Consider the following 68703-nt stretch of genomic DNA (forward strand, 5'->3'; position numbering starts at 1 on the left):
AAAAGGCATTGGAAATGTGTTAAGGATGTCTTTCGGTACCTGCAAGGGACCAAAGATCTTGGGCTATTTTATAGAAGGAATCAAGACCTATCTTTGATAGGCTATGCCGATGCTGGGTATTGTTAGACCCGCATAGATCCAAGTCTCAGACTGGATATGTTTTTCTATGTGGTGGAACTGTTGTTTCTTGGAAATCGTCAAAGCAAAGTCTTGTATCGAGTTTGACGAACCACTCGGAAATCATAGCACTATATGAAGCATCACGTGAGTGTGTATGGCTTCGACGGATGGTTCGCCACATTCAGCAAACCTGTGAGGTGAACACCGTCCAGACCCCACCATTATCTATGAAGATAATGCAGTTTGTGTTGCACAAGTACAAACGGGTTATGTGAAGAGTAATCTCACCAAGCATATAAATCCTAAGTTTTTCTATGCACATGAGTTGCAAAAGATGAACGAGGTAAAGGTCTTGCATACTAAGTCGTGTGAAACTCTTGCTGATTTGTTCACCAAGTCACTACCGACATCCACCTTTGAAAGGTGTGTGCGTGGAATCGGTATGTTGAGACTTAGGGAAATGCAAAGTTCAAGGGGAGATACTTCACATACTCATCGATTCGTCTTGATCATGGCGATCAAGTACTCATCTTGGAGATTGAGTAGGTTGTACTCTTTTTCTCTCAACGAGTTTTATTGTGTTTCTCGCATGAGGTTTTTAACGAGGCAATCTGTGCAACATAGCAACGTATCCTATGCGCTCTTTCTCCATCTGTTTTTCCCACTGGGTTTTTTCGGAATTTTTGAGGCATGTGGTATACAGGTATCGGTCCAAGGGGAAGTGTTGGGGAACCGATCGTTGGGGTGGGAGGGCCACCGAAGCGTGCGCCCTCCTCCACCCCTTGAGGAATCGTTTCTCCACTAACGTTAAGTTTTGGTCCTTATCTCTTTGACCCAGTTGGGCCATCTAGACTATATAAAAGAGAGGAGGCTACCCCTTGTACGTACTGTTGAGATCAAAAATTAATAAAGAACTCATGTTCCTCTCTATTTCCTGGTGTTCATCTACTTTACTATACTTCGTGATTGTGTATATGATCGACTTCTTTGACTACGATTTTGGTGTGTAACTCTCGGACCGGCCAGCCGGCAGAGGTTGCACAACAAAAACGTTCACCCTTGCAAAATTTGAGCCCAATGACGAAGGCCCGTAAAACCATTCTGCCGGCCCGGACGTGGGCGAGTGTTCTCAAAAGCGTACAGAATTCGAAATTTGAAACCTCAAAAGGCAACCGTTGCAGCGCGTCCCCTCAAACGGCTCTTTCGCATACAAAATACCCCACGATTCCCCCAATCGCACAAACCCTAGCCCCACAATCCCCAAATCCATCTTCCATCTCACGCAACCCACGACAAAGAGAGAAACAGAGGAGGATCAGATCTGCGCGATGGCGACGCTCCAGCACCAGAAGCAGGGGGCGGCGGGGGCGGCGGCGCCGATGACGACGACGGGCGGCGGCGGGCTTCGTGCCATGGACCTGTACGAGAAGCTAGAGAAGGTCGGGGAAGGCACGTACGGGAAGGTGTACAAGGCCCGGGAGAAGGCCACCGGCCGGATCGTGGCGCTCAAGAAGACCCGCCTCCCGGAGGACGACGAGGGCGTGCCCCCCACGGCGCTCAGGGAGGTCTCCCTGCTGCGGATGCTGTCGCAGGACCCGCACGTCGTGCGCCTGCTCGACCTCAAGCAGGGCCAGAACAAGGAGGGCCAGACCATCCTCTACCTCGTCTTCGAGTACATGGACACCGACCTCAAGAAGTTCATCCGCGGCCACCGCCAGAACCACGAGAAGATCCCCGCCCACACCGTCAAGGTATCTACCTGTTCTATCTATCTTCCGGTCCTTGTCGCCGGTTCAGTCTATTTCCTTTTTCTGGATGTCCGCACGCGAGGTGTTTGTTTGAATGTGTCAACCGTGTCTGATTCGATGGTGGTTGTGCCGTGCGTGCAGATCCTGATGTACCAGCTCTGCAAGGGCGTGGCTTTCTGCCATGGACGTGGCGTCCTGCACCGTGACCTCAAGCCGCACAACCTGCTCATGGACCGCAAGACCATGGCGCTGAAGATCGCTGACCTTGGGCTCAGCCGTGCCTTCACGGTTCCTCTCAAGAAGTACACCCACGAGGTCCGATTCCTAGTTCCTTTTAGCATTCTTAGCACCTGATTGACGCTTGGTTCTTCATTATTCTTGTTCGTCGATCTCTTCCTCATTCTCTGAATTCTTCTGCAGATCCTGACTCTGTGGTACAGGGCTCCTGAGGTTCTTCTCGGCGCCACACACTACTCCACGCCGGTTGACATGTGGTCCGTGGGCTGCATATTTGGTATGACTAATTTACTTATCATGCTATTATTGTAAATGAAATCATCTTCAAAATTCAACTCTGTTACAAACATATACTGAACTGCACTCCTTGTAAATGACAGCTGAATTGATCACTACCCAAGCACTTTTCCCTGGAGATTCTGAGGTGCAGCAGCTTCTGCACATTTTCAAGTACTGCCCCGTGTACCCATGTTAACCATTTTTTGCTGTCTTCATAGGCAATTGTTACTTTGTTACGGATATGAGATGCTGATGGTGATCATCTATCTTGTTTTTTGTATGCCAGGTTGCTAGGCACCCCAAATGAGGTTGTCTGGCCAGGAGTAGGCCAGCTGCCCAACTGGCATGAGTACCCCCAGTGGAATGTCTCCAAGTTGTCTTCTGTGATTCCTGGTTTGGACGCCGATGGCCTTGATCTGCTTGAGGTTAGTCGTCAAATATATATACAGTGTCCACAAGTCTCTTACCTTGACGGCTTGTATATCTAAGTAATGTAACTATTTTTTGCAAGAATCGGGTTTTAACTTGCCCCTGTCATCCTCTCGCAGAAAATGTTGCAGTACGAGCCGGCAAAGCGAATCTCTGCTAAGAAGGCCATGGAGCACCCGTACTTCAATGATGTGAACAAGGAGCTCTACTGAAGCTGTTCATCTTTGTCTCCGTGACTAACAAGAAGCGGATATCCTCTTACTTGCGCTTGCCCTGAAGCATCTCTTTTGCTTCGAGCGTGTGCTTTTTTATCTGTATGTCCCTAGTGTGTGTCATTCACTGTGTTTGTGATGGACAATGGAGTTCTGCATAATTAAACTCGTATCGATGAGTGTAGACATGTTGTTCTTGTTTTTGGTTGTGAAACCATCTGTTTCTCAGACAAATGTGAGTTGTCAAATCATTTTTCTATTACTTGTGGTCTTGTATTGTACCCGGAAGGAGGGGAACTGATTGACATTATCAAATCTTCATAGCCTCATGCGGATGCTGTGTTGGATGAATACATTAGCAGAGTCCAGGAAGAAGTAAAGTATTACGGGCAATTCTCTAACTGTATTACAGGCAATTCTTTATTGTGCAAAGTATTACAGACGATACATATACTGTGTCAGATGAACAAGAAGAGAATATTTTCTGGAGGAAGGAAATTTGTAACCGATGGATATGTGTAGTGCACATACAAATTCTTCAAACTCTGAAGCTCGAAAAGTAACTGTTGGAATTGAAAAGAGAAGACGATTTTCTGAAAGGAAATGTGTGTCGGCCCAGTAGCCACTTCGGGAACGACAGGCCCATAATCTTAAATGACAGTACTGGCTTTGGTAGGTAGGTGCTTATTTTCTGAACTGTGCAGAAAACACTTGCTGGTTTGAGCAGGATCGATTTAGAGGGCCTGCGATGGCGTGTTTTTGATGCAACGGGACAGGTCAGAATTCCTCTGCATATTTCAGTTGTGAGTGTATTTCTTTTATGGCATGTTTACACAGTAGGCTACCTTGTGTACATGATGATTTGGTGCTTGGACGGTTGGCATCCCAAATAGCTGTTGTGCTGCGAGGCAAGCAAGCCGACATATGCACCACATGTGGAAAATGGGGACATGTGTGTCTTACTTAATGCAAAAGATATCAGTGTCACGGGAAGGAAAACGACTGATCAAATTTACTACTGGCACACGGGGTTTGTAAATTTCTAGCAGGTACTGAGATACCATTGATTACCTTGTTGATACGATATGCTTTTGACTTCTGATTCAATACACCCTCTTCTCAACAACGAATACAAAAGGACGATCCAGATCGCTCCGTACCTTTTCATTAAAAAGGGCATGGTGGACATTAAACAATATTTTCTTCTATCCCTTTCATCTGGCTCCGAACAACACTCGGTGTTTTTGATTTTGCCGGAGATTGCACCGTTGGATCGTGTCGAAATTTCATGAGATTGTAGTAGACACAATTCCTCACAATCAGCAAAATATTTCTTGATCCAACAGGAAACATGCGAACAAGTCGGATGTTCGTTCTGTCCTGCACGGCCGCGAGAAATCCAAACATCACTTGGTGTTTTGCAGTTTTCTGAAGATTCCACCGTTGCATCGCAACGAAATTTCACATGGCAGTGGTGGACACAATTCCGCACAATATCACCGAAGGGATCGGCGAAATCTTTCTTGAGGAAGCAGGAAACATGTGAACAGGTAGAACATTTGTGCTGTCTCGCAGGGTCGCAAGAAATTCAAACAACACTCGGTGTTTTGAAGTTTTTTGGGGATTCCATCGTTGGATCGTCACAAAATTTGACATTGTGGAAGTAGACACAATTCCGCATAGTTCCACCGAAGGGATCGTCGAAATAATGCTTGAATCAACGGGAAACATGCGAACACGTCAGCCATTTGTGCTGTGACGCACGGCCGCGAGTAATCCGTACAACACTTGGTGTTTTCGATTTGTCCAGAGATTTCACCGTTGGATCGAGATGAAATTTAGCAGCGTCATAGTAGACACAATTCCGCACAATCTCACCGGATGGATCGTTGAAATAATACTTGAGTCATCAGATACCTTGCGAGAGAGAAAAGAGACAGGAGAAAGAAAAAGATTAGGCGACCTAAGAGCAAAAGGAAAAAGAAAAAAAAATCGTGAAAAGACCGTTCTACCCTTCTAAGTTTGAGGATTGTATTGAATTAGCCCTCTATGCTTTTTCTCGTTAAGTGCTATTTCTCGACAGGTATATTGGACATCTAAAGGAAAGTAAAGCCTTTTTTCTAAAAACATCTAAAGGAAAGAAGGCTCAAGGACCAGATGGAATTTCTTATGTACGGTATTTATGTTTGAGGTCTACTGTTGTTAATCCAGGATAGGGACCTCAAACTGAGGATTTTCTCCGGAGGCAAGCATCCGTTCCAATTTGCCCGAGTTTCTTTAGAGTTCAATGCTAGAGAAACCAATAGTGTTGCTGACGAACTAGCCTGTCGAGCTCCCTCGTCCCCTTCCGACCTGTGGAAGGAGGCTTGATGGCATTCGAAAGCTTATTGGCGCCCATGTAACCATATTTGCTTAATAAAGTGTCCTACACCTACAGTTCAAAAAACAATAATTCTGCTCTTGCTTCTGCAAACGAAAAATAAAACTTGTATTCCTTTTGGCATGTAACTTGTTGAGAGATGAATGTGAACTCCTTTTTTTTTGCAGGGAGATGAATATGAACTCACTCTGAATTCCTTGTACATACTATCAAACCGCTCGGAAGTCATGTCACTGAAACCTCATGTTGCTCCTTCACCGGAAATAAAAACGGAGTGAGTACGTGATAAGATTAGAGAGAGCAAGTCATAAGAATCTCTTCCTTAAAAAGAGTATACATAAACAATTAATGAGCAAATATCTTCACCTGCTTCACTGTAGTACGTGATAAGATTAGAGAGAGCAAGTCATTAGGGTCGCAATGCAGGGTTTCACATCACACTTCAGTCTTCATCTCATTTAGGGGGCGCACCGATTGCACTCCACAGCTCCGGCCTAGTGCAAGTCAAGACTGAACAGCGGTAGTAGTACTACTGTAGTGTACTGCATCGTGTCACGTTCCACTCATTAAATAGTTGTACTCCTAGCAAGCTGCTAGCCGTCCGGTCTACTCCGTGCCGGCCAAATTAATCGCGGCGACGGAGACCGCGGTGGCCAGCGTCAAGCCTCGTTTAATTTCGTCGTCTTGGTCCGTATATATGTGGAGCGCCTTTAATAAGTCTCGGTACCGGACATGCATGGTACTGCTAGTACCTTGATGGCTCGATCCTTCGAGGAGCTTGATGGAGGACGCACTCAAGCACGCTTTGTGGATCGTAGTAGTACTGTGTAGTACAGTGCATCCAACGGTTGTGATTTCCGAATGTGCCGAACTGCCAATGGTCACAGCGTTTCCGGTAGGACGGTGCCGGACAGCAGGGTACTGCCTCTGGTTTATCCGAGGGCGGCTAGAAAAACGGCACGTGCATATTGCCAAGGGCTGTCCTAGGCGTCGGCCGGCCGTAAAGAGAAAAATATCCGCCGTCTCCCGAACCGTCGGATCAGCGCGAGAGCCGTCCGATCGTGCCACAGGAATCCCACGCACATCGCCAGCTGCGGCCGCAGCACTGAGCGCCGGTGGCAGCACCATCGTTTCGGTCCCGCCGGTCGCTGCATGCATCTCCTGTTCGCCGCAGCGCCGGCCGCGCAGTACCGCCCCCTCTTCACTAGGGATGGCTAACGAGCACGTTCGGTTCGTTAAGAGCTCGGTTCGTTAGGCTCGGTTCGTTAAGAGCTCGGATCGTTAAGATCGTTATCGTTAACGATCTGAAATCATTGTTCGGCTCGGTTCGTTAAGAGCTCGCGAGCGTTCGTTAAGCTCGTTAAAAACTCGTTAAGATAATAGATGGCATGTTGATCTAAATTTTTTAGCATTACCTATTTGCTTGGGATAAATTTTGGCAGCAAATAAAATATAAAAAGTTAAACAACGCCATAAAGATTACAAATAACACAACAGAAGAGAAATAATAACATAATTCCAACAACAAAATAAGTTTTAGTAGCCACTCACAAGTGATATACGAGACGAGCTCGCTAACGAGCTTAACGAGCGCTCGCCGAGCTCGCTCGTTAAGATCATTAAGCTTAACGATCTGAAAAGAAAGTACTGTTTGGTTCTTTAGTTAACGAACCGAGCCCTTAACGAACCGAGTTAGCGAGCGTTCAATAAGATTATGGAACTTCGATCTTTTTGTCCAGGCCTACTCTTCGCCAGACCACCGGCCGCGGGTGCGGCGCCGCCTCCCGTTCGTAGCACCGTCGGCTGCCGGTCGCTGCACCTCTGATTGCCTGTCGTAGCAGCACCATCGGTCGTTCGCAGCACCGCGGTAGCGCCGCCACCTCCTGTTCCCAGAGCACTGGCCACCGATGCGGTGCCGCCTTCCGTTCGCAGCACGACCAGCAGGCGGGATCGGCGGTCGCAGCACCTCGGCCGTAGCATCGCCGCCGCGGCCGTTCACAACACCTCCCCCCGCAGGTCACAACACCACCCTCGCCTCCCGTTCGCAACACCGCTGGACAGCAGTCGCAGCGCCTCCGGCCACCGTTCGCAGCAGGACCTTCACCCACCGTTCGCAGCAGCAACGTGGGCCACAGGTCGCAAGCCTCTGCCTACAGCACCTACCGCCACCGGTGGCCTGGCCTCACAGCTCCTATGCGCGACAACAACGATGGAGAAACATCCTGTGGAACGAGGGGAGGAGATGAAAGTAAGAGAGAGAAGGGAATAAGGCAGAAGAGGAAAATGAGAAGCATATTACCCGGAAAAAAAACAGGGCAGGTGAAAAAAAGAGCGCGGAAGTGGTCGACGCGGCCATTCCGATTAGTCGGTAGATAACAATCCTTTCCCTATTGCTAAACACTTCACGTAGTGCTTGTGGAGGAATGTTCGAAAGGATTCATTTTTAGAACGAGAATACAAAATGTGTTGTGAGAAAACCCCAATTAATCCTGCAGCCTGACTAAAAACAAAATTAACCGTTGCTACGTTGAGCCGAGTTAGCGCTATGGAATTTTTCTAAAGAAAAGTTAAGAGCTATGGGCTATGGGCTATGGCCGGTCGCTCTCGCTCGCCTCGCCAACTGCCCAAGCGCCCAGCTGATCGAGCAGACGCGTGCCGGACTGCCGGCGTGGGCGACGTCGATCGATCATATATCACTCACTTGGCAGGTCAGATGTGTATGGCTGCGTTGTTGCCTTGGCATCTTCGTTCTTTGCCATCCATCCCCATAACATCGATCCCACCATTAAAGTTTTGTTCGATCGGTCGTACGTAGCATTAAACTCGATCCGGTCGTCCTCAGGCGCCCGGAAGCAAGCTGTGGCGACAACACTGACAAGTGCCATGACAGAGCGCCATCTCTCTCTCTCTCACACACACACATACACAAACACCGTGTCGCCCTACCGTGCCAGCCGGCGGACCGGTCGGTCGAGACAAGGGCAGCAAGCAGTACATGTGTGGATCGGTCGGTCACACGCGCTCTAGCTAGCTCACATTGCTTGTCATATCACGTACCGAATCTCTGCAGCTGATCGGTACGCGTAAGTAGCCGGCGCCCGGACTGGATCCGATCAGGCAGCCAGAGGCTCTACCGTCTACCGGACGGCTTAAGGCGAGAGAGTTCGTCGGTACAGAAAAAAGGTGGAGCGCCCGGCCGGCGCGTGTACGCGTAAAGCGGATTCGGTCCATTGCCCGGGACAGATCGATCAACAAGCCGGGACGACGTTCGATCGAGGCAATTTTTACAGCACAGCCTGGCAGACAAACAAGGGGGGAGAACCGAGCCGTAGTACGTAGAGCACCGGGATTGGCAAAGTTAACCGCCGGGAGATAATAAAGCTCTGTTCATGGACTGGCGAGAGACACGAGGGCGTGTAACAAGCTCTGAGCATGAGGATCGGTGAAGTCAAGTCGACCGACCGAAAGATGGAACCATCCAAAAGGCCCACGCGCTTCCTCTAACGTTTAGATGTCTATATAACAATTTTAAAAGTTCACGTTTTTCTTTTAGTACTGTCACTGACATACGGTGTCCCGTGCAATTGCGCGGAAACATCTTCACTGATATTTTGATGTACAATTTTAAAAGCATTAAATATATAAGGTGTGTGCCACTTATATGTGCTATTGGAGCAGAAGAAAAGTGCGTGGATCATGAGCATGATGGTTGCTACAAACACAGAACTAATAAACTCACTAAAACCATATACATTCAAATGAAGTTTGGATATTAATCGATATAAAGGAGATCAGCTAAAATACATACATATAGAATAGTAGATGTAACTAATCACACTACACGTAGAAGTGCGAAATTATACCAAGTTTTTAGTATGACACAACTTTTTATTTTTATGTGTTCTAGATCGCAATTCACAATTTTAAGTTTACAATGCGAGCTCGGTTGGTTGATCAATATTTCCGTCCAAACAAATTGATTGTTTGTACGATATTTAGTTGTGCATTTAGAACTATATATAGTCCAGAAGATTTGTGAGATGACAATCCCTGCCCAAGACGATTGATCATTTGTGGTATATAAATCATATATGTACAAAACGAATTAAAGTTCACGTGTTGAATTGGTCGATCACTTGTTTGCACTGATAGGTCGTATGTATGTCAGACTATATTTGTAGCTGATATTTTTTGAAATAAATCATCATGTTTGTTTTTGTGTGTTTGTAGGCATATTTGATTAGTAAGTTTTTTTGTTCATTAGCCAACCAGTCGCTCGTACATAATGTTAATTGGTAATCAAAGTTAAAATTTGGGGGTCAAGTATTGGTGTTAATTAGTAAACAAAGTTAAAATTGGGGGTCATGTATTGATATATACTCCGTTTCTAGTTATAAAAAGTTCTAAGTTTGTTTTAAGTCAAACTTCTTAATTTTTGACCAAGTTATAGAAAAATCTACCAACATCTACAAATATTCTAGGTGTTGATATATTTTTGCTATAAACTTGGTCAAAGTTTAAGAAGTTTGACTTACGGCAAAGTTAAAACTTTTTATATTTATATTAAGAACGTAGGTAATTGCTAAAGTTTTAATTTTTTTACGGTACGCCGGTACTCCAAAACGAACACAGGAGTACCAAACAAATCCGACCGCCCAAGTGAATGGCAGATATTTGCCCAAGGGTATAATGGTACTTTCAGTTATCCCGGTAATTACAGGCGAAAGAAAGGGAAAAAATTGCATCGTTTTTGGGCCGGCGGCAGCAACGGAGTTCCCGGCAGCAACCCGATCGATGATTCTCGCGGTGCAGGACGTGGAGGGGAGGACGCCGGAACGTAGACGAGACGAGAGCGGAGGTGGAGTTGGAGCTAGTCAGAAGAATTAATATTGAGCTAGATGGATTCGTTGCAACAAAGCTATAGATCGATTCATGGAGTCATCTTCCCATCTAGCTCCGACAGGAAAGAGCGCCCATGGCTGATTAGCTAGATCCATTGTGGCGTCATCTCTCTCTGCTCCGCCCGCGGCAGCCCCCAGCGGCACCACCCCGCGACTATACAGAGGTCGTGTCCAGCAACGTCCCGCCATGCCTGACAACATTACGTATATGTTCGCAACTGCAGCACCTGACGCGCGGCGGCTTTGCGGCGAGCGACGGCGGCGGCGCTCTGGCTGCTCGGGCTTTCGTCTATTTGTCCGGTTAGCAGGCGCGGCGAGCTCGTCTGCGCCGGGGGTTTAGGTCAAAGCAAACACGCACGATGCTTTTTTTTCTTTCTAGCTTAATTACGATTTTGTCCTCCGAATCAAGTTACTCCGGTGGTTTTCAACTCGGTACTCTGTGCAATTGATAATGGAGTACCGGATAATACTGGTCACCAGATTAGGGCAAACAAACGGTCTATATTAAATCCGGGGTACCGTAAAAGAGCCCTTTTTAATACCCAGTAATAACCCACTCCTGCAAAATATACTCAATCCGTCTCATATTAAGTGACACTTTTAGGTATAGACACATCCGTATTTAGACAATTTTAAGACACTTAATATGGGACGGAGGGAGTAGATTATAACTGACAGAGTTCGGCTCACTATGAATAAATGGCTACTCTTGAGGAACGGTACTCAAATAATTTTAAATCTACACGGCCGGAACGTGAATAGTACTACTCCCTTTGACTCATATTACTTGTCTCAAATTTGTCCAAATTAGTATGGATGTATCTATGTTTTTTTTCCGAAAAAGAGGGCATTCTCCTGATGTATTTATATTTAAAAAATGTGCAGATACATATAATATTTCGATGAGTAATATGGATGGAAAGGAGTATTTTTTTTTCTTAATACAATACCAAGATACAATTACTTAAACGAAGCAGCTTAAGGACCATGCATTCGTTTCCGTGAACACAAATACGGAGTAGGAAATTAAGCAGCACATGCTTTATTCTAGTTCCACTGGACCATCCGTGCAGGAACCACCATTATGTGTCTTAGATTACAAAGACCTTTAGCCCGGCCGCCGTCCTAGTCCTACGCGCCTCTTCCTCTCATGGCTCGCGAGCTAGCTCTCCTCGGACGGGGAGGCCGGAGAGATCGGTGGAGGACACGATGTGATGTGCGATGGGGAGGGGCCGAGGGAGGCTTGGGATTTACCTTCAGCGCATTGTGGCCAAGTTAAAAATAGTACGATTTTTTTTTGGAAGAAAAAGATACTGTCAGAGTTCGTTAAGGTTAAAGATACAGGGGAGGCCGGAGAGATCAGATTATTTCACGTTCACGTGATTTAAAAGAAAATTTATGCGTCACGTAGATCTAACGGTTGCGTTGCTACCAGGGGGCATAGCTAGGTGGAGGCTGCCTAGTGCACACAGGCACTAGGGTCCAAAAGGAAAATTAGTACTAATTACATCTAATTTTTGATGGTGCACCATGGATTAGCAGCTTCAGGACACCAGGCTAAGGGATTTTTGGTCGAAATTGCATATAAATTTGTGTTCTTGTTAAAGTTGTGCACCTGGCTATTTTTTCCCTAGCTCCGCCCCTGGTTGCTACAACTCTCATATCCAACGGCCCGTATAATTCTGATGACATGGATCAACGTGAAGCCTCTCCTCGATACCTCTCATATTGTTTTTAGTATATAATAAATAGATTTTGAAGGTGGCCCATTTTGCCTCCCTTCTCCCCTTCTGCACGCGTGTGACGTGGGTGCATATATATACTCTCGTCACTCTATTCTTCCGTTAAAACTAAATGGGGAAGCTTAACAGCTAGCCATACTCCAGTTCCCGATTCCATTAACGGAACCGTAAAGTCTACAGGTTCAGTTCAGAGGTTCAGCAATGTGACAAGAACAATACGTCGGCATTGCAACATACTCCAGCTCTCAGACAACAAAAGGGAAGCGACTGAATTACAGAATATCCTGATAAACTACAAGGTTACAGCAACGCACTGATTGATACAGAGACATATATATTCAGTCTTAACTATATACTGGTTTTCAGATACATGACTACAGCATGTTATACATGCACGGCACTACTACTCCTACTCCCTACTCATGTAGAGAGATGCATATACGCACCGATGAGAGCCCAATCGAGGATTGACAACACTAGATATGCTAATTAATGTGACGCCTTGACTGGTTTATCCTCTATCTGTCTTTGCTTTTGTTATGAGGAGTGTGCTGTCTCTGTTTCATTCTAATTGGCCAATTAGGTTTAGGTTATGCACTGTTACGACGTCAGTTTGTCCAAAATACCACTCCACGTCACTTTCAGGTTAATCTCGGACGCAAAGCTCGCCTTGATACACACTCCAACAAAGGACGGGATAAAAAGAATGACACGTCGTCCACTACATGGAACCAAATCTGCGTCAAAGATTAGCATTCGATCACACGTACGTAGGAAAAAATACAAAGAGATGTTTCAAAAAAAAGTTATGTTCAAACATTATCACAATCTATGTCTGATTAATCATATAAAATCAAGCAAGGTACGAATAAAATTTTTTGTTGCCGATTGGCCACTAATTTTTCTTCTTCTGGTTGACACGGGCGTACCGTGTAGGTACGGTGGCAACTACACGTGGAGTATTGCCAAGAAGAGCATGTACAAAGTGCTGGACAGCCGACTATTAATAAAGGGGAAAGAAAGCAAAGAGGTACTGTCAAGAAAAGAAGAAAAAGAGGAAAGCAAGAGGAAGGCCGCTCGGGCTCGGCCCACAGTGGAGTGGGCCCAGCCACAGAGTCCCAGGCGTGGGCTTCTTCTTCGTGCTTGCTATTAAAGGCCCGAGGACCCGGCCGCTTCCGGAGGCCCGAAACGCCCGCTCTCCCCTTCTTCCCCCTCTTCCTCCTCTCCCGGTCTTCTCCCCCACTTCTCGCGGCACCGCGGCCACGTTTCACTCGTCCGCGCGAAGCAAGCACGCATGGAGGTACGGCAGAGGAGGGTGGCACCGCCGGGAGTGGCTGCCGCGGGCGGCGCGGCGCGTCGGTCGGCGGGGGCGGGGGCGACGAGGGCGCTGCAGGCCGGGGACGCGCTGCCGCTGCCGATCCGGCACACCAACCTCATCTTCTCGGCGCTCTTCGCGGCGTCGCTCGCCTACCTGATGCGGCGGTGGCGCGAGAAGATCCGCTCCTCCACGCCGCTCCACGTCCTCGGCCTCACCGAGATCCTCGCCGTCTTCGGCCTCGTCGCCTCCCTTATCTACCTCCTCAGCTTCTTCGGCATCGCCTTCGTCCAGTCAATCGTCTCCTCCACCGACGAGGACGAGGACTTCCTCGTTGGGTCCCGCGCGGGGGCGCCGGCGCCGGCGCAGTGCGGGCTGCTCGGGAGCGCAGACGCGGTGACTGAGAAAATGCCCGAAGAGGACGAGGAGATCGTGGCCTCGGTCGTCTCCGGGAAAACCCCGTCCTACGTGCTGGAGACCAAGCTGGGCGATTGCCGCCGCGCCGCGGGCCTCCGCCGCGAGGCGGTCCGGCGGATCACGGGGAGGCAGATCGAGGGGCTCCCGCTCGACGGCTTCGACTACGCGTCCATTCTCGGGCAGTGCTGCGAGCTTCCCGTTGGGTACGTCCAGCTTCCCGTCGGCATCGCCGGCCCGCTCCTGCTCGATGGCCAGCGGTTCTACGTGCCCATGGCGACCACCGAGGGCTGCCTCGTCGCCAGCACCAACCGCGGCTGCAAGGCCATCGCCGAGTCCGGCGGCGCCACCAGCGTGGTGCTCCGGGACGCCATGACGCGGGCACCCGTCGCCCGCTTCCCTACAGCCCGCCGCGCTGCCGAGCTCAAAGCCTTCTTGGAGGACCCTGCCAACTTTGACACGCTCTCTGTGGTCTTCAACAGGTACAACACTGAGATCACCCAACAAAAGGTCATAGATACTTTATTTTTGTGGATAGCTAAGTATCGTAGCTGCGAGCTTAGGTTCAGCAGATGGCATTTGACTAACGCGCAGCTTGTGTTCAACGTTACGTCTCCGTTCCTGCTGTCATCTGTCTCAATCAAAACCAGATTTGTTAATTCTAGGAAATTATGAAATGTGAGCAGGTCGAGCAGATTCGGTAGGCTGCAGGGGGTGCAGTGTGCGATGGCGGGGAGGAACATATACATGAGATTCAGCTGCAGCACAGGGGACGCCATGGGGATGAACATGATCTCCAAGGGCGTGCAGAATGTGTTGGATTACCTCCAGGATGACTTCCCTGACATGGATGTCATTAGCATATCAGGTTCGCTTTGCTTTGCCTCTTTCTGCAGAAGCTCAACTACTTCATTTGAGTCACCTAATCTTAGTAAGGATAAAATTCCTAGTCGCGAGCTTTATTTTATTTTCCAAGAAAGATCTTGGCTTTGCCGAGAAAAGAAAAAAGATTCAAAGAATAACCAGAGTGGCCTTTTGGCGATTCAAATACTTAGGCTCTTTTTTCAGCAAGGATAGTTACCAAGAACAAGTTAATGGCACACCACTATGCATTACGAAGATGTAGACAAGGTTATTTTATTATTTTATTGTGAGTATATAGAAAAGACTTCGAAAGCTGAACTACTTCACTTGAGTCACCTAATCTTCTGTGGACTTACCGAGAAAGATCTTGGCTTACTGAGAATAATATATTCAAAGAATAACCAGAGTGGACTTTTGGTGATTCAAATGCTTAGGGCCTTTTTTTCAGCTAGTTACCAAGATCAATTTAATGGCACACCACTATGCATTACGAAGATGTAGAAAGGACTATTTTTTTGTGAGGATATAGAAAGGGCTTTGAAAGCGGTATGTTTGGTAAGAAGATGAATCTTTAATGCATATTGCAGTACCTAATAGGAATATAAAACGCTTATTGGCAAGAGTACTAACTTTGGATAGCTGGCAATAACTTCTCCAGAGCATAGTGCATGGTAGAATATTCTGGGTAAGGTGCGTAAGCTGCAACGGAAAATCACAAGAAATATATCTGGAGCAGGCACATCAGTGCACCATTTTGTTTTTTTCACAAGTTAATGGCCCATCAGTAACGGATACCGTGTTTTTCCATACTAATATATAGTGATATGATTCGCATAATTATTTGCATCATATAACCAAACTGTTGTCCAGCATGCAAGATCTGGCAACATATATTCATTTTTTTCCTGAATTAATTAATATCTTTCACTTATGTAACCAGGTAACTTCTGTTCTGACAAGAAGCCAGCTGCTGTGAATTGGATCGAGGGGCGTGGAAAGTCTGTGGTTTGTGAGGCAGTAATCAACGAGGAAATTGTGAGAAAGGTTTTGAAGACCAATGTTCAGTCACTAGTAGAACTAAATGTGATCAAGAATCTTGCTGGCTCGGCTGTTGCTGGAGCTCTTGGGGGTTTTAATGCCCACGCCAGCAATATTGTAACGGCCATCTTCATAGCCACTGGCCAGGATCCTGCACAGAATGTGGAAAGTTCTCACTGCATCACAATGTTGGAAGCTGTAAATGATGGCAAAGACCTTCACATCTCCGTCACTATGCCATCAATTGAGGTATGCAATTATATCTTTTATATTTATTTGATTGTCAATATATCCAGGCTTTGTACTCATGATCATCATAAAGTCTATGATTTACAAACTTTTGGTCCCCCTTTAGTTTTTATTTGCAAGAAATGTTCTGCAGATAACTTCTGGTCCCTAATGGGTTAGAACCTTTTTATTAAAGAAAAGTAGTGCATCAATGATGAAGTTCGTATAATGAAAATCCATGCATTCTTTTTCACTTTTAGGTCAAAAGCGGTTGGTGCATTTTAAAAGATTCATACTTCTAAGCTGCCTTGCCCATTTTCTGATATGCTTGTCAAGTCTAGACTTTTGCAGTTCAAAATAATTAATACTTCTAATTTCTAAGCTGCCTTGCATATTTTCTTAAATGTTTGTGAAGTCTAGACCTTAACCTACATTCAATTGTGAATTGTCAATATATCCATGCTTATGTGCTGATGAACGATGATGCACATTGCGTACAACATTTTTGGTCCTACATTAATTTTGATTTGCAAGTAATGCTGTGCACGTAACTTATGGTCTCTTCTGATGGGATAATTAATACCTAGTACTTGCACATCCTTTTCCATCAACTGTGTTCGTTTAAATCATTGAGCATTTCAATCTGGCACCTTTTAAGAAAAGGTGGTGTATGAATGCTGAAATCCTTTTGATTGTTTATTTTTGTTTTTTGTATAAATGTTTGCGTGATATTAGGGTAAAAGCAGTTGGTCTAGGTTCGTACGGATTGTGCTGCTAAGCTGCCTCTTTCCCTGAAATGTTTGTGGATTCTGGAAATTCAAAGAAAATGCCACTTTAGAAGAAACCGCTCTAACTGCGTCAATATTAGATAGATCATTTACAAAATACCTAATTGTACCTCCACATATCATCCATTGCTCAAGTATTTGTGTGATTTGTTGTATACTGAAAATGTATTACTTCTATTAAAAACCAATATATTTTTGCCTACGTACGATCCAACTGTACTTTGTCAGCTCAATAAGACGATTTGGATCAAAGGAATCTTTTCCAACAGAAAAGGGAATCTTTTCTGATGCCTTGTTTTCTTATTGAACTACTTGTTGGCTTGAGTGGGCTTTGTCGATTATTTAGTCGTGTATTACGTAGTTGTTAGGATGAGACACATCTCCCTATAATTTTCAATTTTTGTTTGTTTCTGAGATCATAAGACCACTTGTTTAACAAAAAAATTTAACATTTCAAGCCATGATCATGAAATCATGCAGAGTTCTGATCATTATTTACTTGACCGCTGCAGGTGGGCACGGTTGGGGGTGGGACGCAGTTGGCATCGCAGTCCGCGTGCCTGGACCTTCTTGGTGTGAAAGGCGCGAACAGGGAATCCCCAGGATCAAACGCGAGGCTTCTGGCCACTGTGGTGGCAGGCGGGGTCCTGGCCGGCGAGCTGTCCCTCCTGTCCGCCCTTGCTGCTGGCCAGCTCGTCAAGAGCCACATGAAGTACAACCGGTCCAGCAGAGACATGTCCAAGGCCGCATCTTTAAGCTCTTGATTTGACAAGTTACTGAGGAAATCAATGCACAAATCCTGAAGGTAAAATGCTCTCTGACTTGGAAGAAAAGTGAAGGGGCAGGAAGGTTGAGTCGCGACTTCATCAAAGAGTGGTGAAGAACTCGTCAACGTCAATTCGTCGACATCAAGAGTGAAGTGTTTGTATTGTGAGATTGCCATGGCTGCAGAAGCAGAGTGTCCGTGAGTTTGACCTATTTATTTGGTGGTGTCGGCCGGTCTTGTCCAGCCATTAAACCCGCGTCGTTGTCCGCCCTTGGTGCTGCCGCCGCCGGCTGACATCAGCCGCACCGGGACACCGGAGGAGCTAACCATTGTTCTGTTTCTGTTTGTGGTTTACCTTGTGCAGAAAGTGTAGAGATCTTTTGCAACATGAAAGTGTAGGTCGAGCTGTCCCCTTGCTTCAGGAAACTAGTGCTAGCGTTTTAGCATTTGATCTCTGCCCCTTTCGCTTCTGGAAGCTAAGATTAGCCTTTGTATCTGTTTCTTTCACCCTTTGTTTTCTTTTCTTCTTATGGAACATTGTCGAAGTTGGGATGTGATTGAAGCGATTTGTAAAAAGATGCTGTGGGTCATGTGGTGGTTCTCGTGTGTTCTGGAGAGCATCATGGCAGTTTCCTCCGTCGCGTCAGTAAAGCATCATCACCTTCTGTAGGGCTGCCCAATACTCCAGATCAATGCATGTGTCACCGGAAGATGTTCAAGTGTCTCCATCACGTGCCTGACCCCGGCAGGGTTGGCCGAACGAACATACCAGAGGCACAATTGCTTGCCGCCCAGAACCTCTTGGAAGATGTCCGTGGCATTTCTAGGCACCAGTCAGTAATAAACAAGGGGAAATAGTAAACATCCAAACATTTTTGTTTATGTTGTAAATGCAATGCATATAATCTGAACACTTAAAGAGATTGATGTTAGTCCAAGCTTGAAACGTTTGGCTCAGTCTGTCTATCTACGAGTCCAAAACAGCAGCTAGCTACCAATACGGAACCAGAGGGGAGGGACTGCGTAGTATAGTTTGGTTTGTGCGTTGCAAGCCGGTCATAAACACCAATCATTTTGGCAGTGGCATCTCCAAGTAACCAAGATTCTGTGGTGCATGCCTACAGCCGGCCAGTGAAGTGGTTTGCACCTGTGGATTGCAATGGGATCATCTTCTTTTGTTTTCCCCAAGAAACCAAAGAGGTCAATCTAGGCTCGGGTGAAAGCCATATGTCGACCGTACGTGGCGTCGACAACGGCGTGGTTCTCCACGTTGCGCAAATTTGATCCGGCATTGCACATGGCCGGATCGAGAGCTGGAGATGGGACCTTGGCTTTTGGCTGGGAGCCTGGGACTGCATTGCATTGGCCAGCCGACTATACACACTTTGTTTTTAGCCAAAAACTCTGTACGTCCACTTGCTCGGTCGATCCGGTCGGCGATCTCGCTCACGGCTGGTCGGCTGCGTGCGGATCACATGCTTGGCTGGCACCGTCGAAAAATGAGTAAAGATCCTCCTGTCGTCTCGTCTCGATCGAGATGCGATCGAATGGCAGATGCAACCACAACGTGTTGGATGCATTCTTCTTCTTCTCCTCTCGACACGATCGAAAGGCCGGGTTCTACTGTCATCACACCAGAAAGGAGCAGGCAGGGATACCGAAACACGCGTAACAGACGCAGGGCTGTTTGGTTTGAATTCAAAGTTGCCCTATCAAAAATTTGGCTAACAAAATAATTGGTGATGGTTTTGCTAGCCTATGAGTTGGCTAATTTTTTAAAAAAAATTGAGCTAAAGTAGGTTATGAGACATTAGCTAACCAAATATTTGGTCACCATCCAAACAATCATCAAAGTTTGGTTAATGACAAAAAATTGGCTTGGCATGTGACGGCAGCAAACGGAGAGAGCCGGCAGAAACGATATTACTACAACAGCATAGTCACAATGCTGCTGCTCCGGATCGGTCGATACGGCATTCGGTGCTACGGATCATTCTCCAGAAAATTTGGGGAAGCTCGAAATGCGTGCAAAAGTCTTTCACCGGCCTAACTTTTCCGAAGCATCTCATATGGTAGCCGCCACCGCTCTCCGGTGGAAACAGCCCCTCTCAAACTTCTCTCAGAGTCAAAGGATACTAGGAGTAGTTTTTTTTTTCGAGAACAGATCCTAGTAGTAGTATAAGCGAAGCTCCTAGTTCATCTGCAGGATTGCATGGGCCCTCGATTTTTTTTTGAAGCCATGGGCCCTCGAGTTGGCCTCATGGACTGATCCACCAGGCTCAGTACGGTGGCCTCGACTGATTCTCATTCTCAGAAGAAAATGGGCCTAAGCCAACTACGGAGTACTTGCTACCACGGGCCGGCCCATTTTTAACCACTGTTACATCGTGCAGTGGTCTTCCTTCTCTCCGAGATTTCTTTCTTGCAGACCAAATTATACTCTACCAGACACCAAGGCGATCGAGCAGGGGTCGGAGGAGATTTGGGGGTCGGCGGCGACGCAGGCGGGAGCGGTCGGTCGTGCCGTTGCGGTCCTCGGGGAGGAGAAGCCTCCGGACGGAGAGGGGTCGAGATGGTGCCGGGGAGGGGATGGAGCCGGACGGCCGGGAACGCGCGGTCATTCGTGGGGAACGCGCTCGGCGGCGTCCGCGGCTGGAGCAACCTCGCCTCCTGGGCCGTCGCCGGGACGCTCGCCTACTATCTCTGGGTCAGGCCCGCGCGGCAGCTCCAGAAGGAGCAGCAGGTGCTGATGAATCTCCCCTTGCTGATACCTGTTGCCGTTCCGTTGTACTCCCTCCGATCCTAAATTGTCGACAATAATTTAGGATCGGAGGGAGTAGTTGTCTTCTGTTTGGATCAGTATGGACATGTCGCTTTCTCGTAACCGTATGAATATGGTTGTAGTTATTAATCCCTGGCAATTGTGGAGGTTATTTTTTTGCGTAGTTGGCGGCAAGAGCTTTTTTGTTTAGCATGAATCATGCATTGTGGTCGGAAATTGATGGTGCTGAGTTGCTTCTGGTCGAACACTGGATAATTGCTCGCTTCTTTGTTCTGCCAGATTGAATTCTAGGAAACACTGCGTAACCTTGCTTGAGCTGTTGTTGCTTATAGAAGTAAAATTGTGGATCTCAATATGTTCCTTCCTCCAACAAGAATAATGTAATGACATATTGCAATCCTGCCATGCATAAGGCATTTGTTCTTATAACTCATGAACGATCACAGACAGACATTAGATTTGCGATGGTTGGTCTCATACTCTCATGTCTGAATTCGTTCCTCCCTCCGATCCATAAAAAGAGTATGGATCGGAGGGAGCACATTCTTAAGAACGGTTTGTAGACGGATACATGTGAAGCTCATTGACAGGGTGGCAATACAACTTAGGGACGAACAATGGTGATCTGCTGGCAGTTATGTGCAGCTCTACCAAATTGAAATGATAATCTGAATATTTATGCGTGTTGTCCTTTTCTTTTTAACAGGACACTTGTTCTATTTAGAAACCTGATTTAAGAAATTCATGCTCCATTAAGACACCTTTGTTTGCCTGTAAGAAATAGAGCCAAATGGGAGTTGTTCTTGCAGTTACTCTCAGCATCAATATGTCATCTATCCTGATAAGCAGTTACTACTTTTTTGTTCTCTTAGTTTTTCTATCAAAGAGTTGTACCCTGTTTTCGTTTTGTTTCATTCACCTATGCCTTTGGTTGCTCATTGAGAGAATGCACCAAATTACTAAAAACGATTGTGCTGTTACCTTATTTCAAGCTTCCCCCCTTTAAATCTTAAGTTGATTCTGGTGGCATTTCTCTCCACTCAATTGGAAATTTTGGTAATGATGTGCCTTTTTTCACAGGAGAGAGCTGCTTTGGCTTCTGCCTCGGACCCTTACCGTTATGTTGAGAAACGGAAGCCAATTCCTGACCCCCAGGTAACTCCATCCCTTCTCTTTTAGATTTTTCTAGACAAGGCTCCATGGGCACTTCCTTATGGTAACACTGCATGTGATTACCAGGACACCGGCCTAATTTATGGAAAGAAGAAGGATGATCCTACAAAATCTGACGACTAGTTCATCTAGGAACATCTTGTACCAAAATATGCCATCGAAATTACTTGAAGGGTTTCTGCAGGTCTGGTGGCTACATGACAATATGTTTCATAAATTATCGCCACAACATGCTTGCAAGCTCAGAGATGTCTCTTGTCGAGTTTCTGCATTTTGATTTTTTTTTCCTTAAACTTACTAGTCTTCGAGAAGCAACTGTTCACTTCTGTGTATTGTGCATTTACGGATTGATGTCATTTTTGGTAGACAGGAGAAATCAGAAACTGGAGTTGTAATTCTGTTAATGCCTCCAGATCAGGAAACGTTGCTGCTGCTATGTCTTTGTTTAGCTAGAACTTGTCATGTTTATGTATGGTCCGGCATACTACCATTGGTGGTACTCCATATATTGTATACTGGCTAGTCTTTTCAACATCCTAAAGAATAATATGACCGTAGAATTATGAGAGTAGATTTTGTATATGCTAGCGTGCGTGCTTGAATTTAGGCTTTTCCCTGTATTTATATAATGTACACAGTCTTGCCCTTGCTTTACTAATAAGTGAATGCTAAGCGAGCCGCATAGAGAAGTACAGTCTGATACTTCCTACAATGGTGTGTTTTCATTGTCCAAAATGAGCCTGCACTGCAACTTTTGTGGGTGATAATTTTTGTCCTCCACTTGTTTTGTGAACTGTTATAAAATCATCACTATTTTGTGTTGCTATTCAGTTGTAACTGGGAAAGCCTGTCCTCTATGTCAAGTTCATTGCCAAGATTCTGAAGCTCTTTTGCACATCTGTATTGATCAGTTTTATTTCAGTTTTTATGGTCCAATCGCTCGTACACAGCAGAGAAAAAAAAAGGGCATAAAACTGCAAATAATTGCTGCCGAAAGCTTCACATTTTTCATTCATGATTTAGTCATGCATACAAGTTGAGCATGACGGACTGTCATGTCAGTCATTTTGTTATTACGCGTCCTTGCACAGGTTGTTAACACAAAACTCTCATTTACCATTAAAAAAGAGTAAAATGCACCCGAGATCCTTATTCTTTCGCGAAAGTGTCAAGTAGGTCCTTAATTTTTGAAAATACACATTTGGGTCTTCATTGTTTGTTAAGTGGTTCATCTCAGGTCCCTCGGCTGTATGCGCAGCTCTGGCCGCATGACGTGCCTGACACGTATGATTATTATTTTTGCTATGTGTCTGCCGCAGAATTATTATTTTTAGTTTTGCTGGATGAGCTGATAGCTGACCAGTATGGTTGTTTTTTTTATCCTGGAAATCAATCCATACAAAATGTTTTTGGAACTCATGCTATTAAGTACACTTTTGGTGTTTATAGTTGGTGTAAAATGTTTCGGGCTCACATTGGCATATTTCTTTGCAGGAATATGGATGGGTTAAACAAGGGATGACATAGGTGTTTGTTTGTGGTACTGACATAAATGGTTAGGAGATTTAGACATCTAATAACTGGAAATATCGTTGTACTAGAATATGTTATTGGCAATGGTGGGTTGGGAATTCGAAATGTTTGTCATTGTTTCCCATCTTGAGTCAAGCAGGGCAGACTACTTACTTTTAAAATGTGGTCCTACTGGAGTACAATCGTAGTTTGAGCGGAGCGTAATTCAGGGTTTGGGTTCAGGTTATGCTAACTTCTTGGAAATTCGGCTGTAAACCTTAATCATGTATCCTTGTTGGTTCAGATTTGATGATTTTGCATATTGTTTATGTTCGAATGTGATTGATTCGACTCAAGTGTGTTAGGGTGCATGTTAGTCATGATGGTTCAGATTTGATGATATTTATCAAGAAAATGTGGGCATTTTTGGAGGCCCAACTTTAGCATCTTGGCTTAAAAATAAGATCGACAATTTTTTTTTTAGAAAGACAAGTCATCATATAAAAAAGGTACTCCCTCCGATCCATATGTGTTGTAGATTTTATACTAACTTAAGCAAAAAGTTATACTCCCTCCGTCCAACAAAGGATGTCTCAAGTTTGACCAAATTTGAATGCATCTATACACTAAGTCATGTCTAGATACATCCAAATTTTAACAAACTTGAGACATCTTTTGTTGGACGGAGGGAGTACTAAATCTGAGGTACTTTGAATCGGAGGGAGTAGAAATCAAGTTGTCACGTATTGTGCAGATGTGCGTTGTACGTGCAAGCTCGCTAGTGCATACAAGTTGAGCATGACGGACTGTCCGGTCAGCCATTTTGTCATTACGCGTCCTTGCACAGGTTGTTAACACAAAACTCTCATTTACCATTAAAAAAGAGTAAAATGCACTCGAAGTCCTTATTCTTTCGCGAAGGTGTCAAGTAGGTCCCTAATCTTTGAAAATGCACACTTGGGTTCTCATTGTTTGTTAAGTGGTTCATCCCAGGTCCCTCAGCTGTATGCGCAGCTCTGGCCGCATGACGTGCCTGACACGTATGATTTGGGCCCACAAGTCAGGCGACGACGTGGCGTTGCCATCTTACAGAACCCCCCCCCCCCCCCGTTATGTAAGTCTCTTGCATTTCGCGGTCCAGCCATCCGTTTTCTAGTTCCATCTCGCCGGCCGCAAACTCTGCCACCAATCAATCGCGTCGGAGCCTCCAGCCCCCTTCGCCCTATAGCCGTCGCCTCGTCGAACGCCAGTGAGGTGAGGAGAAGGAGAGAGGGCCACGAAATGAGAGGAGAATAGATGGGGGGTGGTTCTGTAAGATTGCAACGCGACATCCTCGCCTGACGTGTGGGCCCAAAGCCTAGGTGGCAGCCACGTCATGCGGCCGGAGCTGCGCATATAGCCGAGGAACCTGGGATGAACCACTTATCAAACAATCAGGACCTAAACGTGTGTTTTGAAAGATTAGGAACCTACTTGACATATTTGCGAAAGAATAGGAACCTCCGGTGCATTTTACTTAAAAAAACATAGAATGGTTAAATTTCTAGCTAAAACAATGAACTGTGTCTCCTAAAAGGCTAGGGACATGCTTCATTTGAGTCCAAACAAAATTGGTCATAGTTCTGTTTGTCCATGAGTTATCCTATTTTCTAGCTGCAACCCTTTGAACCATGCCTGACATGCGTGGTTCAAAACCAAGACTACCACGACGGAGCGAAAGCGAAAGCAAACAGCGTCACGGGGGGAAGGGAAAGGAAAATGAAAAGCGGCGGCCAACTGGAACGGTGGAAACAACGAACGCCGAGTCCTCGTCTCGTTTCGTGTCCCCCGAAGAACCGCAGCAGAACAAGGAAAGCAATCAGCGAGCACCAAAATAGGGTTCAGCACCCACCCCGATCCCATCCACGCCATGTCGGAACCAGCCGCCGCCGCCGCCGCCGCGGCGGACGACCCCCTTCCCTCCCCCTCGCCCTTACCCTCCTCTCCGTCCCCTGCCCCGGCTCCACCCCGGCCCCCGCCGGTCGAGTGGCCCGAGGGCGGCGTGCTGACGCGCGACTGGGTGACGGGCCTCTCCGAGACGCTGGACTGGTGCTCGCGGAACCTCCCGCCGGACCAGCTGCCCTCGGTGCTCCCCGCGGACCTCGTCCGCACGCTCGTCGTCGCGGCCTCCGTCATCCTCCACCGCGAGCCCAACATCGTGCGCGTCGACCCGCGGCCCGACCAGGCCGTCGTCGTCGTCGGGGACGTCCACGGACAGCTCCACGACGTCATGTTCCTGCTCCGCGACGCCGGCTTCCCCTCCGACCACCGCCTCTTCGTCTTCAACGGGGATTACGTGGACCGCGGCGCCTGGGGCCTCGAGACCTTGCTCCTCCTCCTGGCTTGGAAGGTGAATTTCCACCCCGCAACCCTACTGGTTTAAGCTTCACCCCTTTGCACGTTTTTATTCATTCCGAAGTCCAAACTAAAAATTGTGTGCTTAATTGATGCAACAAAGGTGTTGTGCAATTAAGCTGAGTTATACTTTATGAACAAAAGTTGTACTCGTTTCGCATAGTATGACCATTTGTTTGTGCTGAACTTGGCCTGATGTGTGCATTCATACTGAAATTAGCACAGAATTCTGTTGATCTAGTCCTGTAGATTAGAATTCCACCAGTGCCATTGAGGGCTGTTTAGTTACAGGCTGGCAGTGTTTCACATAATGTAATGCAAACTTTGGAAAGATTGAAGCCTCACTAGCAAGTTATCCTTTCGCAGTGTAAAAATATGTTTACTGGTAGATTCCTGTAAGCTGTCAGGCAGTGTAACCCACCAGCTAACTGCCAGTAACATGTTTCATTTCTTTTAGGTATTGCTTCCGAATTCTGTGTTCCTGCTCCGAGGAAATCATGAATCCAAGTACTGCACATCAGTATATGGTTTCGAAAAGGAGGTAATGGTTAAATATAAAGGTCAAGGCCCTCAAGTTTATCGGAAGTTTTTAAGATGTTTTGAAGACCTCCCTCTAGCATCTATGATAGCAGGATGCGTCTACACTGCTCATGGAGGGATTTTCCGTGGGACAATTGTAGTACCATCCAAAAGGTCAAAAAGGGCCAAGAAAGGTCACAAATACAAGGCGAGTTCTACCGATGACTCGACTACTATGAAGCTCGGATCCCTTGACGAATTGTTAAAAGCAAGGAGAACTGTTCTTGATCCTCCATGGGAAGGTTCAAACTTGATTCCTGGAGATGTGCTTTGGTCTGATCCTTCCTTGGAGAATGGTCTTTCCCCAAATAAAGAAAGAGGCATAGGTCTGCTTTGGGGTCCAGATATCACCCAACAGTTTCTATATACGAATAATTTGAAGGTTTGTTTTCTTTCATTTATTATTGCTCTTACCATGCTTGATTGAAATTATCTGATGAATTGAATTATTTCCTATCAAGTTATTCATTGTTATGTTTGAAAATCGAAATGGTTGCATCTTAGATTGAAAGTAAATATTCTGGAAAATCGAAATACTGTTAGGATTAACTTGTTAGAATTTTGACTATGTAATTTACTGCAACTCTACCCGTTTGCTTATGTTAACCATCGTAGTATTTTCATTTTATCTTCCTTTTGGGAGGGTATTCTGGCATGCTCCAATGATATACATGGTTGCTACTTCGACGTAGGTTGAGTTGGTACAATAAACATGGATATTTTGACTTTTGTGAATTCACGATTTTTATCACTTCTATATGTATGCTGTATTTCCCTCAAAAAATATGTATGCTGTTAAGAGTCTCCGTTGTCATAATGTTTTTCTTTTTTTTTTCTTGTGTTTTTATCACACAGACATGCTGGCTTTGTTACTCCTTTTGATATTACACACTGTCTCACTATTCTTGTTTACATCTGGACGTTCGGTGTTCGACCATACTAATTATGTGTCTGATTAGTTGAGTATGGTGGACATCTGAAATAAAGTTGAGCATGATTTAAGTATTTAACATCCTAACCATAGTTACCGGCTTTGCTGGGATTCCCTTCAAACCCTAATCCTGATCGATCGATCTAGATCGGGTTTGAAATCGATGGAGATCGCCAAGGGTTCGGTGTCCAATTTGTTCATGGGTACGAAACCAAAGAAATCAAGAGAAAAAAGGGAGGAAGCATGATAATATGTTTACCTCCATCGCTGCTTGAGCATGCCGCTATGTTATTACTTGTGAATACAAATGCTTGTTGATGAAGTTGAATTATATACTACATGGTTCTAGTTAGCTGAATGATTTTGGTCAATGTCGATTGCCGAATATCGGTAATCTATAGATATTGTTTAAAGCTTTGTCAGTTGTCGTGATGGTATAGGAAGTGATCTATGGTAGGGTCATTAAGCATTTTTCCTTCATAATATTAGAAGCTGGGCATTATAAATCACACAACCATAGAAGTTCTAAATTCATACTTCGTCTTTCTGTTGAACAAAGTTAATTATCAGGTCACATGAAGGTCCAGATGCAAGAGACAAGCGGCATGATCTATTAGGAATGGACAGTGGCTATACGACTGATCATCATGTCGCAAATGGAAAGCTAATAACTCTCTTCAGTGCTCCAGACTATCCACAGTTTCAGGTTATACTTTACCACATGATTTGACCGTTCACCCTCAAAATAAAGTGCCATTTTACTTGATACAACTTCCATAATTGGAAAGTTATCCAAATGTGATTCTAAAACTGATGTACAAATTGTGCATTTGATTATGTGTACTGTTAAACAAAATCTAACAATTTGTTATTATTTCTATAAGTACAGGCCTCAGAGGACCGTTACAACAACTGTGGGGCATATATTGTCCTTAGTCCGCCTGATTTTGCTACCCCTGCTTTCCATAGTTTTCAAGCTGTAAAACCTCGGCCTGCGGTATGGTGATATTTGTTGTGTCCATATCCTTGAAAAATTTATGCCTTGAATAATATCATTCTTTGTGGTATATAAGACAAGTGAACTTCCTTTTTCGACAGGCGAATCCCTTCTATGATTTTGAAGAAGTAATTGATTCCGATGAAGAGTTAAATTTAGGCGCCATGGACACTGGCACATCAAGCAGTTGATCACATCCTGTGTTGTATCATTGTACTTAGCATACCACCTGTCACCGAAAACGGGAAATGGCAACTAGTTTTTCTGTAGTTGATACTATTGTTACATGCTTTTGAGCAGTCCTTTGTCTTGTCTGCCAAGTTTATCATATCAATTACTCCCTCCGTTTCATAATTCTTGTCTCAAATTTGTCAAAAAAATGGATGTATCTATTCCTAAAAAGTGTCTAGATACATGTAAGATTTCGACAAGAATTATGGAACGGAGGGAGCAGTAGAGTATTTTTAGCCTGACCTGCATGCACATGACCATGGCAAAAAAGAAAAGGACGTGTCATGGAGTGATTCCTGACAATGTTGAGTGCAGAAAACCAGCAGGACAGTCCGAAGAATCTTAATCTCTCATCTTGGTTGTTTTTTAATTGATGGATGCTGGATTGCTGGGTCTCAACACCCAATCTGCTGGAACCGGACAGGAACATTTCCCTTGAGAGGATCATGCAACCTAGAATTACATCTGTGCTTCTTCCAAACAAAAAGAAAAAGAACTACATCTGTGCAGGTCTGGAGGCAAAGACCTGACCTAGCAAGTTGAGGTTGGTTTCTGGTGGAATTATGCATCTGTGTTATGTACCCACTGCCAATTACGGTCCTCCTTGTTCTTGAGACGAGGCTGTGCTGCGGATTTCTTAAGTAAAAGAGATGGTCAGAGAATTGCTAGAGTAGGCAAAGCAAAGACCAGGTATCGTAAGTAAATTATTATGGCTGCGGCTTTGTAAGCTCCGGAGTCTTGAGGATGCCATGCATTTTCCTTGATTTAGTACGTAGTAGTTGATTCCATATAGAGTATAATTCCTTGAGGCTTGTGTACCCCATTGGCCATGGCATCACCTCGTCGTTGCACTCCTTCGAGCTGGTCCACGGCTTTGCGGTTCATTGCTCGAACATGTCAGTCTTGAGTCTCCGTAGGAGTTCATTTTTTTTTTAGAGCCAAGTCTCCGTAGGAGTAGATAGTTCAGACGGTTCATCCGTTCCTGAATCGTGGACACGTGAATTTGGTGTGCCCTGGCAGTAATTTCAGCTGCCTCTCAGCTGGTAGTATGGCGCATACCCCTTATCTCAAGTTTTTGATCAATCGAATCCATTGACACAAACTGTTCATGGGCGAAAAGTGAGTTGTTTTGGTCCTGAAGGGTTGACCGGGAGAACTGCAAGTTTTCGGAGCCGATACATTCATCCGGAGTCACCGTGGGCGTATTTGTCCAATTGACACGTTCGAAGAAATAAATGTTGGACTTACTGGATCATTAGCAATTCATGTCAAAATTGATCGCTTGGGGGTCTGTAGACCGTTCTACGGCTGTCCGTCCGTCCGTCACACAAAACACATGAAACGTACAGAGCCAAAACGTGCGTGGTTTTTTTCATTTTTGTATAACTTGGATAAGAGTATTGGGAAAAGGGTTGGACCATGGTCAGCTCAGCTCATCGATTGGCTCCGAGCTCGGCTGAGAGAGAGAGAGACCCATGTGAGGGCGTACTAGGCTAAGCTACTAAGCACTAGTAGTGGTAAGCAGTGGGCATGGGCATATGCGTATCGCGACATGCTCCCCACCAGCTCAGACCGAACAGCTAACATGGATGCAGCTTGCTTACTTATCTCAAGTACGCATATCACAGCACAACAGCATATGCACGATCGATGATGCTCCCTCCCCCCTCTTTCGATCATCGTTAGCTGGAAGCCTCTAGGTGTCTGCAGGTGGGCCCCGTGTGCCACGACAAAACGACTTAATCACCAAATGTGCATTTGGAGATTCCAGACGCCCTGCTTAACCAGCACCAGCTGTACAAGGTTTGCTTAATCGCAGACCGGCGATCGAGCTGTGATCCCATGTTCGCTCAAGTACGCCAGATTATATTATTTTGTACAGGTCGATTGGGTCTTGGGCGAATAGACTAATACATCCTGGTACAGCGGTCATGTGCGTATTTGATTTGGTGGTTCTTTATGATGTCGGCAGGAGATCTTGTACGCCCTTCGGCCGGTCTCTGCACCCAATTCTCGAGCTATGCTAGTACGTACCTACTTCCCGCTCTCATGTAAGTAAACGTGTGGTGCTTAATTCCATTTGCTCTGTCGTTGGAACTAAACTTTCACACGAGTCCTCCAGCGCCAGCAGCACAGCACGTACAGAAGCAATCGTCGTTACCAAGTTGGCGATGAATTTCTCTCCGTAAACATTTATGTAAGCAATCGGCTTCGCCTCAAGTTGGGAAGAGATGGAACGAGGAGGGAGGATTACCAGCGTCGCCGGCCTCGATCTCAGTGGTTGACTTTGACACGGTCCGGTACTCCGGTAGGGTCGCCACTGCACAGCGCACGGCGGCACGTAGTGCTTATCCACACGGACAGACAACCGTAGTAGAGCACAGGACAGATATTTGCGCTGCTGCTAGCTAGCACTAGCACAGTACGCCCCGAAAGCGAAACGAAACGAAACGAAACGATCCTATAGATGCCGCGGCCGGCCCCTCCAATATATCCTTTCTGTCAGGGTAGGGTCATCCGGTCGCGCCGGGCCCAGCCTACAGACACACAACCCCTCCTGCATGCCCCTCCTCGTCAAGGTTCAAAAAAGGTGGACGAAACCTAGGACGGACGGACGGACTCCATCGCATCCATCCACACCTCGCTCGGGAAACAAAAGCACACGAGATACACGCATGCACGACGACGCAATACAATATACTCCCACACATATCACAGCCCGGCCGAATCGATCCATATATAATCGCGGGCGGCGCGCATGTGCAGGGGCTCGCGGCGTATTCGCATATGGATGATTGCTTTGCACTTGCACGCCGCGCCAGGCCAGCCGCGCGCCGGCCAGCAGGTTGCTGCTTATTCTCGTGACCGACCCGGGGCCGGGGGAGAGAGGCCCATCCAGCCATCCTGATCGATCCTGTGCGCGCGCCGACACGGGGTCGGGTGTTCCAGCGGCGCGGCTCGCTGGATCGCGACGATCCCCGGCCGACCGGCTCGGTCGAGTCATCGAGCAAGGAGCAAACGTACGTACAGTGCAAGAAACATCCCGATCCAGTGACCTGGCTTTTGTTTCGGCTTGGCTTGACTGCGCCGCTCGTCACGTACGTCAGGTCACGGCGCCGCGCCGCGGGTGATACGAAGCGCCAGTATACGACAGTATCAAGTTATCGCGGAATTGCGGTGGGGAACAAAAGGAAGGATCCGTCTATTCATTTGCGGAATTGCGGTGGGGAACGAACGAGGACACGATCGGTCGTCGGGGAAACAGAGAAGACATTCGGGGTCACTGCCTCCTCCGCGTCCGCGATGTGATCGGTAATGCGTATCCAAAAGGCATTTCAATCCTAGTGCCTAGTACTGCCAACCAGGTCGTGTCAAAAGTGTCAAACTGTCCAGACGCTCTTGGGAAAACGAAGGGCGGGAGATCCGGTAGGCGGACACGGCTGACCGGCGTCCCAGATAAACTCGATCGATCCGATCCTCGTTCGTTTAATCGGACCATGCCACCCGGAAAAGGAGTCATCCTTTCTCCAGACTTGCAACCGCCAGTGTATAGGAGTAAAAGAAACCGAGAAGATTCCACGCCCACACGAGAGGCTGCTAATTTAGGTTAACTAGCGTGGTGACCCGCACATATTGCGCGGCTATACTTGTATACTAAAGAGTATTTTATATATACTTTTTGTTTTTCTAATAGACTGATTCTATATGCAATTTAGGTGTATGTATTTGTATGCAATTTGATTTTTGAATATTCTGGTCCGTTATATATTTTATTTTATTTTACCTAGCCAAAATACTAAGCTTTTTTACTTATGTTTTGGTGATATCCTTTTCTGATTGATTGGTTTAAATTCATAATACATTATATTGTAAATTAGATAGTCAATAACATATTTTAGCAAAAGAGTTGTATTTTATTGACATGCTTGGCAATACAGAAGTCTTGAATTTTATTAAATCGAAAGTTGAGTTGAAAAACGTATGCAAACTAACAGAGAGGGTGTAGACATGTTGTTGCTCGATTTTGTCGACTTCGTAAGGCTAGGACTTGATTCAATTTCGTCCAAGTTTTATTACAGAGAGGGAGTAGACACACTGTTGCTCGATTTTGTTGACTTAGTAAGGCTAGGACTTGATTCGATTCTGTTCAAGGTTCATGGTTTCCTCACTGTGGCCAAATAGATGGTATCAAAATATTATGATTCTATATTAAACGTTGTATGATCGGTCGATCGAGTATAAAATTAATACATAACTATCTTTGTTTTTGAACCTGTTTTCATTCAACTTTTCATACCGAATTATATTTGTGTTTGAATCCGTAAATAAATTATGAGGCGGTTTGAATCGGTATTTTGGCTCATTTGCCCATCATATGGTCGCGGATGTTGCTGAGTACGAAAGTGTTGAGCTTGTACATATAACACATGATTTTCTTACTGCAATTTTTTATTATAAGAGATAGACATCGATAGCAGACATATATTTTTAATCGATGATTACTATTTTTTTACGGATGGTGCAGTAAGCATTGCGTTTAGCCGACGTTTAATACAAAATCTCACTTAATTACTATGGACGATGGGCTGGTTTGAACTTTTTACTAATTTGTATTACCGGTTTTTTTTACTGACAAATTGTTACTTTTTTTAACAGTCCATGACTCGATAGACGGTGTGGTTTCCCCGCATGCCCTAGGTGCACCAATCCTAGGATCAACAAAAATCGCCCTGAAATTAGAAAGGGGTGTCTATTTCGCAGACGACTTAGAAATAGTTATTTCTTAGTTGACGATCATAGGATCCAATTAAGATTTTCTCATCATTCTATATTTATATGAATCTCGCACGAATCTCAAGTATTGGATCGGATGGTTGTTAGTACTTCCTCCGTTCTATATCAAGTGTCGAAATATTACATGTATCTAGACACGTCTTATTTTTTAGTTTGTAGAAACATCCATATTTAGACAAGTTTAAGACACTTAATATGAGGCGGGGGAGTAGCTATTTGTTTATCATTTTTTTATTTCCAAATCGGTTGTTTAATCTTGATGTATTTAACACTGTTCGGAACAAATTCAAAGACTTTGTGCATTGTTCAATTCGTGGACCCATGCACAATTGCACACAGCACAGTAGTGGAGGAGGAAATCAGGCAAGTAGTAAGTATTGACCTGGTGTCACGTCTTGTGTGAGGCGATGTGGTGTCCGTGAGTTTGAGTAGCGAGGTGTCGGTTTGGAGGAGTACTTCGTATGCAGAGTTCTGCTTGGACTCCTTTTAAGTTCTGATTTTTTTTCCCGATTGGTTTCCGATCAGACATGGCACTCAAATCTAATTTTTCTTTGAGTTAGAACAAATTTGGACCCTACGATAACTTTGGATAAATCTGATCCGTAGATTTTCTGCTACTTTAATTAGATCTTAAAATTAGATTTAATCCTAATACTAGTACTCCGTACTACATTTGTAGTACGGGTAGGAGTAGTATCTTTTCTACCCGTCCTTTCGCGACTTTCACGGTAATACGATGTTCGCTATCCGCTTCCCTATCACGTACGCCAGCTTAAATTGATTACCAGTTCAGTTACTCCACCGGTACTACGTAGCCCCCGCGCATGCGTGAATTACATCGGCAGTGTTGACCGGGGACTTTTTTTTTATCCACAGTGCCCGGCCGTAGGAGTAGAGGAGCGGCTGTGTTGACGTTAAACAATTCACGCGGGGAATAGCTAGGCACGGAGAAGTACGTACGTACGTGTGGCGTGACGATGAAAGGAAGAAAGAAAGGGCCGGGCGAGCTCGACGGCGCCGCACGCGTGCGCCGCACCGAGATATAGGTGCGGCTCGTTCGTTGGCTGGCCCAAGGATACTTGCATCGCATTGGTGTGTTTGGGTGCTGCGGCGATTTGCCTACGCAGCAGATTTGATAAAGAAAAACGGGCATAAGACGGGAACGAATGATTGTTGTAAAAATATTCGATCGATCGACAGCAACGGCGCTTGATTGATGAGCGACTGGGAGGGAATTAGTGAGCGGGCTAGGAAATGGGGAAGGGAGATATACGTTCCGTGCACACGCGGGATGGGCTGTCCGCCTACAAATTCAGCACAGCTCCAAATTGGTCGAGCTTTCAAATTAATCAGAAATCTGGCATACAAGAACATGTGCAATGTTTTTGGAACCGAGTCTAGCCATTGCAGTGAGTCTAGCTAATTTTTTTTTCTAAGACCCGGCTCAAGTTCTTGCGCCGACTCCAAGTGAGCGTTGACAATTGTGGGCTCCACGCTGCTCGCTCTCCTCCCATCTTTCTCCTCCTTTTTCCTCTCCACCCACGCCGCCACTGAATAAAAATGCTCCGTCTCAGCTCGTTCCTCTCCGACTGAATGCAGACTTGAGCCAACTGCCGAACTTTTTTCATGGGCCCTACAAAAGTCAAACGAAAGTAAAAACCGAATCATGTATTAGAATTGGTACCCCAAAGTTTTTCTTAGCTAGCGGTGGTGCAATGGCTGGCATCGGTGCTAGCAGCACTTTTTTTCCTCTTAGCTGTGATTGTTGACTAACGCTGGGTTTGCTCTAAAATGACCACGGAAAGCATTGCTCCATTTTGTAGCTCATGGTTTAATTAGCTGTAACCCTCGTTGGTCTAGAGATTTGACCGCCTGGACTCGGGATTGACATATCCCACGCGGCATTGGGAAATATAAGAAAAATGGGTGTAGCTATGTCGGGCGTCTGATTTTTAAGCAAATGGCTTAAACCTCCGTCGATTCATCAGATCGATTGCATTAAAATCTGGATGTGATTTCCACTCTCCACTTTTGCCACATACTACAGTTTGATTAAGATCCAACGGTCAAGCCGTCAACGGATATCTAACTAAAAAGCAAACGATTTCTCAATAGCAAAACCGATAAAAAAATGTTGTTCGAATGCCAAAAAGTATCACACATATGGTGGAAAGAAGTACCGAGTATGCATGTTACAGTATTACGTGTACTTGCAAATTCTGGAAAAACAAGCGTTCTTTCGTGCTATGGAGGAAAAAAACTTTTTCTATTTTAGCCCCTCATTTTTCCGCACGTGCCACAAATCAACATATGTCGTCACAAAATATCACACGTATATTAACATGTGAGTTCTTAAGAATTGCTTGAAACTGCAATAGTGCACTTATTCATCTTCTAAAATAATGACTGCAAGTGAGCTTAGAGCACAAAATCCACTCAATCTTGTGCGGTTATCTGATGCTCCAGTATAAGCTCTCTTTCTTTATATAACTGACATGTATTTATTTCATTTTCAAGAAAACGACGTGATCAAGAAACGTTGAAACCCATTTCTTTCAGACCCGTTGTGCACATGGATTTATATATCACAGGAGGCAGACGTAGTACGGACCACGTCCAGCCATGTACTTTTCTAATTCTCGGTCTCCCAGAACTTGCATGCATGATTGCTGTATAATAATACCAGTGATTATAACCTTTGTCCTAATCTAACACCAGCAGGTCGAGCGGTAAGCAGTATTTACTTTTCTAAAGGCTAGACGGATGGCGACACTGCACACAGTGCAAGAAATTCAGCTCTCTAGAAGACGGGCCAAAATGTCAACTAGTCATTTCTTAACACGAGGACCTCCCATAGAAATCTTGTAGCGCCGAGTCATTTATATTGAATTATAAGCTGATTGTCCATTTCTCCCCGTCAGGTTGAACTTTTAGATGAATTGGTCCGTGCATGAAATTCAATAATTTTTCCTATGATCATGAAATTCAAATAAACTCCCTAATTCTCTATGACGACGAAAGCATACAGGCAGGCAGGCGATTTTTTTTCAGACAAAGGAGCATTGCTGCTCCCGATTTGATTCTAGTAGAGATGTTCAGAATGCGGCAGGCAGGCGATGACATGATTTCTGAAGTCCGAAGTGCAGAAACGTGTATAGATGACAGAAGACGTTTTCATACTTGAGTATTTCTGTCTATAATGAGTGTGTAACGTGATTTGGATCCACACGTTGAAGTTACCACTTACCAGTAGGGGGCATACTCGCTCGTTTTTTCTACTCTGCCTTCTTTCCTTCCCACGTAGCCGATTGGACAACAGCGTACGACTAGAATTACCCTTAGAGAAATAGAAAATTTCCTCATCCCCGTCGCGATCAAAACCCCGTCGCAGTCGCATCCTTAGCAATATACCATCACCCCACCTGCAATTTATATTAAACAAACCCAGCGATTAAACGAGGCCGTCCTAGCGAGCGATTAAACGAGGCCGTCCTGGTGTCCTACTGTCCTTCCCCGGGAAGAAAAGACAGGGGGAGTGATCTGCCGAAGTACAGTACTCTCAGTATCACAGTCGCACAGCGAGGACGTAGTACGCTCTACTGGTCCGGCCGTGGCGGCCGTGCCCGGCGGTCGACACGAGACGGCGTGAGGGAGGAGGCCCAGGGATGATTGGCGAAACCGTGAAAAGGAAAGGGCGATGAGAAAAGCGCTAGCGGTACGAGGCGTGGGGGGTGGTGGTGGTACGATCGGGGAGGCCGGGTTGGGTCGGGGGAGGAATCCGGAAGGACAAACAATTGAAGCGAAGCATATCAGTAGAGCAGGCACCCGCACCAGTACTACTCCGACGGGCCCTCCCTTCTTTCCCCCGTCGTCGTCGTCCGCGCATGTACGGTCGCGCCCTTGTTTGGCGCCGAGACCCCGCAAGCAACCCGTCGTCTCTTTCGATTCTTCCTTTCGCACTGGAAAAGCCCGCACGCACGCATTGCGGATTGTTGAGTCAGCTATTCCGGTCAAATGAATCATCGTTGCCGTGAGCCGGAGGAAGAGCCTTTCTCTTCGTGTCCACGATGTACAGACTACAGAGGAGGAGGACTCGTGACCGCGTGGCGAGACTTGCTGCAGCATTACTACCGTGCGTTGATACGAGTAAAAAAGGATTGCACTGCATGTTCAAAAAAAGTACGTACTCCAGTACACGGAGCACCATTCGTCATCGCGTATGTACTGTGGCACGAAATGGACCGGATCATCCGTCGACTCCAATCGGCTGATGAAGCCATATGCAAATACGAACATCGCAAAGCTATTACGAGCAAAGGGATAGAATCCTGAGATCAACAAAGCTTGATTGCCTACATCGAAACAATAGAGACTCCTAATCCATGTATAAAAAAGTTTGCACAAAGGAATTGTGGTCATTTTCTTGCGAGCCCTTGCAAAATTCAACACAAGCTTCGAATTTTTACATCGGCTACGTGATGGTTTGAAAAGGTGGGTTGACAACGTTGGACACCATTCATGATCGACCCCCTTTTTCTTTACAAGAAAAGAAGAGGATAAATGAGAAACGGTGGTACAATCATGCAGCAGCGTGTACACTCTCTCGAGGACAGGTCACACGGGGAGGAGAGGAGCGGAATACGTACGCACGGGGAGCCTCGAGCAGCAGTGGGCAGGCATTCGGCCAGGGGGGACGCACCGCAGGCCGCTGGTACGAGAGTACGAGTGGTGGTGGCAGGGGAGGCCCGACCGAGGGCGCCAGCGGCCACTAGCAGTACTACCCCGGCCCGTGTGTCATGCCTATCGCGATCCCGTACGGCCGTGGGGCTGGGCCGGGACGGACGGACGGACGGCTGGGATGGATCCGTCGTCGTCCTTCCCACCCACTCGCTACCTCTTCATCCCTGCCCCTGCCCGGCGCTCGAATTACGCGCCACTGCCCCTGCCACGAGGAAACGCGCCTCCCTTGCCGCGCCACCACGCTACGCGCTCGCTGCGCCTTGGTGTCTAGCAATTTAGCAATCAATCCCACGCGACCCGAACGAACCCCGTGCGCTAGCTGCTGCTGCTCCGCTTCGCTTCCCTTCACACCCGGCTCGATTCGTCCCCCCTTTCCCTCCTCCTCCTCCTCCTCCTCGGTCTTCGTCTCCTTCTCCCCCCCCTCTCTCTCTCATCACGCCTTTCGTCACCGCCGCCCTGCCCCTTCCCCGGCCCCGGCTTCTGCCGTTTGTTCCGCGGGGGGAGCTGCTCCTCCCTTTTGTTTGTTGTTTATGGGGGCGAGGTGAGGTTGTGAGGTGGTTCCTGTGGGCGGAGACTTTTTTTTTGGTTGAGGTGCCGTGTGATCCGAGGTAACCTACTGCTCGAATCGAATCCCCCCCAACTGCTGTTCGTTCGTCTTGGTTTCCTGATCGGTCTCGTTCTGATCCGTGTGCTGTGTGTTGTGCGCAGATCCAAAGAGCGAGTGATCCCGTGTGTAGCGGCCGGCCGGGGGAGCGCCTTAAGCGGCGGCGGAGCGGGGGAGAGGGTCCTTGGGTGGGAGGGAGATGCAGAGGGAGGTGGGCCCGCAGGTGGCCTCCCCGCTGTACCTGCACCACCAGATCCAGCCGCTGCCTCCCCATGCGGTGGCGGCGGCGCCCAAAAAGCGCGGGAACCCGTGGCCCGCCTCCGCGGAAGGCGCGGCGGCGGGGTCTGCCGGCGCGGGGAACTGGAACCCCGCGATGTGGGACTGGGACAGCCGCGCCTTCACCGCCAGGCCCTCCTCCGACGCGCTACGCCTCGGGGCCGGCGCCCAGAATCATCATCATCATAACCACCACCAGCAGCAGCAGCGGCAACCGGCGGCGATGGCTGCTGAGGCGCAGCAGCGGCAGGGCCCCGGTGGGCTGAGTCTTCAGCTGGCCACGCGGGAGGAGGCGTCGGTGGCGATGGATGTCAGCCCAACGGCTATCATGTCTTCCTCGCCTTCTCCGCCAGCAGCGCCGGCGCATGAGCAGGCCGCTCGGCCTAGCAAGAAGGTCCGGTCTGAATCGCCGGGGACCGGTTCTGGAGGCGGCGGCAACGGAGGTGGAGGAAGCAGCGGCAACGGAGGTGGGAGCTACCCGATGTGCCAGGTGGACGACTGCCGCGCGGATCTGACGAGCGCCAAGGACTACCACCGGAGGCACAAGGTCTGCGAGATCCACAGCAAGACCACCAAGGCGGTGGTTGGCCACCAGATGCAACGCTTCTGCCAGCAGTGTAGTAGGTAATCATAGTAGCACCCGCATCCCCTTCGCAAAATTTTACTGGCATGATTCGCTGTTATGATGCTGCCGCTTTTAAGGGGATTTGTGTTTATGATGCGAATGGTTGCTATGGTGTGTGTATTTGGAAGGAGAAGTGGTTCTCTATCCAATGGTTGGCTGAGTGCATTTAGTTGCTACTAAAAGTCGGTTCTTCTGGTCAATGGTTTAGATTTCACCCCCTCTCGGAGTTCGATGAGGGTAAGAGGAGCTGCAGGCGAAGGCTCGCCGGGCACAACCGGCGACGGAGAAAAACCCAGCCCACAGATGTTGCTTCACAGTTGCTGCTACCTGATAACCAAGAAAATGCCGGAAATAGGACACAAGATATTGTCAATCTGATCACGGTTATTGCGCGCTTGCAAGGTACTAAATTCACTTGCTACTACTGAACATAGATACACCCTTACACTCCCCTGTGATTTTAAACAGCTTCCATTTTTTCTCTCTGCAATGACAGGTGGTAATGTTGGTAAACTACCTAGCATCCCTCCTATTCCAGATAAAGATAATCTGGTCCAAATTATTAGTAAAATAAACTCAATAAATACGGCAAATGCTCTGGGAAAGTCTCCTCCATCGGAAGTCATTGATTTGAATGCCTCCCACGGGCAGCAACAGGATGCTGTTCAGAAGGCAACAAATGTAATTGACAAGCAAGCTGTGCCATCAACCATGGACTTGCTAACAGTTCTATCAGGTGGCAACGGTGCTTCTACCCCTGAAACCAATACGTCCCAGTCCCAAGGGAGCAGTGACAGCAGTGGTAATAACAAGAGCAAGAGTCATTCAACGGAGCCAGCTTATGTTGTAAATTCCCATGAGAAATCAATCCGAGCTTTTCCTGCAGCTGGTGTGATAAGGAGCAACAGCCCCCATGACAGTCCACCTGAAATGTACAAGCAGCCAGACCGAGATGCCCGCCCATTCTTGTCACTGCAGTTGTTTGGTAGCACCTATGATGATATCCCTGCTAAGATGGATACCGCAAATAAGTACTTGTCATCTGAGAGCAGTAATCCTATGGACGAGAGATCTCCATCATCCTCTCCACCTGTAACCCACACATTTTTCCCCATCCGTTCAGCAAACGATGGCATCACGCATCCTCGTGCTGGAGACTATGGAGAAGATGCTGCAACAGTCGAGAATAGTACCACTCGGGCATGGTGTGCACCACCACTTGAACTTTTCAAAGATTCAGAGCGGCCAACAGAAAATGGGTCACCACCAAACCTCACATATCAATCATGTTATGCCTCAACTTCTGGTTCTGACCATTCACCATCAACATCGAATTCAGATGGACAGGTAATTTGTGTTGTAGCTTCCTGTTTCAATTTGTTATTATGCACGTTAGCTAAGATGTCATTTATTATTCCAGCCATGCCTTCAATCTTATCTTTGCTTAATTTGCCATTTTACAGGACCGTACTGGTAGGATTATATTTAAGCTTTTTGGCAAGGAACCTGGCTCAATCCCTGGGAACCTTCGTGATGAGGTATGCTAATGAAACTGACAAAATGTTTTGAAGCCTGCTGCAGCCCCTTTTCCAGCTCTTTTCAGTCAACATATAATTAAAATATCATTGTTTCTTGCTCAGGTTGTAAATTGGCTCAAACACAGCCCCACTGAAATGGAGGGTTACATTCGCCCTGGTTGCCTTGTACTATCCATGTATTTGTCTATGCCAGCTATTGCATGGGATGAAGTAAGTCTGCCGCTAAACTAGCGAAATCAAAATTATGCAATAAAATTGGTCCTGCATTATCTAATGTCGGATCATGCTATGTCAATGCAGCTTGAAGAGAATCTTCTCCACCGGGTAAACACATTAATTCAGGGTTCTGATTCTGATTTCTGGAGAAACGGAAGGTTTTTAGTTCGAAGTGACAATCAGTTGGTGTCATACAAAGATGGTACACATGACTCTTTTGTTGCTAATTTTCTTCTCTATTGCTGTTCATCAGAGGTCATTCTTTGTTCTGGTTTGATTATTAGTTTGTTTGGTTGATATCAAATTTGTATTCCAGGAACGACTCGCTTATCGAAATCATGGAGGACATGGAATACCCCTGAGTTGACCCTTGTGACACCAATTGCTGTTGTTGGTGGGAGAAAGAGCTCCCTCATTCTTAAGGGCCGTAATCTAACGATTCCTGGCACCCAGTGAGTTCCCTGTTGTAAAATAATTGCTGACCTGACAATTATATCCTGAATATTTTTGACTCACCATGAACTGTCGGTCTTTGCAGGATCCACTGTACCACTGAAGGGAAGTATATATCAAAAGAGGTACTATGCTCGGCGTATCCAGGTACCATATATGATGATTCAGGTGTCGAGACCTTTAATTTACCGGGAGAACCAAATCTCATTCTTGGGCGTTGCTTTATTGAGGTTTGTCTGCCTGTTATATCTCTGCTGTTGATCTTCATAAGTAGAGATTAGCTCAAGGAAGGTGATTACAATTTGCAATTATAATGTCCATACATGCAGGTCGAAAACAGGTTCAGAGGAAACAGCTTCCCTGTTATATTTGCCAATTCAAGCATTTGTCAGGAGTTGAGGAACCTTGAAGCTGAGCTTGAAGATTCGCGATTTCCTGATGTCTCTTCAGAAGATCAGGTTGATGATACTAGGCGGTTAAAGCCAAGGGATCAAGTTCTGCATTTTCTTAATGAACTTGGCTGGCTCTTCCAGAAGGCTGCTGCTTGTATACCCTCCACCAAATCCGATGTTTCTGATTCGGAGTTGATTCAATTCTCAACTGCACGATTCAGATACCTTTTGTTGTTTTCAAATGAGCGGGACTGGTGTTCTCTTACAAAAACACTACTCGATATTCTTTCCAAGAGAAGTTTGGTCAGTGACGAACTATCACAGGAGACTCTGGAGATGCTCTCAGAGATTCATCTCCTGAACAGAGCAGTGAAAAGGAAGAGCCGCCGCATGGTGCATTTGCTCGTGCAGTTTGTCGTAATTTGCCCTGATAATTCCAAACTGTATCCCTTCCTTCCCAATTATCCTGGCCCAGGTGGTTTGACTCCATTACATCTTGCTGCATCCATTGATGATGCAGAGGGTGTAGTTGATGCCTTGACAGATGATCCTCAACAGGTAAGCACTTTAAATTTAAACCTGGCCTAGTCTTGCTTATTTCACATCGATAATTCTTCTGATTTTTTTAAACTTAAATCAATCCAGATTGGTTTGAACTGCTGGCACTCAGTGTTGGATGATGATGGCCAATCTCCTGAAGCCTATGCGAAGTTCAGGAACAACGATTCGTACAATGAACTCGTGGCACAAAAGCTTGTGGACAAGAAGAATAGCCAGGTTACCATTGTACTCAACAAAGGAGAAATTTGTATGGATCAACCTGGGAATGGTGGAGGGAATAATGCATCTGGGATCCAAGCAATGGGGATAAAATCTTGCAGCCAGTGTGCCATTTTGGAGTCTGGCTTGTTAAGCCGCCCTATGCATTCAAGGGGATTGCTTGCACGCCCTTATATCCACTCGATGCTTGCCATAGCAGCAGTTTGTGTCTGTGTCTGTGTATTCATGCGAGCCTTGCTGCGGTTTAATTCTGGCAGGTCCTTCAAGTGGGAGAGGCTGGATTTCGGTACATCCTAGACTTTGCAGGACATCTTATTGCTTAGCCGCATGGTATTATTAAGGCAAACACCTTACAAGAACCAGAGAGTATGGGACAAGTTAGCTGTTAACTGTTTTACCTTTCCATGGAACTCTGTCCATGGATATGGCTGGTCATGTGCAATACTTATACTGATAAAACACTCCCGGAAAAGAAGTGTTGATGGGTTGGGATGGCTGCAACACTTGATGGGAGTTGAGAATCAAGAAAAAAAAGGAATCAGGCAAACCCTGTCAAAAGGTGAACTTGGGCAGAGTTGGTACATAGTTTTTGAGACGAGGAACGGATTGCTGCTCTCCTACAAGATGAGATGGAGGCAGCAAATAGTTCTGGGCTAAACGAGTAAGTAACACCCTTGGTTTCCTTTTTTGCTGGTGTAAGTGTGGATCTGCTATGTTTCATGTATCATAAGATGGTTGTTTATTTATCTTGGCCTTTGTTTCTGCTAAATTTTTTGTGTATCAAATACAGTGCCTAGCATGGAACTGTTTTTCTGTTGTCTCTTAGATGGTAGCTGGGGGTATAAATGGGAGAGGCGTCGTGGATAGTTGTTGTCTGTAGCTAAAATAGAAAATGAGGCAGATTTACATGTGTATCCGGATCTATTGTTTTATTTGATTTTATTTCAAAACTCTGGAGTACCCGTTTTATTAGAAATCTTCGGCATTTTTTATTTTTCTTCGCACACTTATTTTTTCTCTCGTTATAACTATTAATGCCTGCTATGCTGATTCTATTCCTTGCACACATCTCTCCGTCTGTCCATGTGTAAATTTGTTAGAGAAAATCACATTTGTTGCCAATTTATCGATTTATTTTTTAGTCGGCATATCCGAATATTATGAGATAAAGAAAGTCCTTGTCTGATGAAACAAACACTACACGAAAACAGTGTGGCAAGCAACTACTATGCGTGTGTGGTGGGGGGGCCTGGGGGCATCAGGGCAACCGTGTCTCGCAAAAGGCTGCATGCCTTGTGCCCTCGTGTTGCGAATGGGATGCCTTGCCTTCCTTTCCCGGTTCCCGCTCGCTGTGTGTGTGGATCGGCGCTAGGACACGCCGTCCAGATTCTGGCGAGCGAACTGAGCGCATCCCATCCCGGGCAAGCGTGACCTGCACTGCTCTCTGGGGTAGGAAACGATGCCTTTCTTCTCTTTTCCCGGGGGTGCAACATGCACTTGCAAGCAAGCGAAGAAGACGCAAACGCGTTCTACGGGACGGCCCCCGTGTGCGTCCCGTGGCCGATGGCTTTCCGGCTGTCGGACTGGACGCTCCCGTTGTTCGTGGCCACACGTTAGTACGGAGTACTTCCCAGGAAGTGTGTATCCCGTCCCACGATCACGAATTCACGATGCCAGCCCTCTCGCACTAGGTATGCAGCGACGGCACGCACGGGGGCGTCCTGGTCGCTTCGTCCTGATCCCATGTGATGTGAGCAGAGCGCGGCAGCGGGTATGCACTGGCTGCAAGTTGGGCTTGCGTTGCTTTGCTTTGCTCCCCTTCGTCTCGTCGTTTGTTTGGCGATCGAGATCGAGCGGCTCGATCGGCGCCTAACAAGATAGATTTTGCCTGGACCATGCTGTTGCGTGTGCCGCAGCGCTGCGTCACGAGCGGAGGGGTTCGGCGCGTGGCGTGTTGCTTTTGGGAGCGAAAAAGTGGTCGCGTCGTCTATCTATAATGTAACCCCGTTCGATCCGGGGATGGGACTGGGAGTACGTACTATTATCATGTGCAACGGAAGCAAGGCCGGAGTCAGTCAGCACCCGTCACGGCCGGCAGTCCTAGAATCGAAAGGATGAGCACGAGATAATTTAGTCCAGTTTTACTGACGCTCAACATGGAGAGATTTTTTATTCATCTTTTTGAACGACTGACCGGTCTTCTAAAAAGGTCGTATTCGATCCTACGAAAAGGAACTCTTTATTAGAAGAGATTAAAGAAAGAAATCGTTCGTAGGTTCAATTTTTGTACAAGTGCGGCTTAGCGTAAGCGTCAGCCAGCCGTAGTGACTCACACTAGTGGCACGTAGTGTGCTAGCGTCAAAACTGTAGCGTCAGCTGCTCCACCCGCTGGCGCATTTTTCTTCTTCTAAGCAAGATGATAACCCTCCCTACGACGACACGACAATCTTGACGTCGGCAGTGCGTATGAGTTCCTCCAAAAGCTTCTAGCTCCGTTTACTGTACATGCGATCTGATCTACGTACGTGGGGGTGCGGCACATACATGTGATCGATCCGCCCAAAAAATGATTGCACGATCAGCCGAGGGAAGGAGGGTCCGGGAAGTACATAGCATGGTGCGACGACACGTCAGTACGTCACGGTCCTTGCCGCTACAGTGCATGTCGGCTAGGCTGGACACAGCTGATCCAATTAATCATCCCTACCTCGTGATATGATCTTCCCCGGCCCCGGACACGTACGGCTGCGAATTGCGACGGTCCCTAGCGGCAGTGGGGATGCGTAGAGACAGGGGACCGGAGAGACGGGAGAGCGGCCGGCGAAGGCGACGCCAGACGGGACCCGGCCTCTTCTTGGCCTCGCCCGCAGGACGGACGGACGGACGGACAGGGAGATTGAGAGCGTCTGCACGTATTGTATCGAGCTAACCCGGCCCGGGAGAGGAGTGAAGCGTTGCGAGGATGTGCCTGGACGTTAATTCGCGTCGAACGGTGAAGTGACTGATATCGATGGGCTGGGGCGAGGGTCGATCGTACGTGGAGACAGACACACAGAGAGAGTGGACGATGGGGATCGATGTGTTCAGCCAGCCGTGTTTGCTCGCCACCACCGACGGACCGGCCGCGCGATCGATCTTGCCTCTGGTCACACACACGGATTGATCAAAATCAAGCACACGTTTCGGGGGATGGATGGCCGGCCGGCTGAGATTTCATGCACGCCAACTGCACAACTGTTTAGAGTTTAGACTGCGTCAGTCAGGGTCTGTGAGGATAACAGCTTCCAAGTTTTTGTATAGACGGGAGTGAAACATAGGTGCCCGTATTCTTCTATACAGTAGTACGGAGTAGTGTTTTTTTCTTTCTCTGAGGGGTAATAGCATTTTTTGTTAGAGGTTAAGGAAAGATGTAGGAGTACCGGTACGTTTTTTAGGCCCAACTCTTTTTTAGGGAATTTTGGGGCCTAACAACTTAATATCAGTTTGGTGGCCGCAGAGTACTGTCCAAACGGCGTGACTTGAGCTCAACGGTCTGTTGTTGGGCTGCGTAGGGTAGAGCACACCATCTCTAAAAAAAATTAAAAAATTGTCCACCACGACTTGCAACGTCTCTTGAGAACTTTCTGTGCCCAGTTACGCCTGCCGTGCCTGCGGCGTCCACGGCCCATGTAATTAGGCCTTTATTTTTTTTGTGAGCTTTTTAGGCCTGCATTTCGTACCCTTTTTTTTGTGATTGACATTTCGTACTCTTTTTGATAATACTCCATCGCATAGTCCCTCGCTCGCCCAGAGAAAAAAAGGGACCATGATACACATTTTTAAAGGGTAAGTTAGTCCTGCACTTTTTTATACTCCCTCCGATTCTAAATTATAGTCCAAATTTGAAAATCACAACAAGAGTTTAGAATCGGAGGGAGGGAGTATGTGATAACAGAAAATTCAGTCCGCACTATTACAATTTCTAATATTCCCTCCGTCTCAAAATAAGTGACACGGATTTGTATAGATTTTTATACAAACGTACGTCACTTATTTTCGGATGGAGTAATTCAGCAGTCCCTCGCTCCCTCGGACAGGAAGAAGATGTAACATAACACAAACCGAGCCGTTAAACAAATAGAGTATACCGCGGTTGATTACTACTTTTACCAATCCATTACCGATACGAGCGTCTATCGTTCTCTTTTCTGCATATCCAGCAGCAGAGGTCGGGGGTGTTCTTCGTGTTCGAAAAGAAAAGAAAAAAACATCAACTGGAGTGTAGTAGTATACATGTAAAGGAGTTTATTTTTTATTTCACCGAGATCTATAGAAAATGTTTATTGATTCAAAAAAAGTAAAATAGGTCATATCTGGTATTCCTAGCTCTTGTTGTCTCGTGGACTGGGTCACAGAAACCATTTTCAACTTCGGACGTAGCACGTGGCACATATCACGCATACAATTATTCTCCTATTCTAAATTCTTGACTCAAATTTTCCCAAATATGGATGTATCTATTTTTTTTTCTCAAATACACCTAGCAGGTGTATCATGCATTTATAGAAGAAAGAAGCTGTGATGCAGTAATACAAATAGTTATGTTACATTAGCCGGTATCTCTCCACGGCAACAACTCAGCTTGACCCTTGTCCCTCTCTTCTAAAAAGTTCGCTCTATGCCAAGCAACTAACTCTTTCTCAACATCGTTAATGATGTCTCTAGCACTCGCATTTGCACCCTCAAACACCACGCCATTTCGATGTTTCCAAATCGTCCAGCAAACCAGCGTGCACTTCGTAGCCAGAACGTTCCTCCTCTTTCTCGGCAGTTGTATGGAAGACCACCATCCTGCAAGTTCAAAGTACTCGTTCGGCAAGAAACTCTGATGATCCCACTTGCCAAGAAAGAAAGTCCAAACTTGTCGAGCCACAACACAGCCGAGAAGCAAATGATCAATGGTTTCAAACATTTGATCACACAATGGGCAAGCTCTGGGTGGTCCATGCCTCGTCGCTACGAACAATCAGCCGTCCAGCATCTTTTTCGACAAGCCAGCCACAGAAAAATTCTACACTTTGCAGGAGCCTTAGAGGTCCAGATCAGATCGTTCCCCCTGAACTCAGTTCTTCCTTCAAACATAGCCAGATACGCTGATCTAACTGTGAATTTCCCAGATTCCGTCCATTTCCAACGAAGCTCATCATTCCCCTCACACAAATTGAACTCAGCCACCCAATCCCACAGGAATAGCAGCTCTTGAATACCCTCCACCGAGAGATTAGGGTTTATGCCATGAATCCAATCATTGTTGTGCATCCCCTCAGCCATTGTGATCATCTCCAAATCACGCGGTCTGGCATCGAAAAGATGAGGGGCAACATCCTCCATTCTTTCACCTCGGAGCCAGGGATCATGCCAGAATAGAGTTTCACGTCCATCACGAACAGTGGACGTGGTGCCAGCTTTGAAGATATGCTCAGCTTCGCTCGGAATGTTGAGATTGAATTGCTGCCAAGGTTTCTCAGGATCAACACGCCGAAGCCAACACCACTTAGCACGAAGTGCAGTGTTCAGAATCTTCAGGTTAGGGATACCAAGTCCCCCAAGACGCTTTGGCATGCAGACCGACTGCCAATCAACTAGGCAATGCCCACCCTTTACCTCTTTTCTGCCCTTCCACAAGAAACCCCTGCAGATCTTCTCAATCACTGCAATCGTGCGCAAAGGAAGGTCCAGAGATAGCATTGCATAGATTGGAATTGCGCACAGGGCAGTTTTGACCAACACCAATCGCCCACCATTAGTGAGCATCAATGCTCTCCAACTCTGAAGATTATTTCCTACCTTGTCCACTTGTGCTTGCAACTGGGCTGTCGAGACACGACGAATACCAAGAGGCAGTCTGAGGTATGTACAAGGAAGTGCGGTAGTTTGACAATGTAGCTCCAACTTCACCATTTCAATCTGAGTATCAGAGCATTTTATGAAATGGGCAACAGATTTGGCAATGTTAACCCGAAGCCCTGAAGCCTCACCGAAATCCAGAAGCAGAGCCGAGCAGTTTTGGATGTCCTGGACTTCCGGCGAAATAAACAACACCACATCATCGGCGAAAATGGATGTTCTTCTATTCAGGCCGCAAGCTGAAAGCACCCCAGCATCCGTGGACTCACCAAAAGAGAGTTCAGAACATCCATGGCAATCACGAACAGCATTGGTGACAGGGGATCCCCTTGTCGGAGTCCACGCCGATGCACGATCTTCTCTCCAGGATTTCCATTCAACAAGACTCGAGTAGACGCAGTACCCAAAAGGCCACATATCCAACTCGTCCACTTCCTACCGAAGCCCATTTTGATAAGAACATCAAGAAGGAATGTCCAGCAAAGGGAATCAAACGCCTTAGTGATGTCTAACTTGAGGAGGACCGAAGCGCGTCCACTGGCATGCAAGAATATAGCAGAGACTTGCACCATGGCAAAATTGTCATGAAGACATCTACCCCGTGTCAAGGCACTTTGGTGCGAACCCACCATTTCCGGGAGTCTATTCGCAAGCCGGATCGCCAACACTTTCGCCACAATTTTCCCCACCCCATGAATGAGGCTGACCGGTCTAAAATCTCTGACTTCCAACGCATCCGGCTTCTTCGGCAGTAAACAAATGAATGCTTGGTTAATGGCCTCAAAACCTTTGAAGTTCTCCTTAGATAGCAGAGCAAAACACTCTAACACATCCACTTTGATGGTGTTCCAACAAGCTTTAAAGAAGTTTCCAGTGAAACCATCTGGGCTCGGTCACTTGTCATTAGGCATTGACTTGATGGCCTTCCAAATCTCCAGTTCAGAGAAATCAGCTTCCAGGTCCAAGAGATTGAGATTCTGTACCTGCAAGCTGTCCAAATTTAGACCAAAAGGCCTATTTTATTCTGACCCCAGCAGGTGCTTGAAGAAAGCATCTACCGCCGCAGCCTTCTCCCCATGTTCCGTCTTGATTTGGCCATAAACAGATAATTGAGTCACGAAGTTTTTGCGGCGTCTGTGGCTGGCACTCAGATGGAAGAATTTCATGTTCGCATCCCCTTCTTGCAGCCAAAGTTGCCTCGATTTTTGCCGTGCAATCGACCTCTCGAGGGAAGACAGACCAAGGAATTTCTTCTTCAAACAGCAGCGCAACGCATGCTCCCTTGGTGACAACAAGCGTCGCTCCATCGCCACATCGAGCCGCAGTATAAGTTCAGTTGCCACAAGAATTTGCAATTTGATGTTTCTGATCTTGCGATCAGCCCACCTCTTGAGACGCTTCGCACAGACACGCAGCTTGATCGCGCATCGACGAAAGGGGTTCACCACTCCAATGACGGAGTTCCACGCCTCGTGCACAACATCCTGGAAGCCCTCCACTTTCAGCCAATGGGATTCAAAATCGAATCTCCTTCCCATTCTCATGTCGGCATTCAGGTCCAGGAGTAAGGGACAATGGTCTGAAGTGGCCATCCCAAGCGCCGATAGAAAAGCATTCGGTCTCACAATTTCCCAATCCACTATGGAGAAGACTCTGTCTAGTCTTTCGAGCGTCGGCCTCGCCTGTTCATTTGACCACGTGTATCGTCTCCTCGTCAAATAAAGCTCCTTCAGATCCAGGTCAGTGATGAGTCTCCTGAAACAGTTCATACTTGCTCGATGCAGACGTGTGTTACTTTTGTCTTCCGGGTGTAGAATCAAATTGAAATACCCCATAATGGCCCATGGGCCGGCATGCAGGTCGCGGATGTCTCTCAATTTCTGAAGAAAGCCTGCCTTGTCCCTCTCCCTATGTGGGCCATACACACCCGTGAGCCACCACACGTCATCACCTGTGCCTTCCAGAGCCGTGATCGCATGATCCGTGTAATGAGGATTAGCGATACTGATCTCCAACGACTTCCAAGCCAACAAGATTCCCCCCCCTAGTACCCACAGCCGGCAAAAAGAAAAAGCTATCAAAGCTGGATCCAAGACATTGCGCCACCAGCCGAATGTCCACCTGCTACAGTTTAGTCTCTTGAAGACAAACAACACTAGGGTTACACGATGAAACCACTTGAAACACTGAAGTGCGCTTAGCTCTGGAGTTGAGCCCTCGCACATTCCACACCAGCACTCGGATATTACAAGCCATGATAGAAATCCACACATCCACCGCCCAACAGGATCAGCAAGATCCCGGTGCCAGTCCCTCCTCCATCAGAGGAAGAACTCCATCATCCCACCCGAAAAGGGCCAGAATGGCAGCCACATGTTTTTCTGGCAGTGGAGATTCGAAGAGGTTGAGGTAGTTCTGAAGTGCCTCCTCATTAATCTTTTCTCCCTCGTGCACAATTCCCAGTTGCCTCTTGATCGAAGTACCTGGTCTGAATCTCAGCGCCAGGCGCTTGCTCTTCCGTGTCGATGGAGATATGATCCTCCGAGACTTGGATCTCCCCACACCAAGTAGAGGGAGCAAGCAATCCACATGTCTTCTCACTCGAGCTCTGAAATCCCCCAAAGCCTTAGCAGGATCCACTGGCGAAATTCGCTGCACCACAGGCGTATATGGCTCCGCCGCAGCCGAAAGCCCAGAGGGGGAGAGGGTCACCTGGAATGTGTCCATAACCGGCCCAGATATTTCTTGATCCACCGAATTCTCCAAGCAAAAATCTCTCAACGAAAAGGCACTTCCCGGATCCAGCGAAATTTGGCCCACCGACTCAACCTGACTTGGCCCAGGGGAGTTTGGTAGCCTTCGAGAGTACAGAATGGTGGGCCATTCCGAGACCGGAACCACATCGATCTGCACAAGAGCCTCCTACAGCATCGGATCCTCCCCAGGTAAAAGTAGCTTGTCGCGATCCTCCCGGACCGGTCCACAAAGCAGAGCTGCAGGATCAGGAGACTGTTCCTTTTGCTGGGACACCACCAAACCCCTGACGTCCTCGACCACTCCATTTGCCGGGGTTGAAATTTGAACTGATTGCGGAGCTAGGCTCGCCGGATCGGAACTCCGATGAGCCCACGTCACTCCCTGTCGACCACGGCTGCTCCGATCCCCACCTGTTGAACAGCGTAACGTCGGGAAATCATCCCCAGCCGCCGCGCGTCCACCATTGGAACGATCCCGATCAGAGCCCCCAGCAGAATCCTCACTAGGACCAAAGCTTCTGTCACCATTGGAGTCCGCCGGATCATGGTTCCGCGACTCCCCATCCACCCCACGAATCGGTCTCTCATCCACTCGAAGCACATGAATTTTTATTGGGTATTCCAAAATCTTCACCTCCTCCGGGATGATATCCTCTGGATGGAGGTAGAGATCCCCGTCCGTGTCCATCGGCGAAGAAGGCTCCAGAATGTATCTATTTTTAAAAAAGGTCTAGATACATATAATATTTCAACAACAATTTAGGATCAGAGGGATTACAAAAATCTCCACTTGTAACCTTTCAAAAAAAATCTCCACTTGTAGTGGGGGCGGAGCCAGGAGAATAGTTGAGAGGGGACACTTTAAACATTCTTAAGAAGTTATAACTTAAATTAGAGGGAACATCAATGGTGCAAAATTTACAATTTGTATTGGTATATAAAAAATGAGTGGAGTATGTGCTGGATCCGTCCATGCTCGTAATGATTTTTAGTAGTGCAATCTAAAGATATATGCATATGTTCCTTTCAGTCCCATTCAGGTTCTTCTTGGAGCTAATCTCGTTACTTATTGCAGGACGCGTTTCAGGGGAGTATAATATGGTTTCGAACATGTCATCGAAACTGTTGTGCCTACACATGGAAAAATACAGACCATTGACCCTGTGCCTCGTGATTCGCTGAGGCTTCCCTTTCTTTGTGGAGTAGATTGGAGGTTCCTTGTATGTGCGGATGTGCCTACTACTACTAGCATCCAAATTAGACGCTTGGACTTGTTGACCATCTGTGCTTGCGGCCAAAATAGACCAAGCTCCTTATTTTACACCGATGAGATTGAGAGCGGTTGATTCCTATTCCATTTCTTTGCAGTATGTGTTGGAACCCTCTTCGGATATTATTTTTCCAGTATTCTAATCCTTATTTTTTTTAAAGCAAAAACTTATTTTTATAAAAGCTCTTTCGATAATAGGACTGGTGCTACCAATTTTCTATTGATTTCATTTCTATGCCCTCAACTATGTAGGAATTTCAACATCAAAGTCAACATAATCTTTCTCACATTGACTTTTGACGCATGCCTTTTTTCTGTGAGTTTTTCTCCTATCGATTCAGACGGCAATTCTTCCAATAAACAAATCCATCTTTTGTAGTTATCCATCTGTTCTGCAATTGCATATTAATTTAATTTCAAATTGCTTTTATTCTTCTCCTTATTCATGCGTTTTAATCCGCATGATCCAAAGAGAACATTACTTGCGACCAATCACAATCAGCAAGTGGTGACATGAGAATAAATTCACCGAATAAACAACCCTCTTTCTTTAGAGAAGGAACAAAGCGTGTGATCTATACTAGTGTACTCGCTTTGCTAAATCTCCGAATATGCAGTTGGTGACATGAATAACTTCACCAAACAAGCAGCTGTCCTTCTTTGGAGAAAGAAGAATGGTCGTGATATCAATGTACTCACCTGCTAAATCTGCTCTAGATAAGAGCAAGTGAGTAGCTGTACACTCATCAGACATGTAATTAAGACTTTATTAAGTACGGTACGCAGAAACTTGCTCTAAATTGCAGTACACGACATGCGCTCTCTCTACATTTCAGCGAAACTTCAGTATGCAGAATGGGTCTTTTAGTAGCAGTACTTATGTGCCGTAAGCAGGTGACATGACATCCCCTTCAGATAGGTATGGGCGAGTAGAAGACTCGGTAAATTACGGGGGTCAGGACTTGATCAGTCTAGCTAAGGCCACTGAAGGTCCCAGGCAGGTACGTCTAACAGGTATGCAGCCAAGTGCAGAGACGACAGTCCAGAATGTAGATTAGAGCAGAGCAGGCAACAACCATATTGCGACGCAATTGACGATATCTATATTTAAATTACTCATGGCTTATAAGTTATAAAGACTGTTAACATGGTAGAAAACAAAGCATTACCGATAGCGATATAAGAGTTCAATCATAAGAACACATGTACATGCAGGCATCATCAGGCTTGCTACTCCGTACGGTCAACTCAAAAGATGCAGGACCGCACTCAATCAAAGCAGCAATAGTCAAAGGACACATGTTCCTGGCGATGGCCGGACCAGATTAGTCGGGCTGTCGCTAATGTTGACCAGATATTGGAAGAAGAAGGAAGGAAAAAAAAGCCTTCACCACCATATAGCTAGACACTGTTCCTACGATCCAGCATTCCGTACAAGTCAAACTTTCTTCGAAAGAAAGATAAATAGGAGCTTGAAGCACAAGAAATGCCTCAATACTACTAGTTTTATTTAGCAAGTGCTCCGTACTACACACATATAATAACGCTAAATTTGTTTGCAGGGATGGATCTGAATGTCACCACAAGTAGTGCAGGGTACTGTGTACGCAAAGTTCCATCTGACGAATCTGACGAACGAACCAACCAAAGACTATACTGGCGCCCCACTAACTCAAAGCACGCATGACTCAACTCAAAGCATGTAACTCATCCGAGCACTGAGCTGGCTTATTATACGACTATAAAAAAGAGGACCACGAGTCCGGCCTCCGGGCGGAAGGCGGCTGCACATGTCCATAAGACCGTAAACTCCATGGTCACGTGGAAGCTTCCAAAAAGGGATCGATCAAGGCACATACATATATAGGTTGTCTGAGTGGGACAGCCCGGGAGGGAGAACTACCTGACCTGGATCGATCACCTTGCGCGCGTACGTCGTCCTATCATACTGCGGCCCACACACGAACGACGGCGACCCCTGCCGGAGCTCGAGCCGGGCGACGTCCCGAATAGAAATCGTGCATCCATCGATCGATCGATCACCCTCGTTACATTTACATGCGACGCTCTCTTTAATCCTTTTTCCGGAAGTGATCCTGCCCGACGTGGTAAGAACGTACAGAAATAGCCGGGAAAGTTAAGTTCCACGACTAGACGGCCGCCCCCCTGCCATTTCGCGCGCATGTCGCAATATCCTCGTAGCGTGTCAGCGTCAAACACCCGATCAATCTTAACCCCCCGCCGTCGTTTCGCACGCATAGACCTGCACGCACGTTACCTGACGAGACGATCGACGGCATCGGCATTCGGCGACGTGCCGGGAATTTACCCCGCAGCTTCGATACGTTTCGTTAATTTCCCCCGTCCCGCGCGCGCACCCCGCAGACCCATCATCGCAACATATAAAGAGCCCCGTGCACCGCAGCCGTGGATTTCCCCCTTCTCTTCCCAACCATCTCCCATCATCATCATGCCGTGCCACGCTTCTCCGCGCCGCTTCGGCGCGAGCTGCTGCGTCGTCGTCGTCCTCTGCTGGCTGCTCTCGGCTGCCGGCGCCAGGAAGCTCCGCGGGACGACGCCGGGAGAGCAGCAGCCGCAGCCGCAGCAGCTCGAGGTGCGGAACTACACGTACGCCTCCTTCGACAAGGACAAGGACGCCGGCACCACCTTACGCGTGCTCAAGGACGCGGCCATCAACGGCGGCGCGCTGCAGCTGACCCCGGACACCCGCAACAACGACGCCTTCCTCGTCCACAAGTCCGGCTCCGTGCTCCTCGCCACCCCCTTCACCCTCTGGCGCCCCCTCACCGACGACGACCTCCCCTCCATCGCCGGCCCGGTCCGCCCCAATTCCCCTCCCGGAGCACGTGCACGTACGCGCGTGGTGTCATTTAACACCAACTTCACCATGAACGTGTTCTACGACAAGGCGTCCCCCGGCGAAGGTCTCACGTTCCTCATCGCGCCCTCGCTCGCCGGCCCGCCTCCCGGCAGCGACGACGGCTTCCTCGGCCTCACCAACGCCACCCTCGAGACCAATCCTTCCAAGAACCGCTTCGTCGCCATCGAGTTCGACACGCGGAACCAAACCCACGACAACGGCAGCAACAACCACGTCGGCCTCGACATCGGCTCCGTCGTCTCTGCCGCCACCGCAAACCTCAACGTCTCCATCGCCAGCAACAACGTGTCGGCGCCCAACCACACGGTCTGGATCCACTACGACGGCGTCGCGCGCCGCATCGCGGTGTACGTGGGCGTGCACCGGAAGCCGAAGCCCGGAAAGCCCGTGCTGGAGGCCGCCCTGGACCTCAGCGAGCACGTCAACCAGGTCTCCTACCTCGGCTTCTCCGCGTCCACTGGGGACACCTTCGAGCTCAACTGCATCCTCGACTGGACGCTCTCCATCGAGACCTTCCCGGAGGAGCCAGAGAGTAAAGCGTGGGTGATCATCGTCGCCGTCGCCGTCTCCGTCGCGGTGCTCGCTTTCGCCGTCGCGGCTTTCTTCCTGGCGAGGTTGTCGAGGGCGAGGCGCGCCATGGAGAGGAGCCAGGAGCAGCTGGGCCAGACGCTGAGCCATCTCCCCGGGATGCCCAGGGAGTTCGCGTACGACAAGCTGAGGAAAGCCACGAAGAATTTCGATGAGAGGCTCAAGCTTGGGAAGGGCGGGTATGGAGTGGTGTACAAGGGGCTCCTGCCCGCTGAGGAAGGCAGGGCGGAGGCCATGGAGGTCGCCGTCAAGAGGTTCACCAGGGATGACGCCAGGTGCGTCGAGGATTTCGTCAAGGAGGTCGACATCATCAACCGGCTCCGCCACAAGAACATCGTGCCTCTTATCGGTAAGAATTACTACCACACTTGAGTATATCCACATGCATGAATGATGATGATGAATCACTTTCCACTTCAGTTAATTATTACCACACCGGCCATGCATGGCATCGTCGTCAGAGTTCATTAATGACACTAGTTCATAGCTATTCAGAATGGGGTCAAGATGTAGATAGCTGTGTATGCTTGAACGTCGATCAGCAACGGTTTAGTTTAGGTGATCGGCGTTCACCAGCTTAGCTAGTCGGTCGAGACATGACTGGACGAACGATTGAAAATCATTCAGTCCTAATCAATTCTTCTCCATTGCGCACAACTTCTTTTGCATTGACAATTCAAAATTTTTTGATGGAAAAGTAGACGGCGCCGTATTCTATTGAGATCATACCGCGTCTTACGAAATCGTTCAGACGACCAGGAACTTAGCTTGCTCATGTTCCCAACCTCTTTACATTTTCCAGGCTGGTGCTACAAGAAAGGTCAGCTGCTGCTGGTGTACGAGTACATGCCGAACGGGAGCCTGGACCAGCACCTGTTCCGGCGCGGCGTCCACGACCAGCGCCCGGCGCCGCTCCCCTGGTCCCGCCGCTACAGCATCATCGCCGACATCGCCTCGGGGCTCCACTACGTGCACCACGAGTACGGCCGCACGGTGGTGCTCCACCGGGACATCAAGGCCAGCAACGTGCTCCTGGACGCGTCCTTCCGGGCCAGGCTCGGCGACTTCGGCCTGGCCCGGGTCATCGACCTCGACCGGGCCTCCTTCACCGACCTCGGCGTCGCCGGCACCCGTGGCTACATCGCGCCGGAGTACTCCGTGGGACACAAGGCCACGCGCCAGACCGACGTCTTCGCCTTCGGGGCGCTCGTGCTGGAGCTTGTCACGGGCCGGTACTCGCTCACCGGCGACCCCGGATGCCCGATGCTTGCCGACTACGTGTGGCGGATGCACGGCCGGGGCGCGCTGCTTGGGGCTGTGGATCAGGACCTTGGCACGGCAGAGTTTGATCACGATGAGGCTACAAGGATGCTGTTGCTTGGGCTGGCGTGTAGTAGCCCCAACCCTGGCGACCGGCCTACGATGCCTGAGGTGTTGCAGGTCCTGGCTAAGGCTGCGCCGCCGCCCGAGGTGCCGCTGTTCAAGCCGACCTTCATGTGGCCGCCCGAGGGCGCCCCGCGGTTCAGCATTGGCGATATCGAGTTGACGTCTTCGACGTCGACGAGCGGCGGCGCCGGTGGGTACAGCTATGACGGCGGGTACATTGGGGTGTCGACGCGCGCCACGCAGGACACGTCCTACGACAGCTTCCCGCCCACCACGGCGCCGAATGACGGCAAGGATTACTTCCCTGCGCTGTCATCCGGCCGGTGACGAAGCTCGATCCTCTGTGTGTTTGTTTCTGTGCCATGACTGGATTTGGGGGAACTGTTACATTTGTTCATGATCGGAGAATATAATCACAGGAATTGTAAATACACGTAGTACTAATTAGTACACGCCACGTACATTTACTCTTTTGTTGGGTTTAGAGTTTTGTACAGAAGAAAGGGATCGATTGTGTTTTAGCGGCTAGCAGGAGATTTTTTTAGTCTTGTACAGCCAGTAAAGTTTCTGTCATGTGCATCTGCTAGTCTTCTGATTTCAAAAGGCGAGGCAGACCTTGTTGATATGTTAATTCGATTGTTTTTGCAGAGCAAAGATCAGTTTCTTTTTTACACACTACAAAGTTAAAGAAAGATCCACCCACATGTGTTCTTCGGTATATGCTCTGCTGCTGCCGCCTCTGCTGGAAAGAAATGTACTTTGTTTATTAGTACTCCGTAGTAGCATTTCAGTCCATTTGGAATGAACACCGGCAAGCACATGTTCAGCTTTGGATTTTGCATCGCAGGTTTGAATAGCGTAAGGGAGTCCAATGGTCTTCTCGAAGAAAAAGGGAGTCCAATGGTTTACTGTAAAGAAAACGTGAATCCAATGGTTTCATTTTCCCTTGGTCCAGCCCATTAAGAACAACGGCCGCCACCGGAGAAACTCCCGTGCCCATCATAACCCTAGCTCACCTTTTCTAAACAAAAAACTAGCCCATCATAACCCTAGCCCACCTTTTCTAAAGAAAAACTAGCCCACCGATTAAAAAAAAACTATTCCAATCGGCTACTTCTCCGGCAGCCGTCATGTGGAAGCCAGGTGAGCCTTCTTCCCCAAATTCTATGTGGGTTCATGATACCGTTGGGGAGGATTTGGGTATATCCACGATTTCCCCTCTCCATACCCGAACAGTGATTCCCATTTCTACCCTCTCCAAAATTTACCCATTACCCATACGTCAAAGAACATTTAATCCATGTCTGATGCAAATCGAAGAAAAAGAAAAATCCTCAAAACAAATCTTTGATCTAGCGGTGGCAGCCCGGACTGATGCAGTCCCACGCCGGTGAGGAAGGTAGGAGAGCGGCGGCGCTAAGCAGTCAGGAGGGCGAGAAGGAGAGAAGAACAAGTGGCGGTCGATCTGGAAGAAGAGGAAACTGTTTGCCTCCGCCCGTTGCTCTGGGTATTACACACACCCTCCCTGTTTTGTATTGGCAAATATTTTTTTTACCCTTACACAACCCAAACGAACGGGTATGGGAAAGGCAATGGGTAACGGGTACTCAACGACAACCTGAATATTGTGGGTTGCTGCTAAATTTTTGTGAAAACCTCCTAGAATGCTCAACCGCAACCCGTAATTCTTTCTTAAGCCGACGTTGCCGCAACGTGGCCGGAATTACTCCGCCAAACCGTTGTTGGACATAAATGTTACACCAATACAAGTTTAGAGGTTTATGTGTGCGTTTTTCGAATTCATGAACTCAAAATGTGTATTACCCAACTGCATATCTAAGGCCGGAGATTGAATTGAATGATAAGTATTCCCTCCGATCGGTATTACTTGTCTCAAATTTGTTTAAATACAGATGTATCTATGTGTAAAAACGTCTAAATACATGTAATATTTGGACAAGAAAAGAGGGAGCAGTGGAAAACGGAAGGAAAGTGCAGCCGCGGAGGTGCGACGGCTGTGCATGCATCCGCAATAATGCATGGAAAACGTGGAGTAAAATCCAGACTTTAACCTGGAATTTCCTCGGAGTTGCTGTACGTTGATCCAACTTCTAAGACGAGTCCGTTTTCCGTAAACAATGAAACGAAACAAACCCCTCATCAGGTCAAGAGAAAACCATATTTATTGTTTCGAGGCCTTCTTTGCCGTAGCTGCGTTGCTGTCTGTCTCACTCAGTGTGTCACTAGTTAACCTTTGGCCAAAGATTTAGAAACCCGGCATGGGTGTTTCTTGATAGAGAAATCCCAGCGTGGATGGTGCTGAGAAACCACCAAACAATACTTACTCTTTACAATAAAAGATATCTCAAATTTGATAAAATTTAGATGTATATAGAAATGACGTGTAGATGCATTCAAATTTAATTAAATGTGAGACATCCTTCGTTTGGACGGAGGAAATACAATACAACAGTTCACCGGTCAGATTGTTGGCCGCTGACCGCCTCCCCGATTCGCTGCTGCCTGCTGTATACCCAGCCATGGTCTTCTTTTGTTTGTTCACAGGGCCACAGGGGTAGTAGCTTAAGCAAAGTGGGTCAGCTAAAAATGTTCCATAATACTAACAACCTTGCGAAAGGCGGCCATGTGGTCCATGATTCCATAATGCAACATCGATCTGTCTCTGTCCAAAAGGTACACTACCACCTATCTTTAATTGGTCAGAGATCATGAGTCCATCAGGTGAAAAGGGTAACGTAATTGAAATCTTAGCCTTCATTTGCAAGATAATTAATTACAGATAGAACAGTTAAAATGTAAGAAAGCAAAGAAAAGGATAAAACAAAATCACAAGAGGAAAATTGATTCCACACGAACAAAAAATGCACTATGTTATTCTTACATCTCTGTTTTTCTTTTTTCACTCCTTGTTGGTCTTCATGCCATCATGGAGACTCGGATTTACTACACAATTAGACTCCACGCGCAGTTCCAAGCAATGCCATTCTGACGCGCGTGTCTGACAAAGGAACCCGAGGCATTTGTCCTACTCCGGAGCCCTGGCCAAGTTGCCACTCCACGTGGACGTCGACGTCACCACCGTGCTGACCTGGCTAGATGTCGTCTCTGCCGTCGTGGACATCGTATCAAACCCCATACTGGTCGTAGCCGGCCACACGAACGAAGGCTTGAATGGAGGCACCTGGGGCGGCAACATAGCGCGCAGCAAAATCTGCAAAATCGCCTGCGCTTTGGGCCGCTCAGAAGGGGTTGGATGACTACACGCCAAACCCAGCATCAGCAGCCTCTCAGCATCATCCTCATCAAACTCCCCCTCAAGCCTTGGATCCACGGCCTCAATCGCTCTGCCATCACGATGCAACCTCCACACCCAATCAACCAAGAAATGGAACCCTTCAACGTCACACCGGGGCCGGCGGCCGCAAACGACCTCGAGGATGACGGCGCCGAAGGCGTAGACGTCGGACTCGCGGGTGGCCTTCTCTGTGTGGAAGCACTCGGGCGCGATGTAGCCCACGGTGCCGTGCACGCCGCCGGCCACTTCCTCCGTGTAGGAGGTCTTGTCGGTGTCGATGGCGCGGGCGAGGCCGAAGTCGCCGAGCCGGGCCGTGAAGGCGGCGTCCAGCATGATGTTGGAGGCCTTCAGGTCACGGTGGACGACGCGCTGGTCGTACTGGTCGTGGAGGTAGTGTAGCGCTGAGGCGACCCCCTGGATGATGGTGTAACGGAGCTCCCATCCTAGTGGCTGCCGGCCCCCTGGGGATGGTGAGGGCAGGCTGAAGAGGTGCTGGTCCAGGCTGCCGTTGGGCATGTACTCGTATACTAGTAGAAGCTCGCCGTTGTCGTGGCTCCACCCTGCATCAAGAGAATGTCCGGTTTTGTGTTATTACTTTGATGTTCGAGAAATAACCATGTTTGTTACCGTTGACCGAGAGGTAACTATTCATCGTAAGTCAGTCAACCCGGCAATAATCGCTTGAAAAAAAAGTTTGACCTTGTAATTTCCATTGGACAGTGATGATCTTGCACAAACTAGCTAGTGCACTCTTTGATTAGTCTTTACCTAATCGGACATCATTATTGTTTTGTTTTTGTACGTTGACACGTAGGTACATCGTGGATGCTATCGTCATGGCAAATAATTGGTAGGGTCACAAAGTTTAGTTTACGGCATATGAAGTTACTGACAGTTACTGTTGTGTACTGGTGCTAATGTTTTATTTCGGTTATGTGGCCGGCCTTGATAAAAGAAGTGTATGGTGCATTCATGGAAACAGGGGAATGGATGACGATGATGGCTCATCTGTTGACTTCTTGTAATGAGGTGTAAGTGTAATCATGGGAGCCCATTCTGTGTTGATTAATAAAGAAAAGATGGCAAGATGGTAGTACTGTAGTACTGTTAATTAAGAAGAATACAGACTAGGCAAAAGGTTTGTTGGTCTAAGTTTGAAGGATTGAAGCTGTAAAGTCCCAACTAAAAGTGAAGGGTCAAAGCATATCGGTATGCAGGTGCACATGCATCTAGCTAAAGCTCCTTGGGGTTAAGCGTTCAAATTTGGCCATTGTTAATGGACGCCCCATGTGCAATAATCACATGTCTGGACGAATAATTAAAGAAAACAATACAGTACTAAATTAGTAACAAAGAACCGCTCAAACACTTAACCCGCACGGCGGCGGCGGCGGCCGCCGGAGGCGAGGAAGAAAGGGGAAGGAGAGCTGTACGTACCGACGAGGCGCACGAGGTTCCTGTGGCGGAGGCGGTTGATGATGCTGAGTTCAGCAAGGAAGTCGTTCTGCCCCTGCGTGCTGGCCCGCGAGAACTTCTTCACGGCTACCTCCACCGTGCTCCCCGCGCCGCCGCCATTGCCGGGGTTGGCCAGGGGGTCCTCTGCCACCACGCCCCGGTACACCACCCCGTACCCTCCTTGCCCGAGCTTCATCCGCTCGTCAAAGTTGTTAGTCGCCTTCCTCAGCTCCCTGTACTCGAACTCCCTCGGCCCGCCCGCCATGCTCCGAATCATCGTCCCCGTGATCCCGCTTCCCCCGTCTCCCCCTTGCACTAATTCCGTCTTCTGCCTCTTCACAACGCACATATAGTAGTAGCCCAATGCGGCGGCCCCGGCGAATAGCGCGAGAACCCCCACTGATACCCCCACGGCCAGTCCTAGCGCGAGGCTCTTCTTCTTGCTGGGCTCGGTGACGTTGGCATCGTCGTCTTCATCTTCGTCGAGCTTCTCGACAGTCATGTTCCAGGCGAGGACACAGTTGAGCTGGTACTTGGTCCCCGTGGAAGCCGAGAACCCGAAGTAAGACCTCTCAGCCACGACCTCCCCGAGATCCAGCGGCGCGGCGAGCACGGGCTTCGACGGCTTCTGCAGCGGCTGCTTCTCGATGTCGGCCATGTACACGGCGATGCGGCGGGCGTTGCCGTCGTAGTCGACCCAGACGTTGTACTTGGCGGCCCGGCTGGGCGGCGAGATCTCGATGCCGTGCGGGGTGAGCGAGGCCGTGAGCACGGACACCACGCTGTTGACGTTGAGCCCGACGTGGTTGTCGTCCGGGTCGTGCGGCTGCTTCTCGGTGTCGAGCTCCACGGCGACGATGCCGTTCGTGGCGTTGCCGTCCGTGGCGGCCGTGGTGAGGCCGAGGAACCCGCCGTGGCTGCCCGTGGGCGGGTCGGAGCTTGACGGCGCGATGAGGAACGCGATCCCTTCCGCCGGGTCCGTGTTCGGGTCCGTGAAGACGTTCACGGTGAAGACGGTGGTGAAGGACGCGAGTTGCTTCTTGTTCTTGGCGGCGGTGGTGGTGCCATTGTTGGTGGTGGTGGCGTTGAGGGGGCGCCAGAGGCGGAAGGGGCGGGAGAAGAGGACGCGGCCGGACTTGTTGACGAGGAAGTCGGCGGCGTCGTTGAGGGAGTCCGGGGTGATCTGCAGCGCGTCCTTGGTGATGCTCGCGTCGCCGGCCACCGTCAGGTTCACGTTCCGGAGGTCCGGGTGGAACCCCGCGAAGCTGAACGTCGTGGCGTTGTTGCTTCCTGCAGCAGGGGAGCCATTGGTGGCGAGTGAAGTGGTGGTGGTGGTGGAGGAAGCAGGGGAAGCCAAGAAGACTAGGAGGAGCAGCAGTACGAGGAAACAAGCGGCCATTAATGGCGAGCCAAGACGACCTCAAACTGTTCTCGCGCCCGTGTGCGTGTGTATTGTGTTCTACGGACTGGAATGGGTGCCTCCTTATTTCCGCCTCTGGTTTCGCCTCACTTTTTTTTTTCCGCCTGGTTTCGGCTCCTTGGAGATTGAGATTCTGTCCCGCACCGGAAAGGCAAAAAGTCACCAGAACACAAAGGGAAAGAGAAAGTGGTGTTCCGGTTGCAAAGCCACGTTCACACGAGGTGTCTGTGCCTGCCACCGGGGCCAGGGTCGATGCCGCGTACCTGACAAACACCACCGGCTCGAGCCCAAACGAACGAGGGTCGGTTCGGGTCAAGCAGGGGTCGCATTGGGTCGACGGCCGGAAACACGAGTTGGGCAGTACTACTGTCATAAATCTGCTTCTGGATCCCCTTTGGACCTACCAAAAAATATATTTCAATGCCTGCTGTTCTCTAGCGAGATCAAAGTTGCAAGCGTGTGGTATTAACTGTCCAAATACTGGGAGATTGCTCTCTTTGACGGGAATTTGCTCAAGTCAATCTGCACCGAGCCGACTGGGGGCTCTAGATTGGGGTTGGGGGAGATTGCTCTCTTTGAGAATTCGTGGTCGTCCAAGGTTCAAGTCAGAGCATAGGGTCTTCAACACAGACCGCGGCCGTTGAAGAGCTATGGGAGATGCAGGTATGGCGATCTGGATCGTGCAGCCGCAGCGCATCGATCTCGCCGGGGAGACAGCGGATGTTTGCTAGATGCAGCCAGAGAAGAGCACGCGGGGTGTTGTTTGTGCTGGATGCTTTGTCGTTTGAGATATTAAAGACCATTTTAATAATTTGGACTCTATTATTTTTCTTTGCATTGATATTGTTAAATACACAGTTGTTTGATAATAGAGTTGATTGAAAAATAGCATATGTCTCGAATGCCAAAATGCAGCCATGTCATTTTAATATCTGTTAAAAAAAACGTTTCAAAAAAATTGATTGAGAAATATGTCTGGACAACTTCCAAGGTGGACATTTAGATAGTGTCCATGGGGGATGTGGTATATGGACAATTGTCAAATTGTAAAGACACTAACCAAATGGACTGATGGCATGTCCATTTACGTACCGTCCTCTTGAATGTTCTGGTAGTAGAGTAAATTTCAAAAAACCACACCTTTTTGGGTTAGGGTTTCATGGGGACACGATCGGAGGGTTACTTTTAATCTGCCACAACTATAATTATTTTCACTTAACCCAGACATGCTGGTTAGCAATTATAACAGAAAAATCGACAAGATTGGCCCACATGTAAGGTCTTACGTGGCAACTATGCTGACGGAATTTATACTCCCAACCCCCTCTTCTCTCCCCATTTTCTTTTTCGTTTGGGCAACATGGGGGGTGGGGGCACCGTCCCCCCGGGCAAAGCTAGTTAAATTGTTGCAACGGTAGAACCAAATAGCAATCAACGTGCAAAATATATTGTAAAGATGCATAGGCAACGGTAGAGATTGCAATCATCACTCCACATCTCGCCTTTTCTTCTTTCTCCTCGAACCTTGTAATGCATAAAGCAACCGGCACCAACGCATCGCTATAGCGCGGGGGGCATCGCCGCCCCCCCCCCCCAACCCGCACCATGACATGTCACAGTTGCGCTTACCATCATACATGGGGTTCATCATTCAGATTTACAAATGCAGTTATTTTAATCCGCATCAGGCACTATGTCGCTCTCGCGATCGCGACGCCCACGAGCTAAAGATTCAGCAAAAAAAGATAAGAAAATTACAAAAGAACTACAAAAGAACGCAGGTACCGTCGAACTCGCGTAGCTACCTCGGTATCATGTCGTACACAGCATGACGACACTGCTGTAATGAAGTAAGACGTGACATATGAGGCACATGCTACAAGAAAAGTGGTACGCCTATGATCTGTATTGAAACAATACTTGTAACTGAGATTGTATTAGGTCAAAAAACACAAAAAGGAGCATTTCCAACAATAAATAAAATATCGAATTGTCGATGGCGTAATCGACACCTAACAGGCAACGCGTACACGTCCAGAATAATTGATGAGCAACTCCACGGACAGAGCAGGCGAATTGGAGCAACAAAAAAGCTTGACAAAACAGTACCCTGCTTGTTGTTATGGTGAAAATAATAAAAATAATAATTAAACATAGCATCATGATTAGAAAGCAAGAAATAAAGGCCGGGGGGCATCGCCTCCCCCCCCCCCCCCCACCCACACCATGAGATGTTATAGTTGGGCTTACCATCCATACATGAGGTTCCATCATTCAGATTTACAAATGCAGTAATTTTAATCCACATCAAACACTATGCCGCTCCCGCGATCACGACGCCCATGGGATAAAAATTCAGGAAAAAAAAGCACTACAAAAAAATGCAAATACCGTCGAACTAGCGTAACTACCACAATGTCGTGTCGTACACATCATGAGGAATTTTGAAAATCCAAAATCTGAAAAAAAAAGCAAATTCATAAAAATAATATGCTATGAATAAACCGAGGATAGCTAGACTTACAGAAGATATAGCTAGACTTACAGAATTTATAGAAGAGTTGGAACTTTCCCAAGTAAAGTTTATTGAGGGAATTATCCACTTTGATAATATGGTTACCTCTCTATTCCATTGTTATTGTTCCATTATCAAAAGGGATTCTCATGAATCCAATGAAGAAAGTAAAAAACAGTAATATAAGAAGAGAGCAAGCCGTCATTTCCGTTAAATTGTCATCTAATATTGTAATTCCCACTTAGAACATAGAGCAAGACCTAAGTACACCCACACAACATTTATTCCTACAAAAACATGGCCTCGAGAAATCTAAAATTGAAATTAGCCCGACATTGTTTGAGAATGAACACAATGGATGGCTTGGTTGGAAATCTGAATCAGGTCACCTTTATCAACTTGGATGGATCAAACTTTTGACTAATTCGGCGGGGTCTCGTAGGCTACAATGAAAGGTGAAGGCTACCCGGTCGCTCCTCAGTCTCGCTCTTTGGAGGATTTGAAAACTTTAGAATGCTTGCATTTTCGGGGGAGCCATCCCGATTGTTAGTTGGCTCGTCGAGAACATCTTTGTGGAGGCGGACTTGTGGCGTGCCGCTGGTGCACGAGCTCTTGACCGCCTCCCCCTTCACGCGCGTCCTCTAGACCTTAGTCCTAACCCCACCCTTGTATAGTTGTCTTTAGGTTGCTTTCCTTTTTGTTTTTGTTTTGTGTTTTTTCTCTTTTTGACCCTTTTGGGCCTTGTTTGTACTTGCGCTTCTTGCGTCTTTTTCTTAATGGAAACGACACGCCGCTCGGCATGTTCGAGAGAAAAAAGTTTTGACTAATCAGATTACTGCGTGCAGGAAAAATGGTTAGTTCATGAGATCCTGATTAGCAGAGTGCTATAATTTGCGACGAGTAAATTACAAAAACCATCACATTAGTCGCTATGGTTTCACTTAGGTACCAGTTTACGTTTTATTTACTTAAAACCACCGGATCAGACTAAACGTTTAGTTGCTGGCGAATAACCCCGAAACTGATGAGGCAGGCCCACATGTCGGGCCAACGTGGCGTGCCAGCGTGCTACTGACTTTGCTTGAGAAGTTGACCGACCTCCCCTGCCCGTCCACACCCTCCTCCTCCTCCATCCACGGCGACCGGCGCCTCTTCCTGGCAGTCCTCACCCTCCTCCTCCTCCATCCACCAGCCTGTTCTTGAATTGAAGTTGTAGTACATCAGCCGCTCGCTGTAATTTTAATCAATCACGACGACTCCATGAATTGAAGCTCCTCCATGTGCAGTGCGGCCACACCCTCGTCTTGCTTCTGCAGATTGATTGGCTGGGAGGAGCATTGCAGCGCGGGCGGCTGCGCACGGCGAGCAGCGGCGCGTCGCAGTGCGCGAGGGAGGAGGCGCGCGTCGCGGGGGCGCGGCAGTGCGCGGCTAGGCTCGCACGTTTCTTGGGCGGAGAGGAACCAAACCGCAAAGCAAGCAAAGAGCACGAGGGCGCAGATAGACCTGGTAAGCGCCGAGAAGGATGGTGTTTGCCCTTCGATCTGGCCGCTAGTCGCCGTAGAAGGGAATTCACCATATCTCTCTGATGTCTTGTGAGTTGCTGAACTCCGATGAGAGCTGATGGCTTCCGGGGCGAGGACTCTGCTACTTATGCACGCAACGCGAGTCGGCCGGCGCAAGAAAGGCAGGAGCAGACGTGATGGAGAAGGATTCTGATACTGATTAGCAGAGTTCTCTAATGCTATCTCTCTCATGAGTCATGACTTCTTCAGTCCGCTTGGATTGGAATACAGATACAAATCGATGGTAAATTGATCCCCGTCTTGGCTTATTCTTCCTTCCTGTCTCAAGCGCTGCTGGCCGCCTAGCCTAGGTCGTGGCTTCCGCACACACCAATTTGTATCTGTACTCCAATCCTTCTCCCTGGCTGTCCGCGAGCGTCGGGCCGCGATGCTGAGCCGGGCGCAGCAGCCTGCGCCGAGCAGAGCACCGATGCGGGAAGAATCGGGCCCGCGCCTTGCACGGGAAAGGGCGGATCGATTCTCTCCAGGAGCGTGCGGAGCCAGGGGACTACGCGGCGGGAGCGGGAGCGGGGATGCGCTGTAGCGAGGTTGCGAAGGCGGCGGCGCGCTCGCCAGAGACGGGGAAGAAAGAGGAACAGAGGACAGTGGCCATGCTTTATTTGCTAGCAACCGAATGGTTAGTCTAATCCGATGGTAACTGGTACTAATTTGAAACCCTAGCCACTAACGAGACGTTTTATGTAATTTACTCATTTGCGACACATGTCCCTAGTCCGCGTGGATTCCGATCTAGGCCATAGTCCGAACCACCGCTGCTTCATGGTGCTGAAACCCCCCCATAATTTGGAGCGAAAAGCAGGACGCCTCAGCCCAACCCCCGGCGAACCAGAAACTGGCAGAAGGCCGTCCGTGTTGGCCCAGAAGGCTCTTAGCCACTAGGGAGCTAGCGAAAAGGGCAGTCATGTCGGCCTGGTTAACGAGAAGGCGCCTACTGGGCTTCATCCGCACGCCCGACGGCAAAGGGGACCGCTGGATGTTGTCGTCGAGCCGCTCAACGAGCGTAGCCTGATTACACGCGTTGCTTCATCTCCTCAAGCTTCCATCTCGTCATCTCTGCTCCAATTACATCCACATGTGGCCCTCAATATTGGAACAAGTATCAACGGTGGCCAAGCCAAGTAGGAGACAATTTGTTCTAAATTGCTAGT

General features: G+C 47.8%; 7 protein-coding genes across 9 annotated transcripts; 6 read left to right on the plus strand and 1 right to left on the minus strand.

Annotated features, from left to right (window-relative positions):
• Positions 1-1298: 1298 nt before the first annotated feature.
• LOC100825949 (cyclin-dependent kinase B2-1) lies at positions 1299-3378 on the plus strand. The gene is made up of 6 exons (XM_003574715.4): positions 1299-1871; positions 2010-2183; positions 2289-2382; positions 2486-2555; positions 2671-2809; positions 2933-3378. Exons 1-6 carry the CDS (start codon positions 1449-1451, stop codon positions 3023-3025), a joined length of 993 nt encoding a protein of 330 aa, XP_003574763.1. The 5' UTR covers positions 1299-1448; the 3' UTR covers positions 3026-3378.
• Positions 3379-13216: 9838 nt separating this feature from the next.
• LOC100840327 (3-hydroxy-3-methylglutaryl-coenzyme A reductase 3) lies at positions 13217-18098 on the plus strand. Its single transcript, XM_003572330.4, has 4 exons — positions 13217-14259; positions 14464-14645; positions 15582-15928; positions 17208-18098. Exons 1-4 carry the CDS (start codon positions 13343-13345, stop codon positions 17457-17459), a joined length of 1698 nt encoding a protein of 565 aa, XP_003572378.1. The 5' UTR covers positions 13217-13342; the 3' UTR covers positions 17460-18098.
• A 1774-nt stretch (positions 18099-19872) lies between these two features.
• On the plus strand, positions 19873-21996 carry LOC100826576. The gene is made up of 3 exons (XM_003574717.3): positions 19873-20204; positions 21324-21398; positions 21483-21996. The coding sequence occupies exons 1-3, from the start codon at positions 20034-20036 to the stop codon at positions 21537-21539; spliced, it is 303 nt and encodes a 100-aa protein (XP_003574765.1). The 5' UTR covers positions 19873-20033; the 3' UTR covers positions 21540-21996.
• Positions 21997-24648: 2652 nt separating this feature from the next.
• LOC100840638 (serine/threonine-protein phosphatase 7) lies at positions 24649-28183 on the plus strand. Of its 2 annotated transcripts, XM_003572331.4 has the most exons (5): positions 24658-25317; positions 25780-26283; positions 27392-27538; positions 27722-27829; positions 27931-28183. In XM_003572331.4, exons 1-5 carry the CDS (start codon positions 24838-24840, stop codon positions 28018-28020), a joined length of 1329 nt encoding a protein of 442 aa, XP_003572379.1. In that variant the 5' UTR covers positions 24658-24837; the 3' UTR covers positions 28021-28183. The 2 variants fall into 2 exon arrangements, with proteins under 2 accessions (XP_010235301.1, XP_003572379.1); XM_010236999.3 differs by lacking the exons at positions 27722-27829; positions 27931-28183 and having other exon boundaries at positions 24649-25317; positions 27403-27539.
• Positions 28184-37874: 9691 nt separating this feature from the next.
• On the plus strand, positions 37875-43470 carry LOC100826889 (squamosa promoter-binding-like protein 15). 2 transcript variants are annotated; one of them, XM_024460974.1, is made up of 12 exons: positions 37875-38202; positions 38303-38513; positions 38592-39098; positions 39308-39501; positions 39596-40446; positions 40563-40637; positions 40740-40847; positions 40938-41055; positions 41170-41305; positions 41392-41536; positions 41636-42256; positions 42344-43470. In XM_024460974.1, exons 2-12 carry the CDS (start codon positions 38398-38400, stop codon positions 42773-42775), a joined length of 3303 nt encoding a protein of 1100 aa, XP_024316742.1. In that variant the 5' UTR covers positions 37875-38202; positions 38303-38397; the 3' UTR covers positions 42776-43470. The 2 variants fall into 2 exon arrangements, with proteins under 2 accessions (XP_024316742.1, XP_003574766.1); XM_003574718.4 differs by having other exon boundaries at positions 38303-39098.
• Positions 43471-54677: 11207 nt separating this feature from the next.
• LOC100840936 (probable L-type lectin-domain containing receptor kinase S.5) lies at positions 54678-57937 on the plus strand. The gene is made up of 2 exons (XM_014900321.2): positions 54678-56229; positions 56683-57937. The coding sequence occupies exons 1-2, from the start codon at positions 54861-54863 to the stop codon at positions 57591-57593; spliced, it is 2280 nt and encodes a 759-aa protein (XP_014755807.1). The 5' UTR covers positions 54678-54860; the 3' UTR covers positions 57594-57937.
• Positions 57938-60096: 2159 nt separating this feature from the next.
• On the minus strand, positions 60097-63587 carry LOC100841243 (probable L-type lectin-domain containing receptor kinase S.5). Its single transcript, XM_003572333.4, has 2 exons — positions 62020-63587; positions 60097-61142 (listed from the first exon to the last, which is right to left on the minus strand). The coding sequence occupies exons 1-2, from the start codon at positions 63434-63436 to the stop codon at positions 60313-60315; spliced, it is 2247 nt and encodes a 748-aa protein (XP_003572381.1). The 5' UTR covers positions 63437-63587; the 3' UTR covers positions 60097-60312.
• Between the last annotated feature and the right edge of the window lie 5116 nt (positions 63588-68703).

Source organism: Brachypodium distachyon, chromosome 3 (genome assembly GCF_000005505.3).
Source record: "Brachypodium distachyon strain Bd21 chromosome 3, Brachypodium_distachyon_v3.0, whole genome shotgun sequence".
Classification (NCBI taxonomy): domain Eukaryota; kingdom Viridiplantae; phylum Streptophyta; class Magnoliopsida; order Poales; family Poaceae; genus Brachypodium; species Brachypodium distachyon.

Bases quoted from the DNA above. Each gene is read 5' to 3' on its own strand.
- LOC100825949 (XM_003574715.4), top strand. From the start codon at position 1,449: ATGGCGACGCTCCAGCACCAGAAGCAGGGGGCGGCGGGGGCGGCGGCG. The intron at 1,872-2,009 runs GTATCTACCTGT...CCGTGCGTGCAG, and splicing joins TCCCCGCCCACACCGTCAAG to ATCCTGATGTACCAGCTCTG. The intron at 2,184-2,288 runs GTCCGATTCCTA...ATTCTTCTGCAG, and splicing joins TCAAGAAGTACACCCACGAG to ATCCTGACTCTGTGGTACAG.
- LOC100840327 (XM_003572330.4), top strand. From the start codon at position 13,343: ATGGAGGTACGGCAGAGGAGGGTGGCACCGCCGGGAGTGGCTGCCGCG. The intron at 14,646-15,581 runs GTTCGCTTTGCT...TTATGTAACCAG, and splicing joins GGATGTCATTAGCATATCAG to GTAACTTCTGTTCTGACAAG. The intron at 15,929-17,207 runs GTATGCAATTAT...TGACCGCTGCAG, and splicing joins TCACTATGCCATCAATTGAG to GTGGGCACGGTTGGGGGTGG.
- LOC100826576 (XM_003574717.3), top strand. From the start codon at position 20,034: ATGGTGCCGGGGAGGGGATGGAGCCGGACGGCCGGGAACGCGCGGTCA. The intron at 20,205-21,323 runs GTGCTGATGAAT...CTTTTTTCACAG, and splicing joins AGCTCCAGAAGGAGCAGCAG to GAGAGAGCTGCTTTGGCTTC. The intron at 21,399-21,482 runs GTAACTCCATCC...TGTGATTACCAG, and splicing joins AGCCAATTCCTGACCCCCAG to GACACCGGCCTAATTTATGG.
- LOC100840638 (XM_003572331.4), top strand. From the start codon at position 24,838: ATGTCGGAACCAGCCGCCGCCGCCGCCGCCGCGGCGGACGACCCCCTT. The intron at 25,318-25,779 runs GTGAATTTCCAC...CATTTCTTTTAG, and splicing joins TCCTCCTCCTGGCTTGGAAG to GTATTGCTTCCGAATTCTGT. The intron at 26,284-27,391 runs GTTTGTTTTCTT...TGTTGAACAAAG, and splicing joins TATATACGAATAATTTGAAG to TTAATTATCAGGTCACATGA.
- LOC100826889 (XM_003574718.4), top strand. From the start codon at position 38,398: ATGCAGAGGGAGGTGGGCCCGCAGGTGGCCTCCCCGCTGTACCTGCAC. The intron at 39,099-39,307 runs GTAATCATAGTA...TCAATGGTTTAG, and splicing joins TTCTGCCAGCAGTGTAGTAG to ATTTCACCCCCTCTCGGAGT. The intron at 39,502-39,595 runs GTACTAAATTCA...CTGCAATGACAG, and splicing joins GGTTATTGCGCGCTTGCAAG to GTGGTAATGTTGGTAAACTA.
- LOC100840936 (XM_014900321.2), top strand. From the start codon at position 54,861: ATGCCGTGCCACGCTTCTCCGCGCCGCTTCGGCGCGAGCTGCTGCGTC. The intron at 56,230-56,682 runs GTAAGAATTACT...TACATTTTCCAG, and splicing joins GAACATCGTGCCTCTTATCG to GCTGGTGCTACAAGAAAGGT.
- LOC100841243 (XM_003572333.4), bottom strand. From the start codon at position 63,436: ATGGCCGCTTGTTTCCTCGTACTGCTGCTCCTCCTAGTCTTCTTGGCT. The intron at 61,143-62,019 runs GTACGTACAGCT...CTCTTGATGCAG, and splicing joins GAACCTCGTGCGCCTCGTCG to GGTGGAGCCACGACAACGGC.